Source organism: Helianthus annuus, chromosome 4 (genome assembly GCF_002127325.2).
Source record: "Helianthus annuus cultivar XRQ/B chromosome 4, HanXRQr2.0-SUNRISE, whole genome shotgun sequence".
In the NCBI taxonomy this organism is placed as follows: domain Eukaryota; kingdom Viridiplantae; phylum Streptophyta; class Magnoliopsida; order Asterales; family Asteraceae; genus Helianthus; species Helianthus annuus.
The window spans coordinates 936,796-1,007,414 of NC_035436.2; the positions used below are offsets into that span (position 1 = coordinate 936,796).

The 70,619-nt window shown below is 36.3% G+C and overlaps 7 protein-coding genes and 1 non-coding gene across 11 annotated transcripts; 3 read left to right on the forward strand and 5 right to left on the reverse strand.

The window, feature by feature from the left end:
• Window positions 1-2,859: 2,859 nt before the first annotated feature.
• On the forward strand, window positions 2,860-5,617 carry LOC110935465 (dnaJ homolog subfamily B member 7). Its single transcript, XM_022177845.2, has 6 exons — window positions 2,860-3,162; window positions 3,248-3,341; window positions 3,490-3,557; window positions 3,718-3,774; window positions 5,041-5,259; window positions 5,347-5,617. The coding sequence occupies exons 1-6, from the start codon at window positions 3,067-3,069 to the stop codon at window positions 5,452-5,454; spliced, it is 642 nt and encodes a 213-aa protein (XP_022033537.1). The 5' UTR covers window positions 2,860-3,066; the 3' UTR covers window positions 5,455-5,617.
• Window positions 5,618-7,669: 2,052 nt separating this feature from the next.
• Window positions 7,670-12,697, forward strand: LOC110935463 (dormancy-associated protein homolog 4). Its single transcript, XM_022177843.2, has 3 exons — window positions 7,670-8,049; window positions 11,370-11,466; window positions 12,320-12,697. The coding sequence occupies exons 1-3, from the start codon at window positions 7,815-7,817 to the stop codon at window positions 12,345-12,347; spliced, it is 360 nt and encodes a 119-aa protein (XP_022033535.1). The 5' UTR covers window positions 7,670-7,814; the 3' UTR covers window positions 12,348-12,697.
• A 4,416-nt stretch (window positions 12,698-17,113) lies between these two features.
• On the reverse strand, window positions 17,114-19,564 carry LOC110935462. The gene is made up of 4 exons (XM_022177842.2): window positions 18,953-19,564; window positions 18,483-18,668; window positions 18,227-18,318; window positions 17,114-17,900 (listed from the first exon to the last, which is right to left on the reverse strand). The coding sequence occupies exons 1-4, from the start codon at window positions 19,520-19,522 to the stop codon at window positions 17,252-17,254; spliced, it is 1,497 nt and encodes a 498-aa protein (XP_022033534.1). The 5' UTR covers window positions 19,523-19,564; the 3' UTR covers window positions 17,114-17,251.
• An 870-nt stretch (window positions 19,565-20,434) lies between these two features.
• Window positions 20,435-29,216, reverse strand: LOC110935461 (ABC transporter B family member 19). Its single transcript, XM_022177841.2, has 9 exons — window positions 28,024-29,216; window positions 26,880-26,934; window positions 26,623-26,798; window positions 26,082-26,246; window positions 25,116-25,411; window positions 24,470-24,786; window positions 23,716-23,939; window positions 21,525-23,432; window positions 20,435-20,810 (listed from the first exon to the last, which is right to left on the reverse strand). The coding sequence occupies exons 1-9, from the start codon at window positions 29,053-29,055 to the stop codon at window positions 20,463-20,465; spliced, it is 4,521 nt and encodes a 1,506-aa protein (XP_022033533.2). The 5' UTR covers window positions 29,056-29,216; the 3' UTR covers window positions 20,435-20,462.
• Window positions 29,217-30,162: 946 nt separating this feature from the next.
• LOC110935459 (2Fe-2S ferredoxin) lies at window positions 30,163-35,770 on the reverse strand. 3 transcript variants are annotated; one of them, XM_022177838.2, is made up of 8 exons: window positions 35,459-35,653; window positions 35,241-35,322; window positions 35,090-35,151; window positions 34,484-34,548; window positions 34,275-34,381; window positions 33,074-33,123; window positions 32,894-32,976; window positions 30,163-30,436 (listed from the first exon to the last, which is right to left on the reverse strand). In XM_022177838.2, the coding sequence occupies exons 1-8, from the start codon at window positions 35,474-35,476 to the stop codon at window positions 30,322-30,324; spliced, it is 582 nt and encodes a 193-aa protein (XP_022033530.1). In that variant the 5' UTR covers window positions 35,477-35,653; the 3' UTR covers window positions 30,163-30,321. The 3 variants fall into 3 exon arrangements, with proteins under 3 accessions (XP_022033530.1, XP_035845548.1, XP_035845549.1); XM_035989655.1 differs by lacking the exon at window positions 35,459-35,653 and adding an exon at window positions 35,660-35,770 and having other exon boundaries at window positions 30,196-30,436; XM_035989656.1 differs by having other exon boundaries at window positions 30,196-30,436; window positions 35,517-35,653.
• Window positions 35,771-36,037: 267 nt separating this feature from the next.
• LOC110935458 (glutathione S-transferase T3-like) lies at window positions 36,038-37,741 on the reverse strand. The gene is made up of 2 exons (XM_022177837.2): window positions 37,199-37,741; window positions 36,038-36,772 (listed from the first exon to the last, which is right to left on the reverse strand). The coding sequence occupies exons 1-2, from the start codon at window positions 37,665-37,667 to the stop codon at window positions 36,039-36,041; spliced, it is 1,203 nt and encodes a 400-aa protein (XP_022033529.1). The 5' UTR covers window positions 37,668-37,741; the 3' UTR covers window position 36,038.
• A 274-nt stretch (window positions 37,742-38,015) lies between these two features.
• On the reverse strand, window positions 38,016-38,088 carry TRNAA-UGC. Its single transcript has one exon. It is a non-coding gene; the product is annotated as a tRNA-Ala (tRNA).
• A 3,017-nt stretch (window positions 38,089-41,105) lies between these two features.
• LOC110935456 (25.3 kDa vesicle transport protein) lies at window positions 41,106-44,996 on the forward strand. 2 transcript variants are annotated; one of them, XM_022177835.2, is made up of 6 exons: window positions 41,106-41,269; window positions 41,479-41,689; window positions 42,984-43,144; window positions 43,233-43,379; window positions 44,432-44,508; window positions 44,703-44,996. In XM_022177835.2, exons 2-6 carry the CDS (start codon window positions 41,502-41,504, stop codon window positions 44,784-44,786), a joined length of 657 nt encoding a protein of 218 aa, XP_022033527.1. In that variant the 5' UTR covers window positions 41,106-41,269; window positions 41,479-41,501; the 3' UTR covers window positions 44,787-44,996. The 2 variants fall into 2 exon arrangements, with proteins under 2 accessions (XP_022033527.1, XP_022033528.1); XM_022177836.2 differs by having other exon boundaries at window positions 41,125-41,269; window positions 41,487-41,689.
• The last annotated feature ends 25,623 nt before the right edge of the window (window positions 44,997-70,619 follow it).

Sequence of the window (70,619 nt, forward strand, 5' to 3'; positions counted from 1 at the left end):
GTCGGCCTGACCAAAAAACGTAGGACCACACCAAACACCACTTACAACATATACATGGGGCACTTACACCATTCTTTCCAATCTAAATTATAAAATCTAAACCTATTTTTAAGCCAAAAAAAGCTAAGAGACTTCACTTCCCCTAAGATCTCATCCCAATTACCTCTACCACATGGGCGGATCTTAGTGGAGCCGTGGCAGGGCCACGGCCCTGGCAAGTTTTTCGGCCGTAGTGCTAATTTTCCGCATTTTGATCGAAATTTTGTATATATACTATGTTCGGCCCTGGCAAGTTTTTCGGCCGTAGTGCTAATTTTAGTGTCCGTGTCTTTCGGCCCTGGCAGGTTCAACGGGCAAGATCCGCCACTGCTCTACCATTAGAAAAAATCTTCAAGTTCCTTGATTTCCATAAGCACCAACATGTCACTGACACTAACCCACGGATGATATCCTTATATTTCCGATTCCCCCCAATACTTTTGTGAACATCCAACAGGTCCGCGAATGAAAAGACTTATATTGGAGGGATTTTAGCCCACTGAGTTATTCCGTTCCAGACCCGCATCGACGCAAAGCATGCCGTGAAGAGATGATCCACGGTTTCGGACTCCTCCCCACGGAAAACACAATCTAACGGGCCAACCGAAACATTTCTTCTTTCCAGGGCTTGCTTAGTTGGAATCCGATCTAGCGTCGTTCTCCAGATAAAAATGTTACATTTTAAAGGTAACCACATAATAAGTTGTCTTAATAAGTAATATCAAATAAAGTGGTGCAACCCCCCCCCCCCCCCCCCCCCCCGGAAAAGGTATTATAAACTTGCTAGTTTTAGTGTAAACGTCAAAGCTAAAATAATTAAAAAATTGTGAATATGCAAAAACTGGTTTGATTTTGGGTAGTCTAAATCAGTTACGATGGTTACATCCCATTTTGCATGTTTTCAGTCACATATATGGTTTTTTTTTGTGATTTATTTTATTTTCCACATAAAAATAAAAAGGTCACTTTTCTAAACTGACAAGTTTCTACTGTGTAGGATGGGCCCCATATTCTTCAAGTGGGCTTCTTTAGGCTTCTATTTGTTTTTCTTTTCACGTTTTATTTGTTTAACATTTTGAAAGCCACTTGTTTCAAGAATAATAATACATTTCCTTTTCTGTTAATTACTATTTACATCATGATTCAAGTTGGTGGGATTAGACATTAGTGATTCTGTAAATAGTGTTTTTTTCACATTGAATCATAAACCAAGAACAACCAGATTTAAGGATATATTTTAGGAATAACTGGTACGTGCCGGAACTCGATGACCAAAAGAGAAAACCAATAAAATAAAGTTGTGATACACCTCTAAAACGGTATCGAAACATTCTTTTACGCTTATTGAAAAACCATATAACCAAATACCGATACCGGCTTCGATAATACCAATATCAATCGAACTGCATTTAAAAACCGTTAATATCATATTAATTTTATTTAAAAATATGAAAGAAATACTACTCTTAATAAACTGGTATTATCAAAACTTACAACATAATAAACTATTTAATTAAATATATGTCCCATTTTGAATATTTTATGTTGTAATCATTTTGATATTAATTCTGTAACCATTTACTTATACCCATGAACTATTTTTTCGGTAACCATTTAAATATCCTAGCCTATTTACCACCGGCCCACCTTCAAACCAACCTAAATAATATTAATTTCTTTTAAAATTCTCTCTATTTCTTTCACTCAAACAAATAACGCAGTCAATTTTTTGATCTAGTTGCATTTAACCTCTTAAATGCTACCTATTTAACCCACCCACCTCCGTCGATGTCGTAACCACCACCGTCATCGTCACCGGTAGATGTGTCGAACTCATTTCCACGGACCGTAGATAATAGCCGCGAACCTTGTTGGTTCATATTAAAACTACACATTTTTCCAGGACCATGGACTCGGTATTCGGGTTTTACCGGCCTTTATTATACCGGACTCGTGTAAACCGGTATAACCGGCCGGTTCATACCGGTATTTAAAACATTGTTTCCCGTTTTGTTTTCTGTTTGCAAAGGTCCATTGGTTTACAATATCTGAAAAAAAATGAAACCACCACTTTTTATTTTTGAATTTGGGACCGTTGTTGTCAGGCCAACAACTAATAGTCGAGATTATTAAAATCCATTATTCCTATATTTTATCATAGTATCTTTATTACATATGTTTTGTCTTTATAGTATACATGAATTTATTTTACTTTTATACTTTATATTCACGTATCATCATAAATGTCTGAATATAAGACTCTTTATACATGTTTATTTTCCCATGCATCTACTTTGTTGTATTTACAAAACATGTCAAATTTGTAAAGAGTATTATAAGAAACAAAATATATATTTTCTAATTCTCTCTCTAAATGGTGTTAATTATATCATGACAAGAGTATGTGAGGGAAGGGCTGGCGACGGTGTTGCCGCGCAATGAGGAAGGGCTAGCGGTGAGGGAAGGGCTGGCGATGATGTTGTCGCACGAGAAAGCCCACCCCGTTCACCCTTAATCATGCTAACTCTTATACACTATTTAAAATATCTACAATCACCAAGTAATTATAACTATAATTACCTTAAAATACAAAAGATGATTAAAAAAACAAACAGTAATCTATATCAACCTAGGAATCGCTATTAAACAACCGAAGTTTCTGGACATGAGTGGGTCCCAACCTCAAAATATCTTAAATCCCAATTCAACGCCCACCGTTGATCTCTTCTGATCCAACCGTCCATTCCCCAGTTGCCGTCTTTTTGTACACACTTTTCTGCAACTAGACATTATTATATTTATACTTTCTTTCTCGACTGTTCTTGCGGCATTCACCGTCTTTAATTTAATTAATTGTTCAATTCATGGATGGTGGTGGGTTCGCTGCTTCTTCTTCTTCTTTATCCCCACTTTGACTTTTCTTGGTCAAACTCTGTGGCGCCATTTAACCCACTTCCTATTTCAAGATTCATTCACAATTTGTCGACAAAACTTAACAACTGATTCATTTGAATATTTGGTTTCAAAATGGGTGCAAAAAGCAACGATTTTTATCAGGTTTTGGGGCTGGAAAAGGGTTGCACTGAAGCAGAGCTCAAGAATGCTTACAAAAAGCTTGCACTGGTAACCAATATTGATCTGAAATAAGTTGTATATTTTAGTGTTTGATCCCAGTTGCTTTTTTTTTAATATGATCATTGGGTTATAGAGATGGCATCCAGATCGTTGTTCTGCATTGGGTAACTTGAAGCATGTGGAAGAAGCAAAGAAGAAGTTTCAGGCGATTCAAGAAGCATATTCTGGTAATTAATTAATTATATTAACAATATTTAGCTTTGTTAATAATGGTGTTATATCTTGAATGATCTTTCTTTTTCTTTTTATATTGTGTACAGATCTTTGTTGTTAATAAGTTGTTGACTAGTTGCAATTTTGTGTTTCATATCATAGTACTTTCAAATGCCGACAAAAGATTTATGTATGATGTTGGAGTTTATGACAGTGATGATGACGAAAATGTAAGTTCCCAGTAAAAGGATTTCATACACAATAATATGATGTGTGCCTTGCCACGTAGGCAGGCCAAGGCATGGTCATGATTTGAATTAAAATAACATTTTTTTTTTTTTTTTATAAAAAGTTATGTTTGTTACTTATTTGTGTTGATAATTGATACAGGGGATGGCTGATTTCTTGAGTGAAATGGCAGATATGATGAGTCAAAACAAGCCTACTGTAAGTTTCTTGTTCATGATCATTTTCTATATCCTGCATCTGCTACATGTAAGATTCAACAGGGTTATCACACAAAAGTGTAATAAACTTTCGCATTTTTGTCATTGCGTATGACGAATGACTTTTAACCTATAAGATGAAGCTTAATAGTTGAGAGGACCGTTAACCGTTAGGGTCAGGGGTATATAAGTCTTATAATTGGCTGGTTTAGTTAAATTAGTTGGGGACTGGGGTCTTTAGTTTATCAGTTTGTTATTGAATTTTGAATGATTTGGTTAGTTAAACATGGGTCGAGTTTATTAATTGTTTAACTAGTGTTTGAGCTTGTTTAGGAGCGGGTCAACGTTCTAGTATTTAATGGGCAAAGGCGTCTCTGAGAATTCACGTACCCTGTTCGAGATTTAAAAAATGTGCCATTCTGTTATGTTTTGTTATTATTTAAAAAAAGATCAAATCAGTATTGGGCTTAATAAACATAATTCCAAGTGGGCTAAATTCTAAACCATAAAAAATGATTTGTAAATGGGCATATATTGGAAGTGGTATGTGTTTACTATTAAAAAAAAAATAACATAAACGTATCAGACTTTTTTTAAATCGCATGCCCCTCAAAATCGTGGGCCTTGTGCGGAGGTCCTCCTCGCACACCATCAAAGCCTCCCATGTTAATGGGTCTTGGTTTTTATTTCGTTCAAGTTAACTTTTGGGATCTTCATTTAATAAATAAAGAGTCGATCTTGTTAGATTAGATCAATAAATATAGTTCATTAAGTTTAACAACAAAAATAGTTAAAGTTTGGGACAATAGACTATAATACAACCAATGTTGGCATAAGGATTAAGAATACCAAATGTGTTAGTACCTGTAAAGTGCAACTTGGGGCACGAACCGTTGCGTGTAGGCGGTTAGACATTAGTAACAAAAACCTTTAATGAGACTGGTCCAATGGTCCTAAATTAGTTGTCCAAACTTTACATGTGATGGAAGATGCTACAGAATTTAAGTGGTCAGAGAACTCCAGCTTATTGATTGGTCGGTTTCTTGCGTAATGTAGATACTTCCTCTACTTGTTTTGTTTCTACTTTGAATGCAAGCGGCCCGCCCCTGACGTCATCTCAAAACTATTGATATGCCAATGAATATTTGTGGTCCAATACCTGTCTGGGTGAAACTAGATTCTTCTAGGAAACTCTCTTGGCATGTAACTAACTGACATATTAACAAGATCTTGATTTGCAAAATCTAAACATTTGTCGTTTCGACAGGAAAACGGGGGCGAGACGTTTGAGGAACTTAAGGATTTGTTTGAGGAGATGTTTCAAAGTGATATCGAATCACTTAGTTCATCTTCTCAAACGGGAAGCTCGAATTCTTATTCGTCTTTGTTTTCAAGTTGTGGTGAAAGCTCGGGGTCCCACAAACGAGGTTCCTCGGAGATGTTAAACGTCAAGGTTGAAGACGATTTTCAAGGGTTTTGCATAGGGGTTGGTACCGAATCTTGAGACTTGTAAATTTTGAATATGATGTTATAAACTCGTAATCTAACAATGTACTTTGTTTAAATTTTGAAGACAAGCGCGCTACCAGCCGGACGGTATGAGGAAAGGGGTCGGGGAAGGAGCGTGAGAAGTACGTCTTCGAGAAAAGGAGCATCGCTTAGAACGAGTGTCCGGTTTTAGTTTTAGATTCAGCAAATTCTGTTTTTCTTTACTTTCCTTCAATGCAATGATGTTGCTAATGGTTTGTAATATTGTTCATTACATTCTATTAATTCTAACAACTCAACATATTCATATATATGTATTAATCCATAACATACGACCAATAGTGTCTATTTTGTCTTTTGTGGTTTTTTTTTTGAACTTTAATGTTTTTCATTTTTATTATAAAACTTTAGATTTTTATAACTTTTCCACAAAAGTTAATATGAGCTTAGTCTTTTTTGTTAGTTTTTGTTTTAGGCTTTTTCTTGGATATGATTGTTCGTTCGGTTCATTTGCAGCCGTACAATAAAACATATCATAGAGTAAATATAAAACTATTAAATTATATTTTAATTTAAGTTGAATAAATTTTGATTATTTTCATTGTAAGAAGTTTTTTCATAACCAACAATATTTTGGGAATTAAGAGAATCCCATCATGCACATGTACATAATGTGCACAATATTGAAGATAAGAAAATTTGAAGGTTATGTAACCACCTTATGTATTATATTCAAAACATCACGATACTCCAATTCTCAACATATTTATGTATTCTTATTTGAACATTCCCTAAAATGGTAATTGGCAGTCACCTACTTACCCGAATAGAATGAGAAATCCTATTCCCGTATTTCATGTTTGGCAATCATTAGGTTTTGGGCTACAAATACAGTTGAGTCAATGAGTTGTACTGGGCCTTTTGGGCTTCATTATGTTATAGATATAGATTATGACTTGAAAACTTTTAAGCCATTTTTGGCTTACAACTTTTAAGTTACAATATTTTAAAAAATTCCGAGTATGTGTTACGACATACATATTTTTATCTAGGTCTCAATATAACTTTTACTCAAATTGACGTGTAGATGGTAATGTACAAGTGATCGAAGCACAGACATGTAAGTTATTAAAGGTCACCTTTTTCGTTATTTTAGCAGTATAATATAACGTTTTATAAAATTCTAAATATATTGTTGTGGCCTACTTATTTTTATCTATGATTCGATGATAGTTTTATTCGAACGGGTCAAATATAGTTGATTTTATCCTTACCCTGAGGAATCCAACTGATACCGTCTGAACATCGGTACCAGTAGTGTATTCGTTTTTATAGTTTTCTTAACGTGGCAATATATAATTAAAAAAACGGAGTTGTATATGCAATAGAATATTTTTTTGTACCTTAAGCTATACTGAGTACCAGCAATGGCGGATACACCTTAACTGGATGGTGGGCCTGTGCCCACTGTACATCCCAAATAGGCCAGGTATTTTGTTTATATTCTTCTGAATTTAGCCCAAGTAAAGAAGCTCAAGTATGAACGCTTGTTAATTGTCTGAACAGACAGCCTAATTGTTTCCCACGGCTCTTCTTTTCTGGTTTCCAACTTCGTAGTTGGTAATTCCGTATTGCAATCGTTCAATCGAGCACGCAACCATGGGTGAAGGATAATGGAGGCCTTGGGATGCCCCAGCTCCCACTGATTATATGCGCGTAATGTTAATTTTACTGAAAATTTGTTTTGTAGTGTAAATATTGGATTTTAAGAGTCCGGCCCCCACGGCCCATCGATTTGGATTTTTAAAGTCTGCCCCCGTCAAGTTTCCTTTCAAGCTCCGCCACTGCACGAAACATCGCCCGTCAAACGTTTTCAAAATATGAAAACACGTGAGGACAATTGTAATCAACGTATGCTATTATATTTAAATATTTAATAAACTATGTTATTATATCATCGTCTTTTTTATCAATTGACACGTTTTTTTAACCAACTAGTATTGTGCCCTTGTAAAAAAAAAAATTGTAAGCGTCACTGTCCGAGTAGAGTAAGGGTATCGAAACGAAGCGAACCGAACCAATACAGGTCGAATAAGATTGCCACCTGTACCGTGCAGTACAAATAAGACGATATCCCGTTGCTAAGCACATGTGTAATCCCATTGGTTATTTATAACCAAACCTATGGTTGGAGGTAAGTGAGTTGGCACATGACTCATGATGGCCTCCACGTGTACACGCAAATGAGCGACAACTAGCATAACATAGGATTCATCAATATCTCCGAGATTATCTACGTACCAAACGAAATCAAACAATAGAAGCCATCCAAATATCCAATTATATAAAGACTCCATGAGCCTCCATAAGTCGCGTAATGCGAGTCCTCCTCCTCCTCCTCCACTTTTCTTTTTTTTGTTTAATAAACGCTTCTCCTTCCTTCTATTCGTAACAGTCGCGTTAATTCCGGTTGTTACAGGAAAGAAACGATATCAACAACTATATTTTATATTAATTAGTAACTAGTAATATATATAATATATTATAACAATCATGGGTTTCTTTCGTAACCTTTGGGACGAAGCCCTCGCCGGATCCACCTCCGATTCCGGCGTCGGGAAGCTTCGCCGGTATAACTCTCTCCTCTCCCGTTCCGGTAACCCTCCCACCGGAGATAGTACCCCAGTCTCTCGCAGCATCACTATTCTCCGAACCAACAGCCTATCAGGTTCCAGCGCCTCCGGTTCCACCCCATCTTCTCCCACCGGTTCCAGCTCCGCCGGTTCAGGTAACTCATCCATTATTTATAGAGTGAATTTCAAAGATTGTCCTTTATCTTTATACCCATTTTCAGGCGTTATCCTTTATGTTTAAAATTGACGAGTTTGTCCTTTACGTTTTCATATCATACACGTTTTGTCCTTTAGGCCTAACCCAGTTAGTTTTTTCAGTTAAATTTGGTCATGTGACCTGAGGGCATTTTTGTCAATTCAAAGGTTGCAGAAGCTTTGAGCTGTAAATCTGTCGTTGAACCTACCTTTGAATTGACAAAAATGTCTTCATGTGCAAAGCATATGACCAAATTTAACTTAAAAAAACTAACTGGGTTAGGCCTAAAGAACAAAACATGTATGATACGAAAACATAAAGGACAATTTTTTTTTGAATATAAAGGACAACGCCTGAAAATTAGTATAAAGATAAAGGACAATTCTTGAAATTCACTCTTATTTATATCTAACTAGTTTTATGTCCGCACCGCCTGCGGTGCGAAGTGTTAAGGTCGAAAATTTCTCAACCAATTAAAAACCACTATCATAGTTTTGCTAAAAAAAAAAAGCTAAAATGGTTGCAAGAGTGTAATTTTGAGCTAGGCAAATATTAGGATCAATAAGCGAGTACTAGGCAGCTGCCTGACACGAAAAAAAATTACATCAAGTCAACCAATTAAAAAACAAACTTATATAGTTTTGCAGAAAAAAAAACTAAAACGATAATAAGACTGTAATTTTGAACTACGGTAAAATTGTAATTTGTTAAAAGATAAAATGATGACAATATTGAAAGTTTTAACTAGGGCAAAATCATAATTTTTAAGAGTGGGCATATTGATAATTTTAATGTAGAGGTAAACTTGTATTTTGGCTATATAAGTAACTGGTTGCCTGTTACAATTTTATTTTTTCAAAGTATTGTTTTATCACTTCATATTCTATTTCTTACTTATTTTTTTTTTAAATAATCATAATTTATCTCAATATTTAGATTTCATAATTTGTAAAATTTATTATTAACTATTTAATATTTATATTTTATTAAAAGGTGTAATATACTAGTTTCTTTTTTTTTTGAACGGCGAATTTCTTTTGATTCCTATCGTCCGTGTGACACGAACCTGAGTCTTCTCTCTTTCAAACTTAGGTGTTTAAAAGTTTTGTATACACCACCATCCTATTCATTAATACACTAATTTCTAACTGTAGGATTGTTTGATAACATATGTTTGAGTCGTTTATAAACACTTTATTTATTTGATAAGTCATGATACGTTACTACGCTCTTATTTTATTGGACTTTAACTCGACCCGCTTGACTTTGTTTATGTATTGGGCTTTCATTGGGCCCGTGTAATATAGTTTTAACTTATAAGTTATAACCAATATAATAATTAGGCCTGGCAAATAAAACCCATTTGGGTTTTTTGGGTTATTTTGGGTCATTTTAAAAATGAGAATGGGTTAGGATGGGTTAAGAAAAAACTAAGGATGGGTCAGGATGGGTTATATGATATCTATTTAAAATAATTCGTGGGTTATGATGGGTATTACGCATGGTACATGGATAAGTGGATAACTCAAAAAGAGCATCACTGACAGATTTTTCATCCTATTCGAGTGTTCGTACATGTTGGCTTCACAAATAATAAAAATTTTAAAGATAATAAAAAATTTAAAAATAATAAAAGTTTTCCAAAAAATCAGAAAAATAAAAAAATTTCTAAAAAATAAAAAATAATAATAAAAATCCAAAAAATTCTAAAAAATCCAAAAAATAATAAAAAATCCAAAAAATAAGAAAAAAATCTAAAAAAATCAAAAAATAATAAAAAATCAAAAAAATAGTAAAAAAATCCAAAAAAATAATAAAAATCCAAAAAATTCTAAAAAAATCAAAAAAATCAAAAAAATAATAAAAAATCAAAAAAAAATCAAAAAATTCTAAAAAATCCAAAAAATAATAAAAATCCAAAAAATTCTAAAAAAATCAAAAAAATAATAAAAAATCCAATAAATTCTAAAAAATCAAAAAATTAATAAAAAATCCAAAAAATTCTAAAAAATCAAAAAAATAATAAAAATTCAAAAAAATACAAAAAATCAAAAAATAAAAAAATTTCAAAAAAATAAAATAATCATAAAAAATCCAAAAAATTGTAAAAAATAAAAAAAATAATAAAAAATCCAAAAAATTCTAAAAAATCAAAAAAATAATAAAAAAATTATAAAAAATCATAAAAATCAAAAAAAAAAAATTAAAAAGACAAAAATTCTTAAAAAATAAAAAATCCAAAAATTCTTTAAAATAAAAAAAATTCTAAAAAGTAAAAAAATTCTAAAAAATCAAAAAAATAGTAAAAAAAATAAAAAATGTTTTTTGGATTTTTGAGGTTTTTTTTATTTTTTAGAATATTTTATGATTTTTGAGATTTTTTAGAATTTTTTGGATTTTTAGAATTTTTTGATTTTTTAGAGTTTTTTACTTCTTAGAATTTCTTTGATTTTTTTTTGTTTTTTGATTTTTTTTATTTTTTAGAATTTTTTTATTTTTTTATTATTTTTTGAAAATTTTTGTTTTTTTTTATTTTTATTATATTTTAGAATTTTTTTTAATTTTTTGAATTTTTTGGATTTTTTATTATTTTTTAGATTTTTTTGATTTTTAGAAAAAAATTTTATTTTTTAGAGATTTTTATTATTTTTTTTATTTTTTAGATTTTTTTAGATTTTTTAATTTTTTTTGAATTTTTGGATTTTTTAAAATTTTTTTGATTTTTTATAATTTTTTATGATTTTAGGATTTTTTTAGAATTTTTTGGATTTTTTTATTATTTTTTTATTTTTTGGAATTTTTTTGATTTTTTAGAATTTTTTTATTTTTTTAGAATTTTTTCGATTTTTTAGATTTTTTTTTATTTTTACATTTTTTTGGATTTTTTAGAATTTTTTGGATTTTTTTATTATTTTTTGATTTTTTTGGAATTTTTTTATTTTTTAGAATTTTTTGATTTTTTTTGAATTTTTTTGATTTTTTACAATTTTTTGGATTTTTTTTATTTTTAAATTTTTTTTTTATTTTTTAAAATTTTTAGAATTTTTTATTATTTTTTGATTTTTTATGTCTTTTTGGATTTCTTAGAATTTTTTATCATGCCCAAATACATCTTGACAAAAAACCCATCTTGACCTAAACCCATTCTAACCCATTTCTTACTAAACCCATTCTAACCCAAACCCATTCTAACCCATGCCCATCCTAACCCATTACCCAAACCTACCCAATCCACCCATTTTGCCACTCCTAATAATAATTTACTGTGTGCGAGTTCAGCAACATCACCTGGCGGCGATTTCAAAAAACTGACACGGAGGAAATCCACTGCAGACGCCCACCGCCGGGAGCCCAAAAGCCCTACTGGTTATGATTGGTTCGTTCTCATTCCATTTTTTTCTTCATTTTTTATTTGCAAATAACTTGGATCCCGCAGTTGTATTTATATAAATGATTATTTCATTTAATAATAAATTTTAAAAAAATGTTTAAGAGTAACATGTTTTAATTAACATTGACACGTTTTTACTTAAATAATCAATTGCATCTTCACGCAAAAAATACCACGGATTACTAGATTTTGATTATAAACATTATAAAAACTCTTTTATAGTAAAAAAAATAAGAGTAAAATACCATTTTCGTCCGTGAGGTTTGGTTAGTTTTGCGATTTTCGTTCAAAGGATTGTTTGTCTTTTTCATCCGGCTTGTTAACTTCATCTATTTTTCTCCGTTAAGCAGTGGCGGACCCAGGATTTTTTTGTTGGGGCTGCGGATGAGGTGTTCAACCATATTTTCAAGGGGTGCGGTCGGGTTTTTGCCTAAAATATACACTAATTTTTTTTTTTCAAGGGGTGCGGCCGCCCACCCTGGCCAAAGGGTAGGTCCGCCCATGCCGTTAAGTTAGGGGTATTTTCGTTTTTTCTGTTAACTTAAAGGGCTGTTTTTTCTTTCGAATACTTGTACATCATGCTAAATGCTTGTACGTAAAGTGAAAAGGACCAAATTGCCCTTTAAGCTAAGAAAAAAGACGGAAATACCCTGGCTTAACGGAGAAAAATGGATGAAGTTAGCGAGCCGGATGAAAATGACAAGATTTCCCCCTTTTGAATCCAGCTGCGAAAAAACAAACCTTTGGACGAAAACCTCTATGGTATTTTACTCAAAAATTAATTAATTTTGCTACTTTTTATTATTTGTAAAAGAATGATAATTTGTCTACGTTTTAGGATCGTTCTGACTTCTCTGGATCGTTGAATGAAGACCTACTAATGAGCTCTCAGAGGAACATCCTTGTGTATATAATGTATAATAATAATAATAATAACCTAGCTAGCTTGTGAATATGTATAATATTGCAGCAGCCCGTGATATATATAACCGGTGAGGCGTAACCTAGCTAATGTATTTAGTGTTAGTAATCAATAAGATGCTTCAGAAGACGCAGATCAATGGAGCCATGCATTGCTGCGTGCTTGCTTCACGTTTCACAAAGAGGAAAACCAACTCCTTATCTTTTTGCTTGTAAATATGTATGTATATATGTCCTATTTTCTTCTTTGTGTAAATTTGAACCCTATGAATGAAGCTTCTATCATTGTATAGCATCTATATGTCCTATTTTCTTTCTGTGTGAAAGTTGATTTTTCGTACCGGCATCGGTTTTGTTCGTTAAAAAATTAAGCTAAAAAAAAAGAGATGCAAGTTAGCAAAGCACTAAACTAAAACAAATAAGCTCAAATTAGCAATGCCTTCAAGACTCATGTTAGCAAATATGCATTAGGTATTTGTAGTGTTTGCATTATTGGTTTTCTTTGCAGGCTTATGTTGTAAGTTGGGCTTTGTCGTTTGTTTAAATGTTTTATATGTTTGGACTCTCGGCCCAACCTCCCTGTGTTTAAAAGTCTCGAATTCGGTCGAATTGCTCAGAATAGCATCAAGTAATATATTATAAGTGAAAATAATATTAAAACCTTTTGACAATACCCCAGTTGACCTAAACGTGACCCTCAGTTAAGTACCGTTCCAAGCTTCTGTTAGCGGGCGTTAAAGGTTCTAATCGTGAGTCCCTTCATGGAGCATGGTGAAAGTTTGCAACTTGAGGACATAGGAATTAATTTAGGGGGCCAAACACACAAACAAAAAAAAGAAATTGAAAACAACGTGTGGCATCACACTTTTCGTCCATCCAATTATTTTACACATTACCCACTTTCCTTCTTTCTTTTCTCTATTTCATATGAATATTACTTTTTTTAGTTGGTAGCGAAAACTTATAAGATTGCGGGGTATGGGACGGGAGTTTGGGCGTGGGTAGGGGGAAAACGCCCAAGTCATCACCCCGGGTGGGCATGGGTTTCGGCGTGGCCCTTGGGGCATGGGTTTCAAGCCGGGCGTGGGGCGGTCTGGCCAAGCTGACATGGCGGGTTGTGAATGGCCAAACCAGGCTAGCCGTTGGGCTAGCCGTTGGTCTATTTTAAAAAAAAAAAAAATTCTTTCTTTATAAATACTTTACAATATTTATCATTTTTCTCACACAAAATCAAACACATAAAACACAATCTCGCCATGAGTTCTTCAAGTTATACTGAATCGTCATCATCATCTGACGATGGGGCGGAAATATTTCTACAAACGATCGCGACGGTGGTGAAAGTTATCGTTGAAAACGAAGAGGAGGAGGAAGAGAGTCAACAACCTAAACGCAGAAGAAGGTACATCGCTCGTGAACGGGTTACCGCTAACGATTTGTTGGTAAGCGATTACTTCTCAGCCCAAGCTAAGTATGATGAAAAAATGTTTAGGCGTCGTTTTCGTATGAGTAGAAACTTATTTTTAAGGATATCTAGAGATCTTGAGGAGAAGTATGTTTATTTTCAAAAAAAACCCGATGTAACCGGACAATTAGGATTTACTACGTGGCAAAAGGTCACGGCCGCACTTAGGCAGTTAGCGTACGGCAATAGTTCGGACATTATGGATGACTATTTAAAAATGTCTGCACGTGTAGCTAGAGAAAGTCTTCACAACTTTTGTTCGTGTATTCTAGAACTCTATAGGAAAAGATATTTGAGAAAGCCCTCGTTCAGTGACATGCAACAATTATTGGAACATCACGCAGATTATCATGGGCTACCCGGGATGCTAGGTAGTTTAGATTGTATGAAATGGGCTTGGGAACTTTGTCCTACCCAATGGCAAGGCGCTCACACGAGTGGATTTCACGGGAGTCCAGCCATCATGCTTGAAGCGGTTGCGTCCCAAGATCTTTGGTTATGGCATGCGTTCTTCGGTATGCCAGGTTCACATAATGATATTACCATCATAAACCACTCGCCCCTTTTCAATGATCGAATAAATGGTATAGGATCCAAAGGAACTTTCTTTGTAAACGGGGTTGAGTACGTGTATGGGTACTACCTAGTTGATGGGATTTACCCAGAGTGGGGGGTTTTTGTAAAATCATTCACAAAACACGGTACGACAGATCCAAAGAGATTAAAGTTTAACAGGGTACAGATGGCTGCACGTAAAGACGTCGAGCGAGCATTCGGTGTTTTGAAGAAAAGGTGGCGAATATTACAAATGCCTTGTCGACTATTGGACAAGGATCAGATTGGAAACGTGATGTACACATGTATCATTCTTCACAACATGATTTTGGAGGACGAAGGTAGAGCGGTCGTTACCCACTATGATGACGATGATTCCCAACCAGGTAACGTAACAGACCAAGATAAAGCGGTTAATGAATTTTGGATCAAGTCAAGGGATATACATCACAACCTTCGATCTGATTTGGTGGAACATGTTTCAACGATTCCTGGGTTCGAAACCGACGAAGACGACGAAGAATGATTGTTTTTTATTTTAATAATTATTATGTTTGTTTATGTATTTAAAAAAATATGTTTTTTATGTTTTTAATTAATTTAAATATATATTAAAAAAAATGGTGATGTGACTAGGCCACGCCGGCCCAACCCACACCCAACCCAAGCCCCACCATACCCCATTAAAACTTAGGTTTGGGTTAACATCCACGTGTCAGCAATTGCCCCAACCCACGCCCAACCCAAGCCCCACCATACCCCGCAATCTAAAACCATTACACACTAAAATTGAATACAAAAATGAGTAAGTGCTCATAACTACGTAAGAATGATGTGATGTGACACTAACTTTTGTACGTTGCAATGGAAAATAGTTAAACCATTACACGAAGCTTTACGAAAGTTAGCCTAAAGTATTCAATAGATTTCTTCAATCATTTCATACTTTATATAATTAATGAAACTCACACTTGCCAACGGGAAAACTTATTTGATTTGCATTTGCATGATGACAAGTCTCAATCAGTTAATATAAAACTCCTAGGATGTATTTGTTATTTCATATCATATATTTAAAGGCACATTATAGTTCCTTTCAAACCATGTAAACAAGTCATGAACTAGAAATTACTAACGTCCAAAATATATAAATACGTTCGGAAGAAACACGGAATCACCGTCAAGATGATTGAACCGCTTTTTGTAAGAAAGACCGAGAATCACACCTTATTCTTCCTCCGGTATCAAGATCTGCAAAAGAGAAGAGATAAATGTGGGACTGTAGAGATGGCCGGTAGAGAAAGAATCCTCTATTTCCAGCTACAAAAGTGTGGCGGCTCCATATTGTCTACCCCAATAATGAGATGAACACATCTTTATATAGGAGACAAGGGCCTCCCCTAACCTTAATGGACCAGACCCAGTTAGGGGTTATCTCTACAAGTCCTTAGCCCAACCAATGTAGTGTAAACTACATCGTGTTGGGCCTCGCGGTTGAGTTAGTAAACAATAATAATAAATATTAATATAAAAGGCGATAAGTAACGGGAATGTCCGACCGTTCGGGTCGGGTCCAATACCATACCCCATCACGTTCCTAACCGTTTTTATATAGAATATTATTTGAGTCCATTTATGCATTATAAAATTTAGGAAAAATTACAAGTTTTGTCCTTTATCTTTATATCACTTTTCAGGCGGTGTCCTTTTTAACGAATGTTGACAAACGGTGTCCTTTACTAGGTATTTTGTTGCAAGTTTAGTCCTTTACACCCAACTCAGTTAAAAAACTCTGTTAATTGTTGGGTGTAAAGGACTAAACTTGCAACAAAATACTTAGGTAAAGGACTAAATTTGCAACAAAATACCTAATAAAGGACATCGCCTGTCAACAATTAACAAGGTTTTTTAACTGGGTTGGGTGTAAAGGACTAAACTTGCAACAAAATACATAGTAAAGGACACTGCCTGTCAACATTTGTTAAAAAGGACACCGTCTGAAAAATGGTATAAAGATAAAGGACAAAACTTGTAATTTTTTCTAAAATTTATATAAAAACCACATTCTAACAAAGATTTTAATCTTTGTATGAATTGCTCAAAAGGTAGGTGTGACCAATAATGGAGTTAACATTAATTTAATTAATGATTTATTATCATGTTTAAATATTGAAACATCTAGATTGGGATAAGATCATTAATCACTCCCCTTTTGGCAACCAAACTTCAACACTCACCAAACCAATAATTTCTTCTCCAACACCCCCACCTACATAATCACTAACCAACTCCATGCTTCCACCTTAGGGAAAAACAATAGTAACATCACACATCTATATATTCAATCATTCCATCGATCTTTATCAAAAAAATTTTTTTAATCCTTTTTGTATTTTTTTTTTAAAATCATATGAAGGAGTTCATTTAGGGAAATTACCCATGTTGGAGAAGCAGGGTACATGCTAGATCTGCGTGGATTGAATCACACAGTTTTGCATGTGCATTGCTTCTCCATCTTGGATCATTCCCCTTAGATTCTTGACGATGGAGCACATGTATGATCACATAATGATACAAGTCAAAAATTTACCACGAACGTCGTGAATTTTGATTTATGGCTAAGGAATAAAGAATTCGTGTGATGTATAAAAGGTTACATGCTTGCGATGCACCCAAGCGTACACGCACGAATGCACACTCATATATGTCTTAAATTTAATTATTTATTCAACATTTCAACATCTGTATATATAAATTATGTTAACAACATATATGATATCCACATATATAAATTACTTTGAATAAATAAATTAAGCTCAGTAGTTGATGTTACACACGTTCTGATTTGTTTTCTAGAGCTAATGCAGCAGAATCCACATGAACAAGCAAACAAGAATATATCTTTTGCTTCAAACGATCAATAGTCTCCACATGATCTTTTTTCTCTAACATCATCTTATTGTTTCTTAGATTATCAAGCCACTCGTTTGCGAGCTTCAGTTGAGACAACGTCACAGCAATCTGACTATTCGGTTCAGTTTTGCTTGCAACGTTATTGTGATGATGTTTCCCTTTCCCTTTCACGCTTTCTAGATTTCCCATCTGAAACCCGACATCAAGTGCTCTTTCTAGATATTCTAGAAACCAAGACTGTGTTTCGTCTAATAGAATCTCTCTTAGCTCTTTTCCATGTTTTAAACCATCTCCATTTGCCCATTCTAACTTTTCGCCAACACTTAGCTCCATTGAAGCCTTTTGGCTCTTTTTTGTGCTCTTACCTCGAACCAGCCCGGTCTTTTTGTCAGATTTGCTTGCGGTTTCTGATGCTGGTGAGCTACTTGAAAACTGAAGCAAGTGGTCCTTTGTGGAGGCACTACCGGCATTTTCTTGCTCTATCATTCCGTATAGTGAAAAGAACTTGGCCAGAGACTCGTGAAGCTTTGTGTGTGATGTGGTTGAACGGAGTTCGCCAAACATTCTGAAATGAGAATTTTAGAGATAAAAAAAGATGTCTAGAATAAAATTAGCATTTTTATTTCATTCCAATCATCAGGGCAAATTACATAAGGATAGCAGGTAGACGAGCAACAAACTGCGCCGCCATCCCTAGGATTGTTGGTTAAAACTATTTCTCGTTTGTTTATAGTGTCTAGGATTGTTTATCCAAACTGCTTATCCGATTATATAAATAAGTTGCTTTTTTTATAAAACAAGAAGTATATAAACAGTTTTATTAAGGAATCCCAAGCACCCTTATAGAGTTGTTTACTTCTTCATGATGTTACGGCTTCTAAACCAACTTACTCGACACATTTGACAAGATTTGCGGCTGTTATTGCTTCCTTTTGAGCTTCTGCTGCCGCGCGAGAAGCTAAGGTTCGTCTTCTTATTATTACCTTGTTAAATATCCCATTGCAAAAGAAGAAAAAAAATTCAAAAGTTAGCTATTTGAAACTTTGAATCAAGGCTTTGTGTATAAGAATAATAGTGATACGCGATGTTTGGTTTCAGATTTTGTGATTCCGGAAACACCCTTTAATTCCCATGTGCCTAAATATACCTTGGCAAGATTTACAAGTTTAGGAGGCAACGAAGACCATGAAAGCGTCTCGGAAGAATGGTTTTTATCCCTCCTTCTTTGCGTCGAGTTTGAGTTAATGTTTTCTTGCTTCGTTTTCAACGGTTCTGTTCCTCCATGCAGCCTTAATGCATCACAAGACTTCTGTAAACTTGTTATCGCGTGTGCCTGCAATGTGAATTCATCAAAACATGTCGTTACTAACTTACAACGTTGTTATTTGGTAAAAAAGATTTAAACATAGCAACTTTTCGACCCCTCAGGGGCGAGGCTTTGTTTTTAGTAGATTAGGGTTTTCTATTCAAAAAGGGATGACGGCGCAATTTGTTGCTCGTCTACCTGCTATCCTTATGTAATTTGCCCTGATGATTGGAATGAAATTGCTCTTAAATGTAAAAAATAAAAATAAAAAAAAAATAAAAAAAATAAAAAAAATAAAATAAAAAAAATACTTGATCTTTTATATCATGTAGTCTGCCCTTCATTGTGCCATTTCTCTCATTTTCATCCTTCTTTAGACCATCATTTTTCGCCACAACGCCTTGCATATACCTTGAAGCGACACTAGCTTTCTCTTCTTTAATCACAATTTTCTTTTTTGTTTGGTTTGGTTTAGCTTCCTCCACTCCACTTGATTTCATAGCTTGAGATGGCTCCAACATTTGCATCAAATCTTTCGGGTTCCCAATAAACGGATGTCTGCCCGGAACGGGCCTCACCCCGACTAAAACAGGCACTGGAGTGCCCGCATCCATTCTGTCGACCCAAAAGAATTGGCCCAATTGTAGTTTATTGTTCAAAATGAGCTCGTTGTCATCTTTCGAAAGCGATGCATACGTCGCATGTGATGAATCAGATATTTTGATGAAAAACCCGTGGTTTGGCCATAGTTCGGACCCGTTTAGAGCTGGCACAATGCTGATCACTTGCAAGAGGATTGACCGGTGTTCACCGCGAACTTTTATGTTCGAATTAATGGTTTTAAGTAGTTTCAAGAGCAGCCCTGGTGTAAGAGATGCCATATTTTTGTTGAAAGAATGTAGAAAATGAAATATTGAGCATTAAAAAATATGACAATGAAGAAGAAAAGGAATCTATTTTGGCATGGCAGGAAAATTATGGCACTTTACCATAATGCAACCATAACTTGACTTTTAAGCAAAGACAGCACTTTCTAACAGCAATGACAATTATACCCTTGCTTGTGGATGAAGCCTTGAGAGTTGAGACTATGTGAATGAGGCTAAATTGGTAAAAATGGACCTCCCTGTTAAGCTGTCTCATTACTGGAAGAGCAAATGGCTCTATTAGAGAGGTAATGAGATTGCAATGTCCTAATCACATCCTTCTTGCATAATAACAAAAGAAGTAAATTGCATGGATAGTCCCTGTGGTTTGGTGAAATTTCACCTTTGGTCCCCAACTTTTCAAAATTACACTCTTAGTCCCTGTGGTTTGACAAGTTGTTACACGAATAGTCCCCAAAGATATGAAGGTTAGTTTTTTCTGGTTAAGTAGGTGTGAAATGACAAGGACTATCCGAGTAACAACTTGTCAAACCACAGGGACTATCCGAGTAACAACTTGTCAAACCACAGGGACTATCCGAGTAACCTTCATCCGCTTTAGGGACTATCCGAGTAACAACTTGTCAAACCACAGGGATTAAGAGTGTAATTCTGAAAAGTTGGGGACTAAAGGTGAAATTTCACCAAACCACGGGGACTATCCGTGCATTTTACTCATAGCAAAATAACAACCTTTTTCTAAAACAAATTCCATTAATGATATTAAATGCTCATAGAGACATGGGATAATCTTTCAAAAAAAATTGTTATTATACATAATTATCACAAGAAACATAATATTGCTTACCATAACTAAACATTTAATGATGAAAATAGCTTTAAATGTTATTTACAATACAATTTCTATTAAATAAATAAAAGATTATTATTTCAATTAATCAAAAGCATTAGCTTCAATTTCGGAACGTACAAGGGTAGCATAAACACCATCATAATGACTGGCCATGAGTGTGTCATGAGTTCCATATTCAGACACTTTACCATCTTGGACCACCGCTATAACGGTGGCTTCTCTAATGGTGGAGAGGCGGTGGGCCACGACAATGGTAGTGGTGTGTTTGATGATCTTCCTTAGTGCTTCTTGAACATGCTTCTCGGATTCCAAATCTAGTGCACTTGTGGCCTCGTCGAGTAATAACACCTTTGGTTTCTTCACTATAGCTCGTGCTATTGCTATCCTCTGTTTCTGACCTCCTGATAGTTGAATCCCACTCTCACCAACCTAAAAAGAAATCATACAACATAATTAGTTGAAACAAAAAGAAATCTAATGTTTGGATGTGTTTTTGCAATTGCTACATCATCTATGTGTTAATCGGACACTAGCCACCATATGGGCCAATGGGCCATACAACAAGGCGATACTGGCAGGGGAGGAGCTTAGAGGAGGCCGGACCGGGCCTCTGGCCCGTGCGGTTTTTTCGTCTAGTAGTGTTAAATTTCAGGTTTTCGAGAATTTTTTTAAATGTGTATTGGTTCGGCCCAGGCTGATTTTATCTCCAAAAAACATCGGCCCATGCTGAGTTTTAGGTCAAGATCCGCCACTGGATACTGGGTCATACAAGCCTTATGAGAGAGTTAAGCTAGCTATACGACCCGTATGTGAGGGTGTTTCTCCCACATCATACGGCCAGTATGACTAGACAAGAAATGACTGACGTGACAAGTGATATGACCCATACGACCCGTATTAATCTAACGAATTCTCTTTGATTCAAAGGCTCCTGATATCAGTACATCATTGTTGTGTTAACAAGACACGAGTCCCCATACATGCCGTATAGCAAGGGGATTATGGGTCATAAGGATGCGACCCGTATGAGAAGGTGTTTCCCCACATCATATGGGCGTATGACACTATGACCGACAATAAATTACTGATGTGACAAGTGATATAACCCATACGAACCATCTGAAACCTAAAAGATTTACATACCTCAGTTTCATAACCTTGAGGGAGTCCACAAATAAAATTATGAATATGAGCTTCTTTAGCAGCTTCTTCGACCTCTGACCACGAAGCATTCGGGTTCCCAAATCTAATATTCTCCCGAATCGTACCAGCAAACAATGCAGGCTCCTGACTCACCAAACCCATTTGCATCCGGAGCCATTTCACATCAAGATCCCTCAAATCCACCCCACCCATCAACACCCTTCCTCGAATCGGATCATAAAACCGTTGCAACAACCATATAACCGTCGATTTCCCGGACCCACTTCCACCCACAACTGCCACAAAGGTCCCACCTTTCACCTTCAAACAAAAATCTTTCAACACACCCACATCAGGCCTTGATGGGTAAGCAAAACTCACCATCTTAAACTCCAAATCAAACGCCTTTGATCCCTCAATTCTTGACCCTTTTCCTCTAATTAACGGAACCCGGTTCAAGATTTCGAAAACGTTCGGAATTGCAGAAGATGCCATTGAAGTATCTGGAGCAAGTCCCGCCAATTGACCAACTGAAAACGAACTCAAAACCAGAATCAAGAAAATCTTGTACACATCTCCAAATTGGGTGTACCCTGTTTTCACAAGGTGGGCCCCAAAGAACAAAACTAGAGTGTAAGCTGAGTACATTGCGCCTTGTGATAACCCTAATGCGATTCCTGTGATTTGTGATCTTTTTATGGAAGTTGATTTGGGTTTGGATAAAGATTGGTTGAAAGATTGGACAATCTTTTCTTGGGTTGCAAATGTTGCTACTGTTCTGATGTTTGATACTGCACCAGATGCTATGGTACTTGCTTTGTCGTAAAAACGGTTGTCGAGGTTCGAACCGAGGTTGACTATTAAGCTGAAGTAGCTAGCTCCGAGCGTGAACGGTGTGACCAAAGTAGCCAAAACGGCTAGCCTCCATTGGATGTAAAAGGAGACGGTAAGACCGACAGCGGCTGAGCTTAAACCCATGAACAGAACAGAGTATCTGTCGCCAAGGATTGACCGAAAGGTTGTGCAGTCGATGGATAGTTTCGAGACAAGTGACCCGCTTGAGTTCTGGTCCTGGTCAAACCAACCGGGCTCTTGATTTAGTATAGAACGAAAGAGGGAATTGCGAACCCGTTTGGTGAGTTTAGTACCAGCCCAGCCACAGAACCCTTGTTGCCCTGTCATGGTTAGAATGCACCCGAACCCGAGCCCGGCTATTGCCAGACAGATGTACCCGACATCCTTTTTTAACTTAGATTTGTCGGGATTAAAATAGACTTTAAGCGCTTGTCCTAGAAGTAATGGAAATAGTGAGAGGATTACACCTGCGAGCATACCGAAGATTAAACCAAGAAGCAAAAGACCAGCTTCCGGTTTTTGTAACTTCCATACTTGACTAATCTTGTATGATTTCACTTTGGTCAACTTTTCTGGTTCTAATCGGTTCACCTCGTGAACGGATTTCATGTACCCGGATACTGATATGTCATATACATGATTTTGTTTCAGAAGATCGAAATTACCAGATGTTTCTTGGTTTACGCCTGTTTTACCCTGTTTGGATACAGGGTCGTTTGACGATATAGCTTCGGATGCAAGTTTAATCAACGAATAGTAGGCTCCTTGTTGTGCCACGAGCTTATTATGGTCACCTGTTTCAACAACAGATCCTTGCTCAAGAACAACGATTGTTTCTGCGTTCTTGACAGTTGCCAGCCTGTGAGCAATGACGATTGTCGTTCTCCCTTTCGAGATTCCGTCAATCGCTTGTTGAACAAGCGACTCTGACGTGGGGTCCAAGGCACTTGTGGGTTCATCTAAAAGAAGGATCTTGGGATCTTTGATCATTGCACGAGCTAACGCAATGCGTTGCTTCTGACCCCCTGACAATTGGGTTCCTTTCTCCCCCACCTGTTACATAAAGTTATTTACTTTGATCATCCAACCTCTAATAAGCATGGGCGAAGCTTTTAAGGGGCGGGAGGGGGCGGCCAACCCCCCGAACTTTTCACCCAGTAGTGGAGAGTATGTAGTTTTCGTATATAAATTTATGGGTACATACGTTTTCGACCCCCCGGTTTTATAGAAATTTTTAGGCCCGGTGACTTCCCCCCCCCCCCCCCCGGTCGGAAATCTCAAGATTCGCCACTGCTAATAAGCGGTTTAAAAACGCAACAATGAAAATGTTATGAACCTGGGTATCATAGCCTTGTGGTAGGTCACTGATGAATTTATGTGCATTCACAGCAATGCAAGCATCAATGGCTTCTTTCTTTGTCGCATTCTCTTTCCCCATTAAAATATTTTCGAGAATCGTGTCCGCAAAGAGGACCGGCTCTTGACCCACCATCCCCATCTGACTTCTTAGCCATTTCACTTGTAAACTCCTTATATCTTGACCATCAAGCAATATCAACCCTATGAAAAAAAATATACACCATATAATGATCCAAACGCGAAAAATGTGTTGGACCGTGTACCGACCCTAAACAGTCAGTTGAGATAGTTCATCTTCACGTATAAAGGCGGAATCAATATATGCGAAGTAACACAGCTTTTCCTTTTCAATTCCTTCTCTTCTATTGCTTTCTAAAGTGAATTTGACAGAGTTTCACACCTAGAACACACACACAGTTTCGCTTCAAAGTACATCAACAACCCACAGTGTTTCGCTTCAAGTGACTATTTATAGTCTATGTGGTTCCGCTTATACGGCATGTCCGTATAAGCGAAACTATCTCCTAAACCACACAAGCGAAACCTTTTTGACACATAAGCGAAACCTTTTGTTCAACCAAGCGAAACCTTTATATAAAACCTAATTTTGACATTCTAGACCCTATGTTGACCTATCTTGACCTAAGACTTCATGTAGACGTAGTCAACAGACATTCCATGCATCAACAAAATGTCATATAAGAACCTAGAATAAAGACTAAAGAGCATACCTTCATTAGGATCATAAAATCTCTCTAAAAGAGCAAAGATGGTAGATTTCCCCGCTCCACTAGCACCGACTAGCGCTGAAATTTTTTGAGATGGAATCACCAAATTTAGAGAATTCAGAATCGGGATACTCTTGCGGGACGGGTACGCAAAGGAAACATTTTTGAGCTCCAATCTTCCGCGTACACTCTTAAGTTTTCTTCCTATAGTGCTATAAGGATCAATGGCTGGGATTCTGTCTATAACTTCAAACACTCTACTAGCTGCTACAGTCCCTTGTGCAAATTGAGCAAAGTATGATAGAGATAACGCCAAACCCCTATAAATAAATTACGTGCATTATGCGCGAATTCAGCAAATGTACATAGCGCGACACTAACCATTGGGTGTCAGCCCAATGGCCACCAGCCCGCATTCTAACCCGGAGGTGGCGGGTTCGAGTCTTGCTCGTTCCCAATGCCCCTACGGTAGCGGATTTACCCCCAGACTCAGGCTTGCTGGGTGGCGGTCTGCGAGGTGGGATCACCTCGGCGGCGGTTGGGAGGACCGTGGAATATCCCCCCCCCCTACATAGCGCGACACTGCCCTAAAATTAATGTATGATTATGGTTACAAAAAAAATACTTATATGATTATTTAATATATTACCTGCCGCCAACATTGACACCAAAGAAGCAAGCAATGGCTGCACCACCGGATAATTCGTTTCTTGAAACCAAAATTGATCCATACCAGAAAGCTAACGCCCATGTCGAATAACTAACCAGATATATTACACCGATTCCTATTCCCTTTGCAAAACCAAGTTTCTTTCCAACCGGGACCGATTCGTCCAATACTGCATCATATCTTGCTGCTACATTCTCTTCTGCCACAAACGAAAACACCGTCCTGATACAACTTATCGCTTGTTCTGCTATGCTACCAGCTTTCTTGTAAGAATTCTGTAACAATTTAATGAAAACAAATCAAATTACAGTCTATAAATGATTTTAAAGAAACAATCTTTTTTCGAAAGTTTATATATTAACTATCACATGAGATGTCATAGCATATAAACTCTATATACTAAAATGACAAATAACACACCATATCAGTAACTAAACATAACTTTTTTGCTAAAATCAAATCTGGATTCAATTTGATTTACGCCCCACTAGCGGTATGCTCATATAATGTATATATGTGTGGGCGCTTGGAGGGCAAAAGTGAAAGTGCACTAATTTTAACGTTATTTTACTAATTTTGTGAAAATAACGTTAAAAGAGGGGATGGTTAATCATGCATCATGTGGTGGCGTTGGTAGCCGAAAGACAAGGGATACATGCACTAATCGGCGTTTGTCTCAATTGCTGAGTGTTATGTGCCTTATGTCCAAGGCTTGATGCAAAACTACTATCGAGCCGGGGTCTCATTGGAAGCAGCCTCTCTATTCCTACGGGGTAGAGGTAAGGCTGTCTACATCTCACCCTCCTCAGACCCTACCTTAGCTTTGCTATTGGTGGGATATATCATATACTGAGTATGATGATGATGATGATGATGATGATGATGTTTCAATTTGATGCATAATTAAAAGTTGTTGATTTACATGAACTTGAAGTGTGTGTTTACCACTTCTTTTGTAGCAAGGCCAACATAGACCGCCTTATAAGCAACGCCGCAGAACATTGTTAGAGGAGTGACAGCAAAAACCGCAAGAGAAACCTTCCAAGATTTTAAAAAACCAACGGTGTAGCCACAGATGAAGGTAAATATGTGATAAATGAAGTGTGCCATCTGCATATACACAATCAAACACTCACAAATTAATCATTCACTAAATTATAAAAATTAAAATTATATATGAAAGAGTAAATTACGATTTTAGCCCCTGTGGTTATATCACTTTTACCCTTTTAGCCCAAAAAGGAATCTTTTAACATCTAAGCCCCCAACGTCTTTTTTTCTAACCCTTTTGGCCCCTAACACTAACCCCATCCATTTAATTTTAGGGGCCAAAAGGGTTAGAAAAATAGACGTTGGGGGCCAAAAGGGTTAAAAAAAAAAGACGTTGGGGGCTCAGATGTTAAAAGATTCCTTTTTAGGCTAAAAAGGTAAAAGTGATATTATCACAGGGGCCTAAATCGTAATTTACTCTATATGAAATTAATACCTTGTCCCCCATAACTTCTTGAATTTGAGCAACATCACTTGAGATTCCATGCATGATATCACTTGTACTAATGTCTGTGTCAAAGAAGCTCACATCTTGTCTTAGAACTGCCCTTAGGTACTTGGTTCTTATTCTATGAGCTGATCGCTCGCCCACTAATCGCCAACAAGCAATCTCTGTACGTTAATCATAATTATTATAAAATCATTCCTGTACTTAATAAGAAAATCGACCCCACTAAGATATATCGAGCTTACGTAAATAGGCTCCAATTACAACTATTCCTGCTAATCCCGCCATAAGCACACATACCTGAGGTCCATATCCCACAAAAGAAAACGTTAGATCAGATCGATGAATGCGCATAACTAAATAATATTTACAGATGCTAACCAACTTTTATAAATTTTATTGACAAAAGAGTTAATTACTGTGAATGTTAATCAACATGAGGTATTTTGTGACAGACTGGGTCTTGTTGATCTCTTTAAACCAGTTGAATGAAGGGGGGATGTTAAAAACATTATTGGGCTTATAGTTTATCTTTCATTCATCTGGTTGGGTTCATATTGGGCCTATACAAGTGGGCTTATGTTGGTTGTTATAGTCTGTTATTGTTGTTACAAGTTGTTATATTAAAGCCTATTAATAACAAATATCTCGAGGGTGTTTTGTGTAAATACAGGGACTGTTCTGTTCGTTTACTTAAAGATGTGGACTGATCTGGAAGTGCTGAAGTTTCATCATATATAAAGCTTTGTTACTTCATTATTGGTGTAGTAGTTGAAGTCATCTTCTCTCTCTTGTTCATCTGCTCCGATTAGGGTTTCTTGTAGTTTGGTTGTGAATGTCTCTCACCTGTATCTGAGAGTTCATTCTTTGGTTGATTTGTATTTTCTTGTTGATGATCATCTGTTGATGATCATCTTTGTACAGTTTGTATCTTGTACTGTTGATCTTATATTTGTAAGATCAACTGGGTAATTGGGGGGTAAATTCCTTTGGGTTGGTTAAATAAGATTTTGTCACTGTTTTTCTGTCGCTATTACTTGTGTTATTTTTGTTATTGTTGATTCATAAAACTTTACGTGGTTTGTCAAAAATCACTATTTCAGTCCATTAGTTTAAAAATTGCGATTTCAGTCCCTGTGGTTTCGCCTTCGTAATCATTTCAGTCCACCTCGTAACCATTTCAGTCCCTGTACTAACAGAATAAATGGATTGAAATTGTTACGAAAGTGAAACCACAGGGACTGAAATGGTTACGAAAGTGAAACCACAGGGACTGAAATCGCAATTTTTAAACTAATGGACTGAAATAGTGATTTTTGACAAACCACAGGGACGAAAACAGTAATTAACTCATTGACAAAATCTCCGAAAAGATGTATAAAGAATTACCTTTCTTACATCTCTTATCATCTCATCCTTGTCATTGTCTAAAGCAATCTTATTGACAAAATCTCCAAAAAGATAAGAGTACCACGGTAGAGACCCTCCGTTTATCAAAGCACCCAAACAACCAATTATTATAAGAAACATATCCAGTTTTGTCGAATACTTGAACAAACCGAAAATCCCGACACTTTTCTGTGGTGCAACTTCATCTTCGTCCTCATCATCATAATCCTCTCCCTCCTGCACATAACTATAAAAATACTGAGGAGTGCGAGACATGCGAGACATTTGTCCATCATCGTCGTAGCCATGGATGATATCATGATGATCATAACTTCTAAAGGAAATCCCGTTACGAGGACTGTTATCACCATCAACATACGCACGCGAAACAGAATACCAACGAGGATCTTGTTTGTTTTTTCTTACTGTATCCTCTATGCCATCATCGTCTTCATCGACAACAACGTATTCGTCGGATTTTTTAGTAGTAAAAGTTCCCATTCTTGCAAAAGTAGGTGATTGTAGGTAACCACCAATGAATGAAGTACTATGTGGTGGTTGATGACTGGCTTCATGGCTTTGTAGCTCGATTCTACCGGGCGACAAAACATTTGAATATTCGTAGTACGGATTAGTAAAGTTACGAAAACTAACATCACCACCGGAAATACCCGAAACATAATAGTCCTTAGCTGCCTGGCGAAACACACGGCTTCCGGGTGTTTTAATAGGTGAAGGTGAGGATGGTGGTATGGTCCATGGGCTCAATGCAGCACCAAGCGCGTTGCCATGGTTGGCTGGAACAGGTTCAGCCTGCCATGAAATCTCGGCTTGCCATGAACGGTCATTGTCGGAGGCAAAAGGAGTGGTTGGAGGTACAGGTTTATAACGGGTTCTTTGTGAATTTGGGAATGGGTACGTTCGAGGGCTGGAGAAGGAGCGAGGAGGTGACTGGACGGGAGTTGTGTGGTGTGGTCGGGAACTAGCGGCAGAGCCAGCGCCACGGTATATTTCAAAGAAAGATTCCGCCATCGTAGAAAGAGTTTGCTGACATACAGAATGCACTCAAGAACAGAAGCTGTTCAGTCTTTTTACTTCTTGATTGCTGTTCTTGTTTTATTTCAAAAATGGTCAACAAAAGATTTTATTAAAAAGTTATATTTTTGCCGGCTTTGATGGAAGATATTCTTTTAATATTTTGACATGAATGGAAGTGATTGGCCTGCCCCCATTAAAAAAAATTATATGTTAAAGTACATAGTACTATATATATATATATATATATATATATATATATATATATATATATATATCTTTTGATACACCAAGTGTCAGCTGGTAGAGTAAGCATGCAAAAATGGTTATGTTTTGGTCAAACATATATTGTGAGAAACTATAGAATTAAAGAAAAACCAAACACAAAAGTCAAAAGGCAGAGGTCAAGATCACCAGCAATATGCCAAATGGCACTCTTTTTAACTCTAATGGTCATTTTACTTCAATAAAGTCCTTAAAACTAGGGGTGCAAACGAGCCGAGCGGCTCGCGAGCTACTCGAGATCGGCTCGAGAAAAAGATCGAAACAAGTCGAGCCTTATCGAGCCCGAGCTGAGCTTGAGCCTCAAAACAAAGCTCGTTTGTTTATCGAGCCCGAGCTCGAGCCTCACATGTGAAGCTCGTTAGGTTCGTTGAGCCTTATCGAGCTTTAGTGTAAACGAGCCGAGTCGAGCCGAGCTTATTTAAACTTGTTTACAAGCCGACTTCGAACCTAAAAATAAGCTTATTTAGTAAACTAGCCCGAGCCCGAGCTTTACTTATCGAGCTCGCAAGCCTAAAAAGTCTATTATTTATATTGTTTTTATTTAATATACTAATTAATAGATATAAACGAGCCGAGCTCGAGCCCGAGCCCGAGCTCTCATAAGTTAATCGAGCTCGAGCCCGAGCTCTCATAAGTTAATTGAGCTCGAGCCTGGCCGAGCTCGGGCTCGGCTCGTCTCGTTTGCACCCCTACTTAAAACTAATCAAACAATATGCAAAGATGAAAAGCAGTTTCACTAAAATTTTCAATCACTATAGGTTCTTCTGTAGCACCTCAATTTGATTTAAAAAATGATAATAATACCAACAAGACGATATTAAAAACAAAAATATATAAATAAATATTTTAGAGTTTTACAACACGCAGAGGCGTGTTTGTCTATTTAGTAAAACCACAATTATGCAAACATCTTGTATAAACCAAAATTTCATGCTTATTGTACTCATAACATTTCAGTCTTTTTATAAATGAGTATTTCTAGTGTGGTTTTGGTTTGAAACCATCAACAGCAAAGTTTCTAGTGGCGGCAGGGAGGGCTAACCGCAGTCCATCAAGTTCAGGTTTTGCAATTACTTGACAGCCCAAACGTGACCTGCATAAAACAGACGTTTATGAGATCCTGATTAGATAATAATATGAGAGTTAAATGCCCGGATAGTCCCTGTGGTTTGACATTTTGTCACCTTTAGTCCCTAACTTTCTAAAATTACAGCTATAGTCCCCAAGTTTTTCAATTTCGTTCCCGGATGGTCCCTGGCGCGGATGGAGGTTAGTCTTTTCAGTTAAGTGGGTGTGAAATGACCTATATACCCTCACTATTAAAAAAATAAACTTTAAATCAATAATCACATTCAATCCAAACACACCTCTTCTTCCTCATATTCAGATTCATCTTCAATCCAAACACCCCTCTTCTTCCTAATTCTTTACCACCACCACCATCTCCACCTTTCACCACCACCACCACCATCCACGTTTCACCACCGTACCCCACCCTGCACTCCGAATTGCCACTACCCGTTATTCTGGCAAGCACTTCAAAAGTGTATAAGTGTATGTTGAGAGGTGGTTCTGAATTTCTGGTGGGTGCTTTCATGATTGTCAAACAAAATTAAGAATTCGAATCTGTGACGTTTCTTTTTTCCTTTTCTTTTAGAAATTCTTCGATTGGTTCTTAGTGGCTGCTTTCATGATTGTCAAACAAAATTCAAATGAAATAATTAACAAAAGAGAAAAATGCCCGGATAGTCCCTGTGGTTTCACCTTTTTTCACCTATAGTCCCTATCTTTCTAAAACTACTTGAATAGTCCCTGTGGTTTTTCGTTTTGTTCTCGGATAGTCCCTGGGTCCAACTTCAGTTACTTTTCTCTGTTAAAATGATGTGAAATGACAAAAATACCCTTTCAGTTTGTTTTTCACCTATAGTCCCTATCTTTATCACTCCCTTTTGTTTTTAGAACCCTAATTCTCATATGTACAGACATATGACAGCCAACACCCTCATCATCTCTCCCTCACCCTCACTTTCTTTCTCTCTCTCTCTCTCTCACTAAAAACCACCACCACTGTCACCTTCACTGCATGTAATCCGAAGCTGACCCGAAAACTAAGTTGAACCGAACCTGAACCTGAAAATGAGACCCAAGATGAATCTGAATCGAGCCAAACCCATTTGATGTTGAACGAGCCTAACCTGAACAAATTCACCATCAAAACCATCGCCGTCACAGGCTCTGTCGCGCTGCCGTGACCCCACCGCCGCCATAACTGCACCACCGCACCACTGCCTGTTCACCACCGAGCACCACCGCCGCTGTAGACGGCGGCGGCGCCGCCGTTAATTCCAGCCGTCGACCACCGGTATCCTCTGACATCTCTCATCGCGTCTCTCTCTCTCTCTCCGTCGATCCATCCACGGATCTCCTTCTTTTCGTTCTTTTGCTCTCGTTTCTCGCCGGCTGTAGGTGTGGTCGGGACTTGTGTGGTTGTCGGAATTACGAGGATCGGAGGGGGGGGGGTGTCTAAGGTGTCGAGGGGTGTGTGGGTGACCGGAGATGGTCGGAGCTGTTGCCGGAGCTCCTTTACTCGGCTGGAGATGCGAAGATGGAGAGGGTATCTGGTCAATTTGTATGTGTGTGTTCCTTGTATGGTGAAGAAGAAGCACCTCCTTTGTGTGCAGTAGAAATCGACAGAGAGGGATGAGGGAGATGAAGGGTCAGTTCTTTCATGAAGAAGATGCCCGGGTAGTCCCTGTGGTTTGGCCTTTTAAGGAAAGGGTATTTTTGTCATTTCACACCCTCTTAACACCCACTTAACAGAGAAAAGTAACTGAAGTTAGACCCAGGGACTATCCGAGAACAAAACGGAAAACCACAGGGACTATTCAAGTAGTTTTAGAAAGATAGGGACTATAGGTGAAAAAAGGTGAAACCACAGGGACTATCCGGGCATTTTTCTCTTAACAAAATAAGACCACTGATCACTACAAATATACACTTTGTATATGGTTATATATATAAAAATTATTATCATCGTCACCGATATTTAAATCTTACGTAATCTTCAATGGGTCCGTGACCTCATACGTAAGGTCAACATGTCGGTATACACTTGAAGTGGTCGCCAGAATAACGCGTAGCGGCAATTCGGAGTGAAGGGTGGGATACGGTGGTGAAAGCTGGATGGTGGTGGTGGTGAAAGGTGGAGATGGTGGTGGTGGTGAAGAATTAGGAAGAAGAGGTGTGTTTGGATTGAAGATGAAATATGAGGAAGAAGAGGTGTGTTTGGATTAAAGGTGGTTATTGATTTAAAGTTTATTTTTTAATAGTAAGGGTATTAGGTCATTTCACACCCACTTAACTGAAAAGACTAACCTCCATTCGCGCCAAGGACCATCCGAGAACGAAATTGAAAAACTTGAGGACTATAGCTGTAATTTTAGAAAGTTAGGGACTAAAGGTGAAAAAAGGCCAAACCACAGGGACTATCCGGGCATTTAACTCATAATATGATATTGATTACATTAATATTAAAGGGCAAACAACTCACGTTTCTGTTAGCCCAAAAGCAAGATCAAGCATGTCATTTTCCTCATCTGTTGGTTCCTCAAGTTTATTGTAGTGCTCCACATCCTAATCAACGGCGATAATACTTGGTTAATCTCTAAATCATAAAATGATGTTATCTAAAAAATAATTTTATGTCGAAAGAGTCATGTTTGTGGCGTACCATCACGATCACATGACACGTGGAACACGCAAGTGATCCTTCACATGCTCCTGTAATAAGATGTAAATTTATTAGTAAATGATAAACGAAAGAAAAGTTGTCCCTCTAAATTTAAGCTATGCAGTTAATAAAATATCGGATATCGGTCAAGGACCGATTATTTGAGTTATAGGTAATTTTAGTATCATGCAGAATTTTTATATATATAGCAATTTAACACTTAGAGGGTGTTCGGGGTTGAGTTTTGAAGGAGATTTTTAGATTATTGAGTTTTGAAATCATAAATAATCAGTTTTGAGTGTTTGGGTAAAAAAATTAAAAAAATTGATTATTTGCGTTTAGAAAGTTACAAAACGCAGTTTTCCAAAAATTGATTATTTGCGTTTAGAAAAGGATTTTCACTTGTTTTTTTTTAAATATATATTTGCCAAACACTCAAATAGTTGATTATCTGATTATTGTGATATCAAGCAACATAATCAAATCCAAACACTATCTTTCAACATCACGTTTTGTTACAGTTAGTTATCTGATTCTGATTATTCAAAACGCATAATCTATTTTCAAAACTCAACCCCAAACACCCTCTTAACAATTCAGTGATATATCAGTTATATCCGTCAAATATCGGTGATATATCGGTTATATAGGTGCAATATCGGTCAATATCGCGGTACAGATATTCTAACCGATGTTTGACACCGATATTTTACATGGGGACTGATAACCGATATATCACTGATATTAACTGCATAGCATTTAAGGGACTGCTTGTTTTGCATTTGAAAGTGATTAATCCAAGTCGCACATAATCAGTTTCTAGCACTTTGGTACAGAGAAACGGATTATTTAGTTTTCGATAATCGGTACAAATTAGTCACAGCAAAACTTGTTCTGATTATTAAGGGGCCATTTTACATGATTACATGTAAATCCTTAAATAACCGTAATTTGTCTAAGACCGACCATTATCTTACTATCACAACTTCAAACATAAGAAGCACATGCACATCCGAACGCTGTCTCAAACAGATCGTTTTGTTACAGTTTACTATTTGAATCTGATTATTCTATTTTACATAATCACTATTAAAATGAAATGCCAAACACCACCATGTGAATACCAAACACTAAGGTGCAACAAAACTGGATAGCTAGAAATCTTAGAAGTTAGAGAAAAAATGTGACTTGACATATTTACCCTCAAGCTCTATGTCGTTTTGATGGGCTGCTTCTAACATTGACATTCCAATAGGGACCTTGATCTGGGTCTCCTCTCCATCTTTGTCCACAAATGTCACAGAGATCCTGAAGACTTGCAAAAAATTAATTAAATAAGGGGGCATCTGAGTTATAATTTTCCTTTTCACCAATCGTATTTTCATTTTAATAGCAAAGAATACTACTCACTTTTCCTTTTCTTCATTCCCGCCATCTGCACTGCTAGTAGCTGTCGTAGAGTATAACTCACCATCCTAACAAAAACGATTCATGTTAAAGTAATGAAGAGACATCAATTCAAGTTCACACACAAAACAATTATTAAAACGAAACATTATTGGAAGTCTTTTGAATAAATGACATAATACAAGATATTCTTCGACGGTCAAGCATGGAACCAACTAGTTTGCTATACTATCCCTAAGGCTGGAGAGTGTGGGATAAATCCCCTAGGGGCTTTATCACGCCACGCCACGTCACATCCACGTCAGACAGTGGGCTTTAAGGCCCCTTCCCTTAACTTGCAGGGTGTGGGATAAAGCCCTCTATTAAACAAAATTAAAAAAAAAAAAAGATTTCATTGGTTGAAAAGAGGTGGGCCCCACCTGCACCCCCCTTTTCTTCCGTTAACACAGTGGCGAGAGACCCATGGCGCCCCCCTTTAAATTGGTCGCTATCAGTGGTGAGGTGGCGGGGTGGCGCCCTCCCACACCCTCCGGCCTAATAACATGGAATGAAGCTTGCACAGAGAAGAATATACTAAAAACTAACCAGCAGAAAAAGATTATGTACTACCTGAACACACGGTTTCCTTGGTGTAATCGTTGCAGGGGCTACGAACTTTGAAAAGTGCGAAACTGGAGACAATTGGAAACAGAATATGTTTTTATTTAAGAGTATAATGATTGCGCGCCCACTGCGAACAACAGAATTAAGAAAAACAAACCTCTGGATAGCCCTTTGATAGCCTGAGCTCCAAGTTGCAAAGATTTAGAAGCAAGCATGATACTTTCACAGACCAAGCAAACCTTAAGAATGAACAAGACAAATTAGAAGTTATAATTGAGGAAACAAATTAACAATCTTTGTTATTGGCTTTTCATTTTCAATATTCATCCTAGTTCAAGACTAATCCTGGAGGTGAACTGAGACATTTTCTGGGACCTTTGTTCTCAGAGGCATTTGATCGAACACATTGTGGGCACAGAAAATACAAACTTACAAAGACTTTTTGGTACAGAGATCTGACAACCCAAGTGAAGGAACTCAAAAGAAAGAATTTCAAACCGTAAATTGAGCTAACAGTAGCCAACAAAAAACAGTAAAACACAGAGAACAGGAAAGGTTGGGGCTGAAAGAACGAACCTTTAATTAGTTCAAATGGTTGCTATCGGGTTAAAGGGTCAGTTAGACTCGAGAGAGATCGAGGGGTTGGGGGGGTTAATGGTAGAACCGACCTATTAGACCATGTGTAGTCATAAAGCCCTCAAAGGGGCGTTATGCGCCATGTGGCATGCCACGTCAGCAAATGGGCTTTATGGGGCTTTATGCAATTTGGGGCCGTAGTCATAAAGCCCCTGTGTAATCATTACTCTTTTTTCATTTTTAATTTTTTAATTCATTTTGTAAGTTTTTTAAAAATAAAATTCATTTCATTAAATAAAAAAAAGTACAATAAAATAAAATAAAAAAAACATGAAACTAGAAAAAAAACATTAAACTAGCATAAAAAAAAAATACACAATCAAAGATTATATTTTTTTTCAATCCGCTCCTTTTGAGCCAACGCCATTTTCAAAGCTTTTCCCGTTAAGTGGTCATGCGGTTTGGAGTAGAAGTCAAAGTCGTTAGCCCATTGTCGATCCCGCATAATCTCCGTAACTTTTTCGTTCTCCTCCAAACGTTTGTTACCGAGTTCGTGTATGTCTTGAAGCCGCTTGTTTATCTCCGAAAATGCGTGACTCATATCCGTTCCCATAGACATCGACGAGGACTCGGGTTTTTTCGGCCGGCTTTTTCTTCCGGGCGGTCTTGGTAGCTCCTCCACCGGCTCGTCATCCGGAATATCCTCGTCCAAGCCGATGTTTCGAGCGTCGGAGGTTGGCGTTTCGGGTTCACCGGACTCGTTTGTTTTGGACCTCTTTGATGGCCGTGTATTTCCCGAACGACCACTAGGAGTAGTTACGACGGCCCATTTGGGGCTATGGCGAAGGATTTGCCAACACTTCATGTACGGGAAATGGCCATTAGCCTCCGTATACTCGACCAATGCCTCTTGCGTAATGTCTTCATCGCTACTTCCACTTTTCCATCCGGAATACAAGCGTTGGTACACGGTTTGAAAGTTTGTGCACCTCTTGTTTATATCGGTCCACTTCCCCGATATAGAGTCCGGTAGGCGGTATTCTCCCCTACCCATGAGCTCGAAAAAGATTTCTCGTACTCGGTTCCAAAATACGGTTTTACTTTGATTGTTTGCTACACACAAAACAATATTAAATGTTAGCTCAAAATATAAAAAATATAATCTGGAAATAATAAAAAACAGAAAAAAAAATAAAAAACAGAAAGTAAATAAAAACAGAAAATAAAATCTGGAAATAATAAAAAACAGAAAAAAAAAATAAAAAACAGAAAGTAAATAAAAACAGAAAATAAAACTGGAAATAATAAAAAACAGAAAAAAAAACATAAAATAATGAACATAAAATAATAAAACAGAAAATAAAAAAAAACTGACAATAAAAAAACAGAAAAAAAATTTAAAAACAGAAAATAAATAACCGAAAATAAAAAAAACAGAAAAAAAAAATATAAAAAACAGAAAAAAAAATATAAAAAACAGAAAAAAAAATATAAAAACAGAAAAAAAAATATAAAAACAGAAAAAAAAAATAAAAATACCTATGACCGGGTCCTCCGAAACATCGATGAAAGCGCGGGTTAACGCATACTCCTCTTCGGGCTCCCACGTTTGCACATTTTTTTTCGTTCGGGTGTTGGTTTCAACTTTCTTTTTATGTGCCCGTTTTGCTTTTCCTTTTCCTTTTTGCGTCTCCGGTTGCGTATCCGGTACCTCGGGTTGCGTCTCCGGAACAACATCGGGTTCGCGTAGTGGGGAGCCGAACGCTTGAGCCGACCCAAACGCTTGAGACGACCCCATCCCATCCATGTTTTGACTTGGGTTCCACCCGTAGAGATTAGGGTCCCATGATAGCGGTTGGTTCAAAAGATTCATGAACCCGGGACTTTGTTGATTGTAGTCGAGAAAACCGGAGCCGAAAGGATTGGGTCTAGTGGGAACCGGTGCCACGGGACGAGTAGGATTGCCACTAGATCGCGGAGGAATGAAGCCCCGGTTGAATGGATTCATTGTATAAAATATGAAGAATTGTAAAAAAAATTTGGGAGAGATGAGAGTTTGAAGGTGTGTGGTAAAAAATTTGGGAGAGATGAGATTGATTTAAAGGAAAGTTGAAAATAAAATGAATTTTTTTTTTTTTTTAAGGAAAATGACCGTTACAAACGGTCAAAAAAATTCAAATATTTTGTCTTCACGCCGCTATGTTTATCGCGCCGGTAAAAAAATTTGGAACATAGCGCCCAGGGGGGCGGTGTTCCAGGCGCTTTAATGGCGCTATGTTGGGCTAAAGCGCCCCATTACAGGTGACCTTAATAAAAGGACTCATCTTGACGGCGTAAATAAAAATAAAAAGAAATTTGGAGATGCGGGGTATCGAACCCCGTACCTCTCGCATGCAAAGCGAGCGCTCTACCATGTGAGCTACATCCCCTGTTGCTGGATTATAGCATATATCTCTAATTAACAGGTCACCGTTTCAAAAGATATGATGCGTTTAGATGGTAATCTTGGTAATAAATTATACATTAAAGCTTGGTGTTATGTGTCGCAACCCCCGTTCCCTAATAACCTGGGATCGGGCGGCTGTGACCAGTTACGGTGATATTTTGTTTTTGTCTAATTTTGACAGCGAAAATTTCAACAGGACTGTAGTTAGGAAATTTTTATCAGAGTAAAATACCATTTTTCATAATATTAAACATATGGGATAAAACCAAAGTTTTCAGTATACACATTTTCATGGGAATAAATCCTATTTTTATTTAATAAAAACATCTATTTCTTTTAGATAACTTTATTGCCACTTTTCCAAGCCTTCAGTGCTATCCAGCTTGCTTCTATTTGGCTTTCATATTTTGTTACCTGAAACGCGTATAAAAACATTTTGTCAGTGAGAAATACTGGTGAGTGAATCCCAGTTTAATCAAGTTTAAATAAAAACCATTGTACAGTATTGAGGGCGGTCTCGCAATTACATTTGTTTTCAAGTCATACCAATTACTAGGGGTGTGCAAAAAACCGAATTAACCGAGCCATAACCGAATTAACCGACAAAACCGAACCAAATAAAAAACCGGTGGGTCGGTTAATGACTTTTTTGAAAACCGAAAGTAGCGGGTCGGTTATGGTTATCATTTTTTCCATACCCACCATAACCGAACCGAACCGACATGTAATAATCTTTGTAGAATTTAGGACTTTTCACCATATTTTTAATACTTGATGTTTTTAACTAAATATTTTTAGTACTTATGGGTTTTTCATTTCATTTTGTGGTTTTTGTTGAATTATTATTTGAATTTATGGAATGTATCATGTCACTTTATTTGAATGTTCAATAATAATTGGTATTAATCTTATAGATTATATGTATTTTTTAATACTATGTAATATACTAATATATACAAATATGCAATAACAATTTATTCCATGTTAAAAAATTAAACTATTTTTAGTTAAACTAAATACACGGTTAACCACCCATAACCGACCCGCTATAACCATCAAAACCGAATAACCATAACCACCATAACCGGTCGGTTATGGTTATGGTTATCCAATAACCGACATCGCGGTTATGGTTATGGTTTTTGGTCAAAACCGACCCAAACCGACCCATGCACACCCCTACCAATTACCACCCACGGTACTGTCAGACCCGACTTGTGGAAATGTTACCCCTCGCAAGACATTAACAAACTTTGTATACAAAACCCCAACATACCGACGATAATTGTATCCTTACAAATACTCAATAACTGTTTAATATATAAATAATTGTGTGAGGTTTTGTAATAATAATTTACAAAAAAAAGATTACTCACATTGCTGTCTTAGGTTTTCAGTAAGGATTTTCTGGGAATAATCTATACATTACACAAATGCACATGTGCTAGTATAATAACTCATTTTAACATTAGTAATACCCTCCCCGAGACGGCATTCCAACAACTACGTCGGGCAGTACCACGACAGCCGTTACGGAACCCTACATCAATCAGGCAGAGTATCTAATACGTATCCAGGGGTTATGATACTTACAAAGAAGCAGAACTTCGTTATTTAGGGGGATATTATACCCGAGTATAGCTTCTACTATCAGAAAATTCGAGTGAGAGAGAAAGATGTGAGCGATTTGAGACTGAAGCCCGAACTCCCATTATATAAGGCCTGATTTGACTTTTCTCACGGCCCGCGTAGTAGGTCAGGTAGGGTTTAGCTCATCCGGGTCATCGGCTAGCTTCGCCACGATGATAACACGTGTCATCACCGGGTGTTGCCGCGTTTTCGATCGCTCGCGGCCCGTGTAGGCTCAAGGGGTGGCTTACGAGCCCCACGATAGCCCCAAAGATTTCATTTTTAATTAATTTTAATAATATTAAAGGTATTCAGGTTTTTGTAACAGGATGTTGAATGCCAAGTCTAACGTTAACGGGTGGATAAATTCATTCCCAAGTGATTCAAGAAACATTGGCAAATTCTTTCTATGAATAGGTATGATATGTTTCATAGCAATTTTTTTATGTGTTTAACTTTGTTGGCATACCTAATACACATTCTTGATTAGACTCTTTACTTTAGACGTTTGAGATGACTTTTAATAAGCAACCACACCTATTTTAATTTGTAACTTATGCATTTTTGTTGTTTTGTGCAATATGTTATTAGACCTTATGCGGAACTGCGTTGCTCCGTTGATTCATTATTTCCATATCGTTTGCCCAGTTGGTGCATATTTCAGATTCACACGTCAGCCTAGGATGAGTGTGCCGGAGTTGATTACATCATGGTAAGCTTACTACTTATCGTTTTTTTATTAGTTGTTTTTTCTTATGTTAACAACTAATTAATTATTAATTATAAGTCAACTGATACACACAATTCCAAGACAGCTAGTGTTTTTTTATGTATCAACCGATGGGTGTAACACCTAATTATGCCATTTTTTGTCATGGGCATGTAACCGGATGAAAACAACGGTGGAAAAAGCCGCTACCATAAAACAAAACCATGATGCTTGTGCAGTACATAAAAATTCGGCTGGGTTTCTTATCTTTGGCAAAGCATTATGCTTATAGTTGTAATAGGGGTAGACAAACAACTTTATTACTTTATATTGTATTAAATTTTAATATCAAAGTAGGGGTGTAGCCCGGATTTTTTTCTTACGGATTCGGAAATTTTTGAGAGATGGACAACGAATTCTCTATCACTAATTTTCAGCCTTTTCTATCTGATCCGGTTAAGCTGTTCAGATCGGATCATATAATAAAAAACACCTAGGTTGGAAAGGAGAAGGTATTGGATTCAAGTCACACAGACGACGGGAAATTAAAGAAATTAACCGTTCAAAAAAAAATATAATAAAAAATAATAAAAATCAAATTAAAATGCATACAATTAATAAAAAAAGTCATTTTATATTAAAAGTAAATAAATAAATAATTTGGGAAAAATACGGTATAGGTATTCTGCGTTTCTTCGTGGAGTCATTCTTTGTTTCTATTTCCGTTTCTTCTGTATCCCCCCAATTTATCCATCGCCAAAACCCTATTTCGCTTTTGAATCCGTAAATCATCATCATACGCATGATAACCACTTGAATTTCTCAGGTAATCTTCTTATTCCTTATCGTTTTTCCAATTACAGCCACCTAATTCAAGTTTGGCATCACTATATTCAAGATCTAGATGCTATTTCATCCGATGAAGGTCTAATTATCCCCCAATGTATTTGCCGTTAGGTTTATTTTGAATCATGATTTAAGATTATTGATCTGTTATGTTAAACATTGTGGAGAGATGTTGTTTATGTGATTTAGAGTGACAGCTTCATAAAGTAAAGATGGTGAAGCTGACGATGATTGCACGTGTCACTGATGGTCTTCCGTTAGCTGAGGGACTTGATGATGGCCGTGATGTGCAGGATGCAGAGTTCTACAAACAGCAAGTTAAAGCTTTGTTTAAGAATCTTTCAAGGGGGCACAATGATGCCTCAAGGATGTCTGTTGAAACCGGACCTTATGTTTTTCAGTATCCTGCATTTCCCCTAATTTGTTTCATAACATCATTATGTATGTGTGTGTGTGTGTGTTTTATCGTAAAATGCATCTCGATTTACGCATTTTAAACATAGTTGTTAGGCTACACGGTATGGTGATGGTCCTCCCTTGGAGGATGGTCCGCCACGTAAGCGCCACGTAGGATGGGCATGAGGATGGGGCAAAGAGGATGGAGGTGTGGAAATGGGGGATATATATTGTATGTATAGGGGTGTGTGAGTGGGGGGGGGATAATTTTTGTCATCTAGTGAGCGTCCCCAACGTCCAGAACTCGACGCCAAGGACGAAGCCGGAGGGGGGCGGGATGGTGTTGGACCGGCGCCGGGCCGAGGACGGAGGGGGACGACCCCCCATACCGTGTAGCCTTAAAGGCACACTCAAGGCGCAAAGGGTGAGCCTTGGGCCTAGACACAAGATGCTTAAAAAGTGTGGACCTGAGATAGGAAAGGCTGCATAGTGTAAACATCCATTTTTTGAGGTTCTAGACATGTTATTTAGGCTTGTTTAGAGCTAGTTTAGTCTGGTTCCAGGCCATTATTGGCTGTTTCAGACCAGTTTGCTTGGAATTTGCTTAATTTTGTTGTAAGCTTTAGGATCTGATCGGAATCTCGCCAGATTCTGATCGAAATCTTGATGGCAGCCAGACATTTTCCCTGCGCCTCGCCCACACGCCTGAAGGGCTTTTGACAACATAGATTTTGAAGTCTAAACCAGTAAACCATATCGATATTCTCCTTTGGATATACTCAAGGTTCTTTAACTTATGTTTCCAGTATCCTGCATTGGCCCTAAATTTATATATGTATATGTCTGTGTGTGTGTGTGGTTGTTTATTTTATCCTATGTTGTCAAGGCACATAGGGCTATCCTGAAGCCTAGGCGCTATGCGCCCAAAAAAGGGAGGGCTTTTTAAGCTAGGCACATAGCATATAATATCATTTTTAGGGGTTTTAGACACATTTTAGGCTTGTTTAGTTATAGTTTAGGGATAGTTTAGGCTGTTTTAGGTTGATTCCAGCCTTTTTCAGGGCTGATAAAAACAATTTGGCGGGAAATCGCTCCGAGCCCGCATCTGAGAGCCTGAAACCGTGCCTTTCAGGGCAAAGTGCAGATGGTGTGCTGAGCTGCACTTCAGCGCTTTTGACAACTTAGGTTTTATCATAAAATGCATCTCGATTGAACTATGCGTCTTGATTTACACAATCTAAACCATATGGATGTTTTCTTTTGGATACACCCTAGCTTCCTTTAACTTATGTTATCAGCTATATCATTGAAGGACGGGTTTGTTATTTAACAATGTGTGATCGTGCTTATCCAAAGAAACTTGCGTTCCAATATCTTGAAGATCTTAAGAACGAATTTGAGCGTGGTTATGGAAATCAAATTGAAACTGCAGCAAGACCGTATGCTTTCATAAAATTCGGTAAGATATTACATGTTCTTAATTTCATTTGCTTGTTTTCTTATTATGGTATTGTACTAAAATCCGCTTTCTTTCGTTTGTTGAATAGATACATTTATACAGAGGACTAAGAAACTGTACCAGGACACAAGAACTCAGAGGAACATTACTAAGTTGAATGATGAACTTTATGAAGTTCACCAAATAATGACTCGTAATGTACAAGAAGTTCTTGGTGTTGGTGAAAAATTGGACCGTAAGTTTTTTCTCTTATTTCTTCGTTTTTAATTAATAGTAAAATACTCATTAAATTAAACTAATATGTGCTTTGCATCTTTAACCATGATGTTTAGTTTCTGATTATCTGGTATGTTACTTATCATAAATCATAAGATGGTATAAAAATGCGCAAAAGGTATTGTTTTTCCCAAAGTAAAAAAAAACGGATACGAGTTTCGAGGCGTTTTCCCTTCGCCTCACGAGGCGTAAGCCTCGAGGCGAACCGAGGTGTAAGCCCGAGGCCGAATTAAAAAATAAATATAAATATTATATATCTTATAAAAATAGTAAAACTAACTAAATTCATCATCAAATTCATCAAAATAATCATAAACACACATAAAAAAAGAGTTAAAAGTCATAAATTGCTTGAAATTGACACAAAAACTCAAAAACTTCTAAAACAAATATCAAAAACCCCTGAGGCGCACCTGAGGCGCAGCTTTTTTAGCGCCTCAGCCCCTCTGAGGCACACATACGGTCTAAACCCCCTGAGGCGCGCCTTAGAATCGTTTTTTTGCCGTTTCGCCTTGAGGTGCGCCTCAAGGCGCACGCCGGCCTCAACCGTTTTTTAAAACCATGGTTTTTCCCATGTGACACATGGTCCTGAAATTAGTTTGAGGAAGTGTTATCATAGTTGTCAATGGTGGTCGCTATGGTTGCTACAACAAATAGCGTAGCGTATAGGTCAAAGGTCACTATAGGGTATATAGCCATAAATAGCGGGGTTTCAGTTTGATTTTTTTTAATTTTAAAATATAATTAGCAATTAAATATAGCTATAAAATAGCTGTATTTTAGGTTTTTGTTAAATATATATGTAAAATAGCGCATATACCAGGGTATTTTGATGTACATATAAAAAAACTTAACTTTTTTTCTAGTGTATCACTATTTATAAAATAGTGCCCGCTATTTGTCGCTATTCGCTATGTAGCATATAGGTACCTTATCACTATTTGATCGCTATTCGCCATTAACAACTATGAGTGTTATTAATTGAGATTGTTGAACTTTATACTTATGCAGAGGTCAGTCAAATGTCAAGCCGCTTAACATCAGAATCTCGCGTATATGCTGATAAAGCAAGAGATCTAAACCGCCAGGTTGGTTTGTTTAAATTACAACAAAATATATAAACATATTGTTGAAAATTAAACGTATCTTTCAGTATTTTTAGCTGCATTCTTTGTATTCTCATAAAAAAAAACCTAATCTTGATTAGAAATTGGCTGAAAACAGTTGAACGTTTTTTAAATTTGTTCAAAATTATCCAGCTGAAAGTTTTTGTCAACTGCAGGCTTTTATCAAGAAATGGGCTCCTGTTGCAATTGTTCTTGGGGTTGTTATTCTACTGTTTTGGGCCAGAAAGAAGATATACTGATTATGGCTTGGTCTGTTTCATAGGAATATGATTCTATTTGTCCCGGTTCCGGTTACAGAGTTTTAAGTTAATTTTCCTTGCACCCCCTGCACTTTAGTTATGCTATCCATCTGCACCTTCAACTTGAAATTTTTGTTTATGTGCCTTTTCTACATTTAAACAAGTTTAATCCGCCAAATAGCAATTAAAATCTTGACAAACTCTTACTTCTGTGTTGGTGTTTACATCTTATCTATGTATTATAAAGTAAATTACACGAATCGTCCTATAGTATGTTGAAATTTCAGCTTTCGTGCTTATGTTCTAGAAAATACAACTACAGGATGGATGTCTGTTAAAAGAATGTAGCGTAAGTCTAGTCATACAACATCGCAGTCTTTCGTTGACAACTAAGGGTGTAAACAAGCCCAGAGACTCGAGAGCTACTTGTGATCGGCTCGATTAAAAGCTCGAACGAGTCGAGCCTTAACGAGCCCGAGCCCGAGCTCGAGCCTGAAATAGAGCTCGTTTTGTTATCGAGCCCGAGTTCGAGCCTGAAATACAAAGCTTGTTTAGGCTCGCGAGCCCAAACGAGCCCAAACAATATTTTTATTTATATATATATATATTATATTAGTAATGATGATAACATTGATGAGCCGAGCTAGAGCCGAGCTTTGGCTCGTTTAAGCGATGTTGAAGTGAGCTCGAGCCGAGCTTTTAGCTCATTTAAGGTTGTTCTCAAAATAGTTCGAGCCGAGCTCGAGCTCAAAGAAGTAGGCTCGAACCGAGCCGAGCTCGAGCCCGAGCTTCATAAAAACCTAACGAGCCGAGCTCGAGCCTGGTCGAGCTCGGGCTCGGCCCGGCTCGTTTACACCCCTATTGACAACCACCACCATCGCAGTTAACTGATAACTGCCAGGAGCAGCCAACCACCATCATAAACACCCTCCTTTTCTGATAACTGCCAGGAGCAGCCAACCACCATCATAAACACCCTCCTTTTCTTCATCGAATGGATGCCCTCACACAGATCTACCCCCGCCCTTGGTTTAAAATGCGCGCATAATGCGCTAACAGCTGATGCGTTGTGTAAACATGATGCGGGAATATTGCGCGCATTTCGCATAATGCGATGCGATCTGATGCACACAACATTGTTTCTTATGTCTTTTTTCCAATTATTTTATGAACTGTGTTCGATTTTTTCATTAGTTACTCTCTTAGTATGATTGATTTGAACTAAAAAACATAACTCTTCATCTTCTTATTACACCATTTGTTTTACATTAAAGTATGTTTTTACAAGTTTTTATGTATAGATACTTTTCAATAATTTTTTTTATAAAGAGCGCATTGATGAGCTTGTATCGCGCATCAAACTTTTGAACCAAACGCATCGGAGCGCATCACGCAATCAAAACCAAGCCCCCGCCGACTCCTTGCTTGATCTATCGCACTGCTGTTCCCGGCTGCCTTTCTTGAACTTTCAGCCTATCTTTTCTCAACGGCTGCTTTGTTTGTTATGATGATCAAAGTTTTTTTTCAAGAAGTTACTGACGCTGCAACTAATGCTAGAAATTGTACTAACATAGTAACATATAAGAGAAAAATGCCCGGATAGTCCCTGTGGTTTTGCATTTTTTCACCTATAGTCCCCAACTTTTTAAAATTACCTGAATAGTCCCCAACTTTTCATTTTTTGTTCCCGGATAGTCCCTGGGTCTAACTTCAGTTTGTTTTCTCTGTGTAGTGTGGTGGTGGGGTTTTTCTCTAAAAATGTAGAAGATGCCCGGATAGTCCCTGTGGTTTGGCCTTTTAAAGGAAAGGGTATTTTTGTCATTTCACACCCACTTAACAGAGAAAACAAACTGAGGTTAGACCCAGGGACTATCCGGGAACAAAAAATGAAAAGTTGGGGACTATTCAGGTAATTTTAGAAAGTTGGGGACTATAGGTGAAAAAAATGCAAAACCACAGGGACTATCCGGGCATTTTTCTCAACATATAATAAAGATAGGCAAATTTATAACCAAGCAATCCATATTGTATATAAAACAACTATTTATAAGAAGTCACTATAAAACTTTATAACTAATAAGACTTGCACACAATATAAAAGCTGTAATAAGTTACTTAGAAACTGAAGCTTGAAGAAGTCTAATATATAAACACAAATACCCAAATTCTGTGGGCTCACGGAGCGGGCCAGTGGGGCCCTCCCTGCTGATATTGTCTTCCAAATGATGACGATGATGACGAACCCACATTCTGAGATGGAAACACAACAGCCTGTAAATGAGAAGTCGGTTCTTGTTTGATCAACCGAAACTGCTGCTGGTTGATAAAACGGTTCTGTGTCGAGTGTTCCATAGCATTTCTTTGAATATGGCTCATGTCATTAGCCCTGTTGATACCAGAACCCGGACCCAGAATCAGAACACTACTTGACCCTGAGCCCGAACCGGGCCCCAGGTGGAACTGTCTATTCATCATACCTTGTAACCCACCGAAATTGCTAGACTGCCCCACAAGTCCACCTGGACCCATTCCCTGTTCTGTAGCCATTGGGTTCTGACTCATCATCGGTGTCACAGCCCTGGGTCCAGTGCGACCATCACTACCCATTCCGAACCCAACCATGTTATTATTGTTACTGACAATCCAATTCCCCGTGGCGGCGTCAGGTCCCATCATCATTTTCCTTTGGTTATGAGATTGTTCCTGTTGCTGTAAAAACAGATTTTGAAGCTGTGACTCATTATTATTATTAACCATATGAGGAGGTTGCATCCGTATAGTCGAAACACTTGGGGACAATCCTACGCTTCGAGGACGCATGTTATGACGGCTCGTCTCACCAATATATGGTTCAGAAACTTGGTCAATTTTGGGATCGTCTTCTAGAATTTGCCGAACCCAGTTAATGAAATCTCCATGGGTAGTGTTAAGTTGACCACCCGTTGACTGATCTGTGCTGTTTGATTTCGGTTCGAGTTCGTCACCTATTTGTTGATAACCGTCACGCAACATCTGCATAAAAAAATGCATTAGAATAGTTTATTTACGTATGTTGGAGAATAAATGCGACTTTGAACGTATAAACATTAGAGTTGTCGGTTTCGACCCATTACCTATGAACGGGTGATCCGTTATGCCTCATGTTTAACGGGTCAAATAAGTGACATTCAGAAAATAGCTAAAAAGGAAATGGGTCGAAACTCGAAAGGATTGAATGTGAAAGTCACCCAAAGTGTAATTTAATGCTTGAGTAAACTTCCGTTTTGCTCCCTGTGGTTTGGTCACTTTAACGGTTTTGCTCCAAACCTTTAAAAATAGCCATTTTACTCCCTGATGTTTCGGTTTTTTTTGCCAGTTTGCTCCCCGCCTCTAACTCCATCCAAATTGTTTGTTTTTCCATTTTGCTCCCCGCAGGGAGCAAACTGGCAACAAAACCAAAACATCAGGGAGTAAAATGGCTATTTTTAAAGGTTTGGGGCAAAACCATTAAAGTGACCAAACCACAGGGAGCAAAACGGAAGTTTACTCTTAATGCTTATAACCTTCCAAATTGTTTTATGCAAGAAACATGATTGTTAACGAAATAACAGCGTTTTTATAACCATATTTGACGATAAATCTTCAACCCATACGGGTTTCATGCCAACCCAGTCCATTACAGCACATGCATAAAACAAGCTGTTACCGACCCACCCGTTTTTCCACATCTAAAAAATACGTTATAATGAATTAGATGACATACCAGTTTGCAGAATTGTTCGGCAATCAAGTCCGCCTTATGCTGATTCATCAAGTCAAACCACAAACATCACATAATATAAATGTACACATTAAACATGAGAATTTACAGGATTAAACAACTAAACTCACAGTAGTTGGAAGTGTAGGAAGAAGTTCTTCTTCTTTTTCCTCCAAGTAATCGACGTCATCCAAATCTCCGAGATGCATTGCTACAGTTCCGTCACTTTCTCTTTCTGATAATATCAATCTAGTGTAACACTTGGGGGTCTCTTGAAACCCATTTTCTGAAACAAAAATAAATAATATTACATTTACCGAAATACCAGTTAGTTTCTTATTGCATAACCTGCTGACCTTCCGTCGGAGATTCATTCAGCACGAATTTCATAACTCGGGTCTTGCAGATATTCATGTTTCCTCCCATAAGTGACATGGACAATGGCATTTTGCATGTTTCGTCTTTGAGAGTGTCGTCATCGTCATGATCGTTGATAAGATGTTGTTTCAGATGTTGAGTAGAAAAAAATCCATTTGGTTTGGATTGAATTATCTTCTTCGTTTTGCAGTCGAGTTTAAACCTGAAATAGCAAGAACCGACAATTTATTACCGTGAGCCCGAGCTCGTCTGGGCTCGAGCTCGGCTCGTCATGTTTTTTTGAAGCTCGAGCTCGAGCTCGGCTCGGTTCGAGCCTACTTATTTGAGCTCGAGCTCGGCTCGCGAGTAAAACCCAAAGCTCGAGCTCGGCTCGACTCGGCTCGGCTCGGCTCGAGCTATTTTAAGAACAACCGTAGACGAGCTAAAAACTTGGCTCGAGCTCGCTTCAATATCGCTTAAACAAGCCAAAGCTCGGCTCGCCAGTGCATCATTATTATTATATTATATATAAAAAAATAAATTTTTGTTTGGGCTCGTTTAGGCTCGCGAGCCTAACGAGCTTTGTGTTTCAGGCTCGAGCTCGGGCTCGATAACTAAACGAGCTCTATTTCAGGCTCGAGCTCGGGCTCGGGCTTGTTAAAGCTCGGCTCGTTCGAGCTTTTAACCGAGCCGTTAACGAGTAGCTCTCGAGCCTCTGGGGCTTGTTTACACCCCTAACTATCAATAATGCTGATAGGGAAAGTCAAACCTTTCAGTCAAGATTTTGATTACGAAAAACCGATCTTGTATGTTTGTATAATCAGGGTAGCTAACAGTAGACGGACCAGCCATATTAGCAACACTAGGAGGACACTCTAATCCAATTATTACAGGTGCCTGTTGCATACTGTTTGATCTCCAGTTTGCTGCCGTTTGCGCTTGCTGCGTTGACTTGTTGGTACCAAAACTAAAAAACGGGGTCTCACCGCGTTGACTTGCAGTATTACTTTGAAGATTTGGGCTCATGGATCTTGTAAACTGTTGTGTGACCCTTTGATGCGATCGGTTCGGCTCAAACTGTTGTGGGGCCCTTTGTATGTTATCCATACGTTGATTACCATCAAGACCCGTGCGAGTTAACATACCTCTCATACCTAAGTTGGCGCTAGGTAACACCTGGCAATGGTTTCCCGTTCCATCATTAACAGACATAACCGAGCTAGAATTTATGTTATTTGCATGATCTTGCATGTTTAGTAAATTTCCGACACCAATTTGATGACTTGATTGATGAGAAACCGATGAAATGACGGTATTCGGTGCATGGTTTTGGGGCCTTGCAGCTATCATATTGGTTTGACTAACATTCTCATCAACCAGATTCACAAAATTAGGCTGACTTGTTAACCATCTCAAGTCTCCTACCCTCATGTTTGAGTTTTCGGGTGCATGGTGTTTGGGTCCGGCGGCTACCACGTTGCTTTGACTAACATTCTCGTCAACCAGATTCACAAAATTTGGCGGACTTGTGAACCATATCAAGTCTCCTACCCTCGCATTTGAGTTTTCTGGTGCATGGTGGTTGCGTCCGGTGGCTACCATATTGCTTTGACCAACATTATGGTTAACCAGATTTACCATATCAGGTTGACCGGTTACCTGTCTAGAGTCTCTTACTCTCGAATTCGAGCTTTCTGGTGCATCGTTTTTCGGCCAGGTGGCTACCATATTGTTGTGACCAACATTATAGACAATCGGATTCACCAAATCAGATCGACCTGTTACCTGTCTAGAGTCTCCTACTCTCGAATTTGAGCTTTCTGGTGCATTGTTTTGGAGCCAGGTGGCTACCATATTGCTTTGACTGACATTATGGTTAACCGGACTTACTAAACCAGATTGACGCCCCCTTGCCTGTCCAGAGTCGCTTACTCTCATATTTGAGTTTTCGGGTGCATCATTTCTGGGCCATGTCCCTACCATATTGCGTTGACCAACATTATGGTTAACAAGATTTACCAAATCAGGTTGACTGGTTACCTGTCTAGAGTCGCTTACTCTCATATTTGAGTTTTCGGGTGCATTGTTTTGGAGCCAGGTGGCTACCATATTGCTTTGACCAACGTTATGGTTAACCGGATTTACCAAACCAGGTTGACTGGTTACCTGTCTAGAGTCGCTTACTCTCATATTTGAGTTTTCGGGTGCATTGTTTTGGAGCCAGGTGGCTACCATATTGCTTTGACCAACGTTATGGTTAACCGGATTTACCAAATCGGGTTGACTGGTTACCTGTCTAGAGTCTCTTACTCTCATATTTGAGCTTTCTGGTGCATTGTTTTGGGGCCAAGTGGCTACCATATTGCTTTGACTGACATTATGGTTAACCGGACTTACTAAATCAGGTTGACGCCCCGTTGCCTGTCTAGAGTCTCGTACTCTCATATTTGAGTTTTCGGTTGCACCATTTCTGAGCCATGTCGCTACCATATTGCTTTGACCAACATTATGGTTAACCGGATTTACGAAATCAGGTTGACTGGTTACCTGTCTAGAGTCTCTTACTCTCATATTTGAGCTTTCTGGTGCATTGTTTTGGGGCCAGGTGGCTACCATATCGCTTTGACTGACATTATGGTTAACCGGACTTACTAAATCAGGTTGACGCCCCCTTGCCTGTCTAGAGTTTCTTACTCTCATATCTGAGCTTTCGGGTGCATCATTTCTGGGCCATGTCGCTACCATATTGCTTTGACCAACGTTATGGTTAACTGGATTTACCATTTCTGGTTGACCCGTTACGTGTCTAGAGTCTCTTCCTCTCGAACTTGAGCTTTCTGGTGCATCGTTTGCCACATTTCGTTGACCAACATTCTGGCCAGATTGACCAGTTACATGTCTCGAGGCCCTTACATCCGAATTTAAGTTTTGTGGTGCATGGTTGTTAGGCCCGGTGGCTACCCTATTGCTTCCACCAACATTACGGCCAGCCACATTTACCAAATCAGGTTGACGCGTTACCCGTGTCGAGCCACCTACACTCGCATTTGCACTTTCTGGTTTAGACGCCTGCATTAACCTCTTTAGACGTTTGCCACGAATATCAAGATTCAGCTGCAAAAAAGTACACACAAAAGAAAGATTTCACAAACGAACACTCATCATCCCGATAAACAACTAACGAGCGTTTAGGGCTTACCTTAATAGAAGTTGGTTCCCTGCAAAGTCGGTCTATGTTGGGCGTCGGGTCTAGATCAAGTTTTGGTTGTAGGGCATATAATATCCGAGACTCCGCTTCCTACAATCCGGTTACATTAAACCATTAAACGTCAGTATCGTGTCTATATATTCATGTCACGAATCTGAAATAATCTCTCATACTTACAAGTAAATCAGCATAGCTCCATGTGCTATCCGTAATTACACGGATATCCCTTACCACATTATCTAGTGACATCTTGAGAGATAGTTTACTAATACAAGGAACATCAGCCGATTCACAAGATTCCTTCCGGTAATCTCGCAACTGTCATAACTCAAAATAGTTACATATATTTGCATTATAAACTCTAAGGCATTTTCTTTTTCGGTTTTATGATTACTCACCTCACATTGAACTGTTCCATTGATGTATTTGCATTGTATATCATCATCCAAGAAGTCGACCGGAAGGTAGCCACCCTCGATTGCCTTCAAGTACAAAATAGTGGTTAATGCAACAACTACTACAACAAACTTGTTGGCCTTAATTGTGTGATCAAAGTGTGCAAGGGTTGATTATGCACTAGTTTAAAGTTATTTAGACGGCGGTTACAAGGCGGTTATAAAGTTCGGGGGGTGATTATGTTATTTCAGAAGTTTGTAACCACCACTCAAGGAATCGATGTGTCTCTTGGAGACACACCTCTAGATCGACGGCCACAAGGAAGACAAGAAGAGACGTGACTTTTTGGATCAAGAGACGCAAGTCTTCAGAATCATTCTCAACCACATGTTTTAGAGACGTGACTATTCGTGAAAGGGCACGACTCTACACTCGCACTCATCGAAGTCTATAAATAGTTTAGGATTTTCTTTTGTTATTGTAATCTGGAATCTTGTATCTTGCATCTTATAACAATCAGGTTCTATTATTCTGTTTATTACTACAATTGTATATTAGGGTTTATCCCTCTCTTCTTGTTCTTTGTTCGATTGTTATTTTGTTCTTGGTTGATGGGTTGAATTCATGGTCTCCTGGGATCTATAAAACTTCCGATATTTACATGTTAACAACTCAAATTAACGAAAGCGCTAAGAGAGAATTTAAACTTTTAATTCATCTCAAAATGCAGTTAGTGAAAGTCATAATAATGCTTACGGTAATCATGCTCTCGGATCGCCTATCATATGGGCGCAAAATCTGTAGATCATCTTCCTCATCATTACTCTAAAAACGCATACAAAAACGAGTTAGTGTCGAATCAAAATATCAAATAAATGAATAATACCACCATTTTTAGTATTCAAAAGTTAATAAATTACCTCAGAAGGCTTTACAATTGTATATCCATCTGGGAAGATGTTTAGAATGAAGGAAACTTCTGAATCTGATAAAACATAAAATGGTCATTTACAAAAAAAAAAAAAAAAAAAAAAAAAAAAAAAAAAAAAAAACGAAATATCCACAAAGAACACCAATTCATGATGATATAAGCAAGCAACTACTACTGTCAAAGTACCTGAATTTTCAGCAAAATCGCAATCATCGTCGACGACATGATCAACCTATACAGATCAAAAACAGTATATTTTATGTAAGAGTAAGAGAATATTGAATTAATAACGTTAAACAAATAAAGAATCTACTGATAATAATAGGTAAAACCTAAACCTTGATCAAGATTTTCTATATAAATCTTATGTCTAATATATACCTAATAAAATCAATTTAGTAATTTTTCGATTTCTCCTCAACACCTTCAGATGATCCAACAAAAGATCACTCGATACGATCATTTATCAAGATTTTAAAATAAATTCAATATAAATCCATTAATCAACTTTTTTTTTTTTCAGATCATAACCATGTCGAAAACAATTTTTATAAAATTTTATGCAAGCTAAAACTTGTATCATTACTTTCTATACAATCCATGATGCTACAATCTAAAACAAACCAGTTACAATTATTAATTTATTATAGCTATAACTAGATTTAACAAGTAACAAAATAAAATAAAAAAGTTGATACAAAAATTCTATACCGATCTTTTTCGAGCATTTGGAGATTGCATTTTTGGAAGTTGAGCAGGTTCATCAACTTCTTCGTTGATTGGTTCCGGTTCTTGTTCTGGTTCTGGTTCTGGTTCGGGTCTGGGAGTATATCGGGTGCCAACCCTGGAAATTTTGAAGGAAAGAACCATCTTAAATTCGGGTGATGGATCGATCGATGGGCGTATTTGTGATGATGAAAGTGAAGTGTTGTAGCAGGCGGAGTGTTCGAAAGAAAGAGCAAATGTGGGTGAAGAATGTGTGCACTCACACAGCAAATGCTTGAATTATGCATGCATTTGCTTCAACCTTTAACCTTCATACATAAGTTTTAGTGTTTTTATCAAAACAAAAATCAAAAATAAAGTTGGCACTGGAAAAAAACAAAAAAACCATCTCCCTTATTTTCTGGTATAATTATTAATGACTTAAAATTACAAATCTTTTTATTAAAACAAAATATCACCTTTACTTTAAAGCTTCTTGTTCAATTCACATTCTTTATCTTCATTTTGGTCTTTCTTTACCGTATCGATACCGTAACAAATCGAGCAGATGTGACTGAATTCATCTGCCGAATAATGCGCAGGCATCGCCATCTAATTTTGTTAAATTACACAGATGAAGATGGAGATGAAGATTCTATTGCGAATGCTATAATTACAAGAATCCGAAATCTTCATTGCTTAACCATGGATAATTAATTAATAATATGATATAAGTAATAGTTATTAACATTACCGATGACATTAATTAAAAAATTATAAAAAAAAACAATATTACACAAATAGTATTATCTTAATAATAATTAATATGAATGGAAAGATATACTATATAACATGTGAGTGATATATAACGTAACATGGTATGATGTGATGTACTATAAGTGATACAATGTAATGTAATGTGATATAATATAATGGATAGTAAATTCTGATATATGGTTTAAAACATGATACAAAAGTATTAGGTTTTGACTGCAGTGACGGAGCTTGAACGGAAACTCGGTGGAGGCCGGACTCTTAAAAATCTAATATTTTACACTGCAAAAACAAATTTTCGGTAAATTTATTACTACGCGCAAAAAAGTCGGCGGGGGGCGGGGCGCCCTCGAGCCTCCATTATCCTCCGCCCATGGTTTTGAGTTTGCTAATATAACACGGTCAACTTAAACATATTCCGTTAAATAAGCGAGTTAAATCAAACATAACTTGTTTAATATATGGGTTACATTGTTAATCTCTTTGACTAAATGAAACAATTATGTTTAGATTTTAATAAGGATTACCTAACAAAGTAAAAAGTTTGAAGTTTCTATTTAGATTTTAATAAGGATTACCTAAAAAAGTAAAAAGTTAAGTTTCTGATTGTATATTTTCTTTCTTACTGGTTATTCGGACAAGTGAAATTTACGTTTTAAATTCCTCATTCTCCAACCTTTATAAGCTCCAAGTTTGTTAATTTAGAATTTAGAATGAGATTGTCGATTTCACTAAAAAAAAAAAAAATGAGATATAGGAGCAAAAACGATTTAAATATATTTATTACCAAAAAAAGGTAAGTCCCTTGTTTAAATTCATATTAAATTGAAACACGATACGATTTTAAGTGTGTATGACTTAGGGTTGATGCTTTTGACAAAAATAAATATATCGGTCGTGTTATGGTTCAACTATTCAATACCTCAACCTAAAATCATTTAATCTGCAAACCCAGCATGATTAAAATTTTTTATTATTATATAAGTTACTTATAAGGGTTTGTTAATAACTTTTTATATACTTTCGCTGTAGGCTTAGTATTTAAAAATTTTAGTCCAAATTAGAGAGAGAAACATTTGATGTTAAAAAAAGTATTTAATAAATTCATATTGATTTAGTAAAAAAAAGGTATTCAATAAATTCACATTGATTTAGTTGAGATTTAGAGAAAATATAGGACTTGGTCGTAATATTTAATATATGTTGAAGGATTTAATTTGAATAAATACTGCTTTAAGAGTATTATGATACATCAGCAATAAATTAAAGTTGAGTTTTATGACTAAAGTCATGGTAATTTTTATTGAAGTTTGAGACAAAATTTCTAACTCCCCGACACATAAAGAATGAGCATTTAAAATATTTGACACCCTTCAGTCTTACACGACATGCAATTATAGATAATACTAAAAATGGATGTCAAGCGCTAAAGTTGAGGGCTACCAACATTTTCAAGCCTGGACCTATTGACCACTAAGGGTGTCCGGGGTGCCAGCGGTAACCCCATTCGGTGACCCAAGTCACCTAGCGGGCACACCGCCGCCGTTGGTGCGGTGAGGCAAATCGGGGACCAAGCACGGTGGGGAGCTGCCGAAGAGAGGGGGAGGAGAGAGGGTTGGACGTCCAATCAATGCTTTTTTTTATTTTTTTTTTTTTTAAAAAAAAAAAACTAATTCACCTAAGAGGGGAGTGCCGCCATCAATTTAGGGTGTTAGGGGAGTTTAAGAGGGGAGTTGACGTGGCACACGAGGATTGGTTGGGCGTCAGAGAGGGGACTCACCTCTTAGGTGAGCACCCCTTACACCCTAACCCGGTTCACATCATTTTCCAGTTATAATAATGTGCGACTAAAAGACCACTTATAACTTAACAGACACACATACAGTCACTTAAAAATACATGCATCGCATCGAGTATTCTTTCAATCATCTTGTATAAAACTCTTGCCTCTATGGAGATTGATAAGCATTACAACATCGTATGTATCAACGACAAGAGAATCAACGCAAGAACCTCCAAAAACTCACTGATAATACATGACTTGTTGGCCACCAGCAACAAGCCACCATCATAAATGGTGTGGTTGGTCCCGGCTAGACCCAACTCCATAAGACCATGGACCCCCACCCCCGTTCATATGCTGACAACATTGGTGCAGGTTTCGGTAATGGATTTGAGCTTGCTCCTAGTGGCGTCGGCTTGCTATCCCATGAACACTAAATTGCACACACAAAAAAAAAACAGATTTTTTTTTAAATAATGAAATAAGTTAACCGATATAGCGCTATCAACGAAATAAACTGACCTTAATTTGTTTACCATAAAAAAGTGATTGGGTGTTACCTAATTGAATGGCAACAGCTGCCTCAGCATGATTATTGTATCTCACAAAGTCAACTCCTTTATCGCGCTGCACTCTTACTTCCTCCATTACACCCGCACTAAGTGAATAAAAGTGACGATGTAGACAACCAGTGGCGGAGCCACACTTTGAACAACGGTGTCGCCCGACACCATTGAATTTTGTGTAGCAAATACAACGTATAATAGGAAAAATTCGAGCGACACCATTGTTTTTTTACAAGCGACACCATTGTCTTTTTACAAACAACACCATTGTTTTGTTTTCTTCTAAAATGATTAGATAATAAACAAATTTATAGTTCAAAAGTTAAGCCCATTTACTTGAATTTAATTAGTATACTTTAAATCATTAGAGGTCCATGCTTAATCTTCATCATCAACCTCCTACGACCCGCCTCGAAACGCATGCTTGAATACTAGTTGAAAACATTATGAATTGTTTTCAAAACATGAAAATGCCTACAGAGCAACTATAAATGAATTATTTTATATATTTCAAATGACTTTGTAATTTTATTATGTGTTTTTATTCATTGACATTGAACTTTTACTATGATATTTGTTTTTATTATGTGATTTGACCCGACTAGATCCGAACCAATCCAAAAAGTTCGACTCTGGGTTATTATAAACCGAGGTATCTATAAAAAATGACACCATAAGAAAAAGTTTCTGGCTCCGCCACTGTAGACAACTACAATTTGATTACCATTTCTTAAGCAATGATGCCTCTATGAACACAAGTTTCTATATAACTAATAAAAATGCTTTTGCTGCTAACTGCCAAATTAATGTGTGTGTACAGTCAGAATGATATTAACATGAGGAAAAGAAGAAAGTATTCTTGATTAATACTGAAATAATAATATACCATACAGATAGTTGAGGATGTTTGTCGTCACGACGATTCCATCTATTCAACACACCATGTTTGGATAAACGTCTAGTGATCACAGCCTGAACTAGGGTTTGATTGTTGTTTACGTTATTCGATTGATTAAACTTTGATAGTTTTGTTACAATTGAATGTTAATTTTATAATGAATTGAAGGTCATTGAGTTCTTCATTCTTTTGTGTTACATTGTGTGTTATATCAAATTTAAGATAGAATTATTGTGAAACTACTGCTTGTACCAAATCTCCCATTAGTATGACGTAGCTAGGAATAAAAAAGAATTTGAATTGCAATTAGTTTATTCCTACTTCAAATAAACAATTATTTGGATTTACTTTACAATCAAACAAGAAATATTAGACATATCATATTCTCCTCATGGATATGATACCTGCTTACCCCCATCTAAAATAAGGTAATCAGGTAGTTTGCGCATGACTTGATGGCGGTAATATGACAACCGGCAAATTTTCATGTTAATCCGTACGACCTAATCACTATTTATTTAATTAATTTCGTGCATTTAGACTTAGTTAAGTGTTAGTTAAGTCCATAAAGTCCAGCAAATGCCCCGGGAAATGCATGGGTTATTGCATTTGGCCTCGTCAGAATCGTCTTATCACGTAATAATAAAACTTTGTAACAAGCGTTGCTGGTTATTCGGTAAACGTTTTTGTGATGTAATTGTTCCAATATGCCTGGAACATTAAATTGATGGCACTAATATGTGCTCGGTGTGAAAAAATAGATAAAAACGTAATATGGATATTATAGTATTGAATTTCCGGGCTTTATCGCTTATATGTTAGCTTTTTCATAAATTAACCATTTTATGAGCAATTTTCACCAAACGAACCCTAAAATGTAATTAGTAAGTGATGTTGGTTAGTATTTGATGTGTTAGGGGATAAAAGATATCATATGGATAACTGCATAATAAATCCCGACTTTTATTTCCCAAACCTCTGTTAGGCGGATAACTAGCCAAACAATAACTATATTGCACCAAATCACAAGCTAAACAATGTCTAGTGAACTAGTTAGTGACATTTAGAGAACTAATGCCTAATTAGGGTCCTAATCCTCCTAATTACACTAATGACCTAAATATCTATAAACCTCATCATAACAAGATCTTATTAGTCAACAATAATTAACAACCCAATCCTCCCTCCCATACCCTCAAACTTACAACCCTAGGAGGGGCCCACACATCACCATATTATTTTGTGTGGAGTGTTGGATAAATAGGCATGGTATGCTTGGACTTTGAGGTGTTATACAAGATTCAAGCTTAAAAGATACTAAGAGATCCATGCCCTCATTTCATACCTTGCAAAAACTCCACCTCTCTTTCTCTTGCTCTCTAGCTACAGCGCAAACACCCCTTCCCAAACCCTTGTTCTTTCCACTAAATCACACTAAAATCATACAAGAAATCATAAGATGTTGTGGTGTTAGAAGTATTAGGAACGGATCTTGGAGCTACACCTCAACATATACTTCTCAATTAGCATATTAAGGAGTTCTTAGTTTGTGGTATAAGGAGTTCTTAGTTTGTGGTATGAATCTTAACTTGTCTAGTTCTATATCATGATTTGATGTCTATTTTGACAAGCCTGGTGTTTTTGACAAGTTTATTTGATCACCATAAGAGATGTTAACTAATGCTTTTTTAAAGCAAAAAAAACCCTTGAATAAAAATGGAAATTTTAAAGGTATATACATGTATATATGTAGCCGTGAGTATGTGTGGGTATGGGTGTATGGGTGTATAGGTGATGTTATTGTTTAATTTAGTGTGTTGTAAATACTTGTTTGTTGCGAGATGGTGGGTGAGGAACTTTGTATGAGAATAAAACTTAACATGTTAAAATGGTGATTCTCAGTAAGAATAAAACTTAACATGTTACAGATGGTGATTTTCGTGAGAATAAAACTTAATATGTTAAACATGGTGATTTCAGTAAGAATAAAACTTAACATGCTAAACATGGTGATCTCAGTGAGAATAAAACTTAACATGTTAAAGTTGGTGATTTTCGTGAGGATAAAACTTAACATGTTAAACATGGTGATCTCAGTGAGAATAAAACTTAACATGTTAAAGATGGTGATTTTCGTGAGAATAAAACTTAACATGTTAAAAAATTGGATTTCAAATAAGACTTGAGAAATTTTAGTAAAATTATCATTTCAGATAAATTCGGGTTTTACCAAAATATACAAGTATTTTAATATAAAATCTATTATTATGTCGGGTTTTAAATACAAATGACCAAGTCTTAACAATGTTATGAAAACTATACTTTGTTACCTAAAATAGTATATGATGCAAAGTATATATTTTCGGGTCATGGAATATGTTGGAATATATTTTCCGAAAATGATTAACAAGTCGTATAAGTACGTTACTTGAAATTGATGATTTGTGAATGATTATTATTTGACAGTTACGTGTTATCATGTCAATGATGAAACATGTTTATTTTGCTAAGTGTGATCTATATGTGATTCGGATAGGTTACATGAGTTATGTAGGTCGCATGCTTAGCGAAAATGGCTAGGTATCTTGTTACGAAGGTATATATGTGCACACACACACACACACACATATATATATATATATACATATATATATATATATATGTTTTGGTATGTTAACGAGTCTGGCAAATGTAGACAGGAAGTATATGTTATGCGCTACATGTTCGTGCATGATCAGATATATACGTGGTATATATGGGACATGTTTTTGTGACTAAGTGTATGTTCGCAGTATGTATATGTGTATATATATATATATATGTATGTGAATGAATGTGGATGGTTAAGTGCTCGTTATATAGAAACGTGTGTGTGTATGAGAATATGTGTGTATAATATGTGAACATTTGGATAATCACCCACCAACGCATCGTAACGTTTAACACTTTTAAGTAAAAGGTTAACATCTCATTTTGTCTAAACAAGTACGGTGAACAACTTGTCGGGTAGACACATACTTAGGCCTAGTGTCTTATTACATTTAGGACACGTGTAGGTCGGGGAATTATTTCGAGACACTTTGAGTATATGCTAGCACTTGCACGGAACGCAATTTGTGAGTCTTCACGGCCCCTTTTACTTTATTTAAATGTTTATTTAAATCGGGGGAAATTCATGCTTGGTTACAAGGTATGGTAGTGGGGAATGAAATCCATTTCGGTCTACTATGTGCGCATAAATTGGTTGGTTTTGAACTCGAAAGTCCTCGTGGTATCGTTTTCATTTAGTAACCATTAGTTATGGTAATGACCGCGGAACAATTGAATAGATCTATTGGGTGTAACGAGCCCCACTCCTGGCCGGTCATGACCTCGTGGGAGTGCAATTGTGTCCAAATTTGTTAGACATTGTCACGGTGTACGATGTGGTGAGGCATCATCGTTATGGGTTGGTTACCAGCTTATGTCGGCACGTACCCATGGTTTTGCAAGACCATGGTTTGACTATCGTGATTTTCATTAGACTACGAATACCGATTTTTATCAAATGTTTTTAAAGATTCATTTGTGTTATTTAAACCTGTGAACTCATCAACAATATGTTGACATTTTTAAGCATGCATTTCAGGTAAGTGAGCGGTGTCTCCTCACTTAAGGATAAAGGATAGAATGCATATGACGATACAGTATGGGGGTTTGTCTTGTAATTCTCATCCTCGTGTAGGATTTGCTTAACAAAGCCTTCGTTTTATAAACTATGCTTTTGTATAATTATTTTTAAACACAATGTTTGTTCTGGCGATGTATGCCAACTTAAATACGTTGTTTTGTAAACTTTCAAAATATATTTGGTATCATTGGTTATTATTATCACGTAGATGTTTGCTAATCGAATGCTTGAAAACCTTTCGTGGTCGCGCCTCGCGTTTTTGCATTGGGCGGGGTGTGACAGGTATCACGTTACTATATTACATTATTATCCCCTAAAAGATAAAAAAAAAACTACATTTTGTCAATGTAGATTTAGGGGTTCCATAACAAAGAACAGACTTCACAAGCGTGAAGTGGTTACTTAACTCTATATTAGAAACATCAAAGATCCATGACATGGTCAAATCATTTTCCTTAATTCGGTTTGACTTAGGGATCCTATTCTTTAGAGAAAAAAATCGCACAAACTAGAGAAATATGTTTCGTGCAAAACGGAGATTTGGATTTGCATTTTGTGTGGAGCGAGTGATTAAAACCAACATGACAAGAGTTGGGTCTATTTTTATGTAGATAAGCATTAAAGTCCAGCAATTTAAACATTCAATAGAAGCAGCGAGTTCATTTTCAACAATCAATATAGTGAAAAACATGAAAAAAAAAAAACAAATAATCAATCGAGAAATGATGCATGTGACGCTTTCAAGAACGGCTAATTGCATAGCACAAACTTGTGTCTTGAATGTAGTTTGTCAGCCAAATCACATATTAAGCTAAGTATGAAGGCTAACTTGTCCATTCACATTTTAACTGTTCAACAAAAAGGGATTCTATTATTCTAATGCCATTAATGCAAACCAATCTCTAAAGTTTGTAAATTATCATAGCATATATAAAATAGAAAGAGAAATTGGCCTGTAATAATCTCACCTAGACCTTATTGGACATTAATAATCTCACCTTAAAATATTCCCCCACCAGTCCCACCTTTCACCTATTTTTCTTACAATGGTCCCCCGTTAAAAAAAACTTAACAAAGTTAAGCTTTTTTCCAAATTACAAACAGATTTTTTAGGGCTTTTGATTAGAACGACGATACGAGTCCATTGATGTAAAACTTGCCTCGAAATGGTGCTCCAAACGATGAAAACGACACTTCAATTCAGGTGTTTAAATTTCCAATTAACCAAAATCAAGTCACTTGGAGTACCATTTCAAAGTAAGTTTTACACCAATGGACTCGTATCATCGTTCTGATCAAAAGCCCTAAAAAATCTGTTTGTAATTTGGAAAAAAGCTTAACCCCGTTAAGTTTTTTTTAATGGAGACCATTGTAGGAAAAATAGGTGAAAGGTGGGACTGGTGGGGGAATATTCTAAGGTGAGATTATTAATGGCCAATAAGGTCTAGGTGGGATTATTACAGGTCAATTCCCCAAATAAAAAATACATGTAACTTTTAATCCTATTGATAGCATGATCAGCAAACTTCGATTAAGACAAAGAAGATCCAACATGTTGTAATTCACAACAAAAGCAAGTGGCGACATTATACTAACAATACACATATATATCATGTTCATCTATGAAGACATGTTACGAGTTAAGTAAATAAAAGGTGTGAAGAAACCTGGGGAGGGACTAAGAGGCCAAGATGATAGAGAGATTGTTGTTAAAGCAGAGCATGTTGCAGCATCAATGTTTCTTGTTGTTGCTTATGCCTAGCATTTTGCATCTTCTTCTTAGAAATTGAAAGTGGTAATCAAAGGGTGCAATTCGTGATCTATGGTTTCAATATAGTGAGCGGGAGAGAAACAAGTAAGAACAACGGAAGCCCCTCCAATAATTTTAAGAGTAAGACTATACGGTGCGGAGGTGCTTGAAAAACCTCACGATAGAGAGATAATAAAAAGGAATTTAAAGTTATTGACCCGTAAGAAGAAACATTAGGCTTTAACTTCTTCACACACATGATTATTTTAAATATTTTGTCCCATTCAAAAATATACCGATATGTCATTATATATATATATATATATATATATATATATATATATATATATATATATATATATATATATATAGTGTGAGGTTCATTGGGGAACACTAAAAAAATGGGGAACAGCGGGGAACCGGCTCAAACGAACTCCGATTGGACTCATTCCAGCGGCGTTGGAACCGTCTCGTCGAACCCTAACTAGGATCTTTTAACCCTAAACCCTAAATCATAACCCTTAAACCCTAAATATATTAGGGTTTGGCTTTTAGGGTTTAGCTTTAGGGTTTAGCCTTAGGGTTTAGCTTTAGGGTTTAGCCTTAGGGTTTAGCTTTAGGGTTTAGCTTTAGGGTTTAGAGTTTAGCTTTAGGGTTTAGGGTTTAGCTTTAGGGTTTAGCTATAGGGTTTAGCTTTAGATTTAGCCTTTAGGGTTTAGTTTTTAGGGTTTATAGTTTAGATTTTACGGTTTAGCTTAGATTTTAGCCTAATTTTTTAGCTTTAGGGTTTAGAGTTTAGGAGTTAGGATTTAGGGTTTAGGGTTAAAAGATCTTAGTTAGGGTTCGGCGAGACGGTTCCAACGCCGCTGGAATGAGTCAAATCGGAGTTCGTTTGAGCCGGTTCCCCGCCGTTCCCCACTTTTTTAGTGTTCCCCAATGAACCTTCCCCTATATATATATATATATATATATATATAGGGGAGAGTTCATTGGGGAACTCTAAAAAAGTGGGGAACAAGGGAACAGGGGCATTTTTGTCCAAAATAATATATCTACTACTCCACCACATTCAAACAGAATTCTTTCTTTGAAACCCTAGGTTCTCTGAGTCACCGTCATACGCTGCCACCGTCACCACCATAAACCACCACCACCACTACAATACGCCACCAGCATCCGCGAACGCAAATATTAAACACCACTAGCAACAACCACTGCGATTTAAGAGAAGGTCTAGCACCATATTTTTCAGATCTGTTCAATTTTTCAGATTGCGGCTGAGATATTTTGAATCTACACTAATAATCTTCATATTTTTCATATTTTTCAGATCTGGTTGAGGAAAACTATTACAAAACTATAGCTGTTGCTGATTTTGATTGAGATCTTGTTTCTAGGGTTTCAGATCTTAAATTTCAGGTTAAGATATCATTTATTTTGCGATTATCAATTAATTTTTATTTAATTTAACCTGATTTTAGGAAATTATGATTATATGTATATTTATGTTTATGTTTTTTTAACTTTTTTAGAAAAAAACATTGTTTTAACATGTTAATAATTTTTAATTAAATTTCATTTATATAGAGATGTTATCTAGGTTAGATTTTATCATATATTTTTGTTGATCTGCAAATGCTAATATTATATACAACACATAGAGGAGTGTATTCTGTTATGTTGCTCAAAACTGATAAGTTAGAAGGTGCACACCAACTGCTCGATGAAATGCTTCAACCAAAATTTCCTTTAGTACTGGTATGGTTAATATTATAATATCATATAAAATAGTCTACATAGAGTAGTGTTTTATATTATAAAATTTCCTCATGCACACCTACAAACATCACTCAACTTACATAACAACCGCAGTAAAAACAAATATATAAACTGTTGAACAAACTAACTCACCTGTTTCGGATTGTAAACAGCATACTCATTGTACTCGAGAGTGCTGTTTTTATGCTCAGATGCAACTAGACTACGACAAGGCACTTTGATGTCATCTTTGCAGACGAAATGCTCCTTTTCATCGGTTTTCTTCCTCCCTAACACCATCACTCCAGCTTTCTTATCTTCTAGTGACTTTGTATCCTGTGAAATTGTGTACTTAATGTTACGTAAATCGTGTACTGTTGTACGCGTGACGAAATATTCAGGATTCATGTACCTCAGGTGGTGAGGTCAGTTCTGTAATTTCGCCCCCTAGAGAAGCAACTGCTGAAACTAGAAATCCCTATGGTCTGTCCACTGATGTGTACCCGAGACGAGCGGCTTCTGCAGCCGCATCGGAACACACAATAACCCTACCGAACTGTACAACACATATCCCGACTCGCGAAGACATTTGCATTTCGCAGCCTCCAATGCTCCAGATAGTGGTTTGACATATAGCATGAAAGGCCTTTTTTCTCTTTCTTGAGCCTCTGATTGACTTTGTGAACCATTATGAAACATGCATGAAGATATATTATAATAATTACTTGTATGATTTTGAGGATAAATAGGTGGATTTTGTTATAAAATGTGTTTTCTTAAAGGCTAGACATCAGCCTTTGGATCAAGTTTTCATCAAAGGCCACAAGCATCTGCTTCATACATCGCAGCTATTGGTGTCGCCGGTATTACTACGCTTTCTTGTAGTGTCAGGTGCCCCTCACCTTTGATTATCCGTTTATACATAAATTTCTCCCATCTTCACCACTTTCATCATCAAGTTTCCAAAATTTAATTATTTTCGGTTAGTTTACTTTAGGTTTAACCTTCATTAATGGTGTTGCCTATTGCTACTTCTACTTCAGTTGCATCTTCATCCGCGCGCGCGCACGGTGGATTGTGTTTCTTATATAACTATCGTATAATTTATATGCAGCCTATGGTGTAAGCAAACTTAGTTTTTCTTTTGAATGGCAAATAATCTCACGTGTAAACCCACCCTGCCAGGGCTATGTCCAAGGTCGACTCCTCGACCGCCATGAGAACCATGGTGATCTAGGTGATGTATCTCTGATCTCACCCGGATCACTGGTGATCTAGGAAACCATGGTGACACAAGACGTACCTAGCGATTAATAAAAATTAAAAATATTAGTTAATCGATATAACTTGTTATGCTTATATCAGATATCGAATTTAAATTTAAAAACTTTCATAGGTTGTTTGTTATTTAATTTTACTGATTTATATTATAAGTCTACATGTATGTAATTAGTAAAAACATTTATTTAACATGTTAAGAAAATACTTTACTGCATTTAAATATATTTAAGATGTTATGAAAATAACTTTTTAATATAACTTGTTGTGCTTATATAAGATATCAAATGTCAAGGTTAAAAATTACATAAGTTGGTTGTCATTTAGTTTAATTGATTTATATTATAAGATTACATGTATGGAGTCAGAAGAAACATATATTTAACATGTTAAGCAAATATTCTGTATTATTTATAATTATTCGCAATAGTATATTGTCGGGAAAGCTCCTAACCTTCTACGAGGTGATGTATCTCTGATCTCACCCGGATCACTGGTGATCTAGGAAACCATGGTGACACAAGACGTACCTTGCGATTAATAAAAATTAAAAATATTAGTTAATCGATATAACTTGTTATGCTTATATCAGATATTGAATTTAAATTTAAAAACTTTCATAGGTTGTTTGTTATTTAATTTTACTGATTTATATTATAAGTCTACATGTATGTAATTAGTAAAAACATTTATTTAACATGTTAAGAAAATATTTTACTGCATTTAAATATATTTAAGATGTTATGAAAATAACTTTTTAATATAACTTGTTGTGCTTATATAAGATATCAAATGTCAAGGTTAAAAATTGCAAAAGTTGGTTGTCATTTAGTTTAATTGATTTATATTATAAGATTACATGTATGGAGTTAGAAGAAACATATATTTAACATGTTAAGCAAATATTCTGTATTATTTATAATTATTCGCAATGGTATATTGTCGGGAAAGCTCCTAACCTTCTACGAGGTGATGTATCTCTGATCTCACCCGGATCAGGGGTGATCTAGGAAACCATGGTGACACAAGACGTACCTTGCGATTAATAAAAATTAAAAATATTAGTTAATCGATATAACTTGTTATGCTTATATCAGATATCGAATTTAAATTTAAAAACTTTCATAGGTTGTTTGTTATTTAATTTTACTGATTTATATTATAAGTCTACATGTATGTAATTAGTAAAAACATTTATTTAACATGTTAAGAAAATATTTTACTGCATTTAAATATATTTAAGATGTTATGAAAATAACTTTTTAATATAACTTGTTGTGCTTATATAAGATATCAAATGTCAAGGTTAAAAATTGCATAAGTTGGTTGTCATTTAGTTTAATTGATTTATATTATAAGATTACATGTATGGACTTAGAAGAAACATATATTTAACATGTTAAGCAAATATTCTGTATTATTTATAATTATTGGCAATGGTATATTGTCGGGAAAGCTCCTAACTTTCTACGAGGTGATGTATCTCTGATCTCACCCGGATCACTGGTGATCTAGGAAACCATGGTGACACAAGACGTACATTGCGATTAATAAAAATTAAAAATATTAGTTAATCGATATAACTTGTTATGCTTATATCAGATATCGAATTTAAATTTAAAAACTTTCATAGGTTGTTTGTTATTTAATTTTACTGATTTATATTATAAGTCTACATGTATGTAATTAGTAAAAACATTTATTTAACATGTTAAGAAAATATTTTACTGCATTTAAATATATTTAAGATGTTATGAAAATAACTTTTTAATATAACTTGTTGTGCTTATATAAGATATCAAATGTCAAGGTTAAAAATTGCATAAGTTGGTTGTCATTTAGTTTAATCGATTTATATTATAAGATTACATGTATGGACTTAGAAGAAACATATATTTAACATGTTAAGCAAATATTCTGTATTATTTATAATTATTCGCAATGGTATATTGTCGGGAAAGCTCCTAACCTTCTACGAGGTGATGTATCTCTGATCTCACCCGGATCACTGGTGATCTAGGAAACCATGGTGACACAAGACGTACCTAGCGATTAATAAAAATTAAAAATATTAGTTAATCGATATAACTTGTTATGCTTATATCAGATATCGAATTTAAATTTAAAAACTTTCATAGGTTGTTTGTTATTTAATTTTACTGATTTATATTATAAGTCTACATGTATGTAATTAGTAAAAACATTTATTTAACATGTTAAGAAAATATTTTACTGCATTTAAATATATTTAAGATGTTATGAAAATAACTTTTTAATATAACTTGTTGTGCTTATATAAGATATCAAATGTCAAGGTTAAAAATTACATAAGTTGGTTGTCATTTAGTTTAATTGATTTATATTATAAGATTACATGTATGGAGTTAGAAGAAACATATATTTAACATGTTAAGCAAATATTCTGTATTATTTATAATTATTCGCAATGGTATATTGTCGGGAAAGCTCCTAACCTTCTACGAGGTGATGTATCTCTGATCTCACCCGGATCACTGGTGATCTAGGAAACCATGGTGACACAAGACGTACCTTGCGATTAACAAAAATTAAAAATATCAGTTAATCAATATAACTTGTTATGCTTATATCAGATATTGAATTTAAATTTAAAAACTTTCATAGGTTGTTTGTGTTATTTAATTTTACTGATTTATATTATAAGTCTACATGTATGTAATTAGTAAAAACATTTATTTAACATGTTAAGAAAATATTTTACTGCATTTAAATATATTTAAGATGTTATGAAAATAACTTTTTAATATAACTTGTTGTGCTTATATAAGATATCAAATGTCAAGGTTAAAAATTGCATAAGTTGGTTGTCATTTAGTTTAATCGATTTATATTATAAGATTACATGTATGGACTTAGAAGAAACATATATTTAACATGTTAAGCAAATATTCTGTATTATTTATAATTATTCGCAATGGTATATTGTCGGGAAAGCTCCTAACCTTCTACGAGGTGATGTATCTCTGATCTCACCCGGATCACTGGTGATCTAGGAAACCATGGTGACACAAGACGTACCTAGCGATTAATAAAAATTAAAAATATTAGTTAATCGATATAACTTGTTATGCTTATATCAGATATCGAATTTAAATTTAAAAACTTTCATAGGTTGTTTGTTATTTAATTTTACTGATTTATATTATAAGTCTACATGTATGTAATTAGTAAAAACATTTATTTAACATGTTAAGAAAATATTTTACTGCATTTAAATATATTTAAGATGTTATGAAAATAACTTTTTAATATAACTTGTTGTGCTTATATAAGATATCAAATGTCAAGGTTAAAAATTACATAAGTTGGTTGTCATTTAGTTTAATTGATTTATATTATAAGATTACATGTATGGAGTTAGAAGAAACATATATTTAACATGTTAAGCAAATATTCTGTATTATTTATAATTATTCGCAATGGTATATTGTCGGGAAAGCTCCTAACCTTCTACGAGGTGATGTATCTCTGATCTCACCCGGATCACTGGTGATCTAGGAAACCATGGTGACACAAGACGTACCTTGCGATTAACAAAAATTAAAAATATCAGTTAATCAATATAACTTGTTATGCTTATATCAGATATTGAATTTAAATTTAAAAACTTTCATAGGTTGTTTGTGTTATTTAATTTTACTGATTTATATTATAAGTCTACATGTATGTAATTAGTAAAAACATTTATTTAACATGTTAAGAAAATATTTTACTGCATTTAAATATATTTAAGATGTTATGAAAATAACTTTTTAATATAACTTGTTGTGCTTATATAAGATATCAAATGTCAAGGTTAAAAATTGCATAAGTTGGTTGTCATTTAGTTTAATCGATTTATATTATAAGATTACATGTATGGACTTAGAAGAAACATATATTTAACATGTTAAGCAAATATTCTGTATTATTTATAATTATTCGCAATGGTATATTGTCGGGAAAGCTCCTAACCTTCTACGAGGTGATGTATCTCTGATC

Excerpts from the sequence above, each read along its gene's own strand:
- LOC110935456 (XM_022177835.2), top strand. The coding sequence starts at position 41,502 with ATGGTGAAGCTGACGATGATTGCACGTGTCACTGATGGTCTTCCGTTA. Across the intron at positions 41,690-42,983 it reads ACCGGACCTTATGTTTTTCA|CTATATCATTGAAGGACGGG; the intron begins GTATCCTGCATT and ends TTATGTTATCAG. Across the intron at positions 43,145-43,232 it reads GTATGCTTTCATAAAATTCG|ATACATTTATACAGAGGACT; the intron begins GTAAGATATTAC and ends TTTGTTGAATAG.
- LOC110935465 (XM_022177845.2), top strand. The coding sequence starts at position 3,067 with ATGGGTGCAAAAAGCAACGATTTTTATCAGGTTTTGGGGCTGGAAAAG. Across the intron at positions 3,342-3,489 it reads GATTCAAGAAGCATATTCTG|TACTTTCAAATGCCGACAAA; the intron begins GTAATTAATTAA and ends TTCATATCATAG. Across the intron at positions 3,558-3,717 it reads ACAGTGATGATGACGAAAAT|GGGATGGCTGATTTCTTGAG; the intron begins GTAAGTTCCCAG and ends TAATTGATACAG.
- LOC110935462 (XM_022177842.2), bottom strand. The coding sequence starts at position 19,522 with ATGGCATCTCTTACACCAGGGCTGCTCTTGAAACTACTTAAAACCATT. Across the intron at positions 18,319-18,482 it reads AACTTGTAAATCTTGCCAAG|GTAATAATAAGAAGACGAAC; the intron begins GTATATTTAGGC and ends ATATTTAACAAG. Across the intron at positions 17,901-18,226 it reads AATCTTGTCAAATGTGTCGA|AATGTTTGGCGAACTCCGTT; the intron begins GTAAGTTGGTTT and ends TTCTCATTTCAG.
- LOC110935463 (XM_022177843.2), top strand. The coding sequence starts at position 7,815 with ATGGGTTTCTTTCGTAACCTTTGGGACGAAGCCCTCGCCGGATCCACC. Across the intron at positions 8,050-11,369 it reads TTCCAGCTCCGCCGGTTCAG|CAACATCACCTGGCGGCGAT; the intron begins GTAACTCATCCA and ends GTGCGAGTTCAG. Across the intron at positions 11,467-12,319 it reads AGCCCTACTGGTTATGATTG|GATCGTTCTGACTTCTCTGG; the intron begins GTTCGTTCTCAT and ends TCTACGTTTTAG.
- LOC110935459 (XM_022177838.2), bottom strand. Across the intron at positions 34,549-35,089 it reads CAAGGAAACCGTGTGTTCAG|GATGGTGAGTTATACTCTAC; the intron begins GTAGTACATAAT and ends CGTTTTTGTTAG. Across the intron at positions 34,382-34,483 it reads GGGAATGAAGAAAAGGAAAA|GATCTCTGTGACATTTGTGG; the intron begins GTGAGTAGTATT and ends GCAAGTCTTCAG.
- LOC110935461 (XM_022177841.2), bottom strand. The coding sequence starts at position 29,055 with ATGGCGGAATCTTTCTTTGAAATATACCGTGGCGCTGGCTCTGCCGCT. Across the intron at positions 26,935-28,023 it reads TGATAAGAGATGTAAGAAAG|GTATGTGTGCTTATGGCGGG; the intron begins GTAATTCTTTAT and ends TATGGACCTCAG. Across the intron at positions 20,811-21,524 it reads CTCAAGGTTATGAAACTGAG|GTTGGTGAGAGTGGGATTCA; the intron begins GTATGTAAATCT and ends ATTTCTTTTTAG.
- LOC110935458 (XM_022177837.2), bottom strand. The coding sequence starts at position 37,667 with ATGAATCCATTCAACCGGGGCTTCATTCCTCCGCGATCTAGTGGCAAT. Across the intron at positions 36,773-37,198 it reads TTCGGAGGACCCGGTCATAG|CAAACAATCAAAGTAAAACC; the intron begins GTATTTTTATTT and ends TTTTGTGTGTAG.